Raw genomic sequence first — 72,089 nt, forward strand, 5'->3', positions numbered from 1 at the left:
ATCAAGCTTTAAAGATATAAATGTCGTGTGTCTTATTATGAACACCCATCTCCCTACTTCCCATGAGTACATTAGAAACCAGATCATGTCCATCATGTTAATGCATTTCATTGCTAGTAACAGATGTATTATTGTCCTTTACACAGATGGTTTTGATTTGTGCCGTGGCTTTTCATATACATATAAAGCTCTAGCAACAGCAGCCATTTTTGTAGCTGCCACAAGTAATAATGCGTTTTAAGGAAAGTAAAGGCTGCTGGTTCTCAAAAAATTTTGACAGTTAAAAGAAATTCAGTAGAAAAATGGGACTGTTTCCATATTGCTTTTCGAGATAGGGAGAACAGTATTTCAAAACTTTCAGGCTTCTCTAAGCTTATAAAACTTCATGGATGACTTTAATTCAGTTGCTTTATTTTTTGAAAACTGGGGTCAAGAAAGGGAATACAAATCATTTCCAGGTTGAGTCTAAAATTGTTTTCACTTGTTTTAAGAGTCTGGGATTTCTCAAAATACTGAGTATAAAGTCATTTAGAATATCAGAAAACCAAACCATTGAATTTCCTACTCCAGTAGCAGTTCTACATGCTAAGCAAGGATAATAAGACACCATACTTTAGAGGTTAAGTTGATTAACACAAAAGAAAAGGAAAAGAGCTATTCAAATTCAGTCACATACACCTATACTGTTAGTGAGGTACACTAGAGGTATATAATCACTTTCCAAATCATTAGAAACTAGACATGACTGGAATTCTGATAGAGACTTGGGTATCATTTTTACTGTCAGAACTTCTATTTGGGCAAGCTTTCATTTCAGGTAATTAAACCCAATTCAACTCAATATTTTACAGCTGTGAAATCTGCAAGAAAGTTAGCCCTTAACCATAGCAATCCAGTGAGAGCTTCATTTAGGACAGAACTGAATATTTCAGATTTTCCAACTTCAAGATTTTGTGCCTTGAAAAGAGCTCGGAAAAAAAACTGAGGTAAAAGTAATCAAAACCTACATAAATCCTGAAAACATAAGTTTTACACATGCAATATTGATCTCAGTGGGATTTTACTCTGACTCCCAAGGATAATTAACCCTATTAATTATTCTAGCAGAAGCAGCCAGCTAGACTATGTTCCCAAGTATCAACTTACCTCACATAGACAAAGACTACAATTGCTTGTGTACTCAAAATGCCAATACAATTAAAACAGCTTCAGTACAAGATTCTATTTAACTGAGCAATCAAAACCCAAGTAAACTTCTGCATATTCATTATGAACATACTATGATAGATCTTTCTTTCAAAAAAATACATAACCACCTACAACTAAATCACATATGCAGGGCTATTGTCTCTCACTTATTGTCATAAGCTTACCGGGCTGCTAAACTGTTGTTCTGAGTACATCCAGAAAAGCCTGAACTTCATTGGTATGGTTTGGATGAAATATTTCAAAAGCATTAAGGACATAAATTGTATAGTCTACATTTTTAACAAATGTTAGTGTATCTTCTCATGCCATTCAGAAGAGCAAAAAAACACATACGGAAGTTGTATAGAAAAAAACATATGTATGTCCGAGTACAGTACATTCTAAATCAAGTGGTCAACCCAACTAGAAACTAGAATACCAAGTTTAAATTGAATAATAGTCTCTTTCTCGAGGGTAAGCATTCACTGTGCATCTAGAAACTAAACAAGACAATTTGATTTAAAAAGCACTTTATAGATCCAAAGTACTGTCACTTACTTTCTGATGCTCCACATTAATTGAACCAATCTTAGCAAAAGAACCCTGTGACAGAGCAAATAATGTAGGGAAAATTAAAACAAAAGGGGGTGGTGAGAAGAAAGATAGAGGTCAATGTTCTGCCACACAAGACAATTCTTTGAATTTTAAAACACCTCCATTTTTTTGAGATATAACCATCACTCATGGTTTAGTATTGTTATGAGACTATTTTAGTCTCCTTCTCTGCCATACAGATGTGGGGCAAATGTGGCCTTTTGTCAGCCTGATAACACATACATGCCATTTTCACTACAGATTAAGGCCTTCTTCGGCTGATCATCATCTGAAAGGAGGTTAGGATTTTCTTCTTCTGTTCAATTTCTTCCCTATAGATTGAACTGATTTAACCAAAATCAAATTACTTCTGTCAGCATCAATTCTGAACAAAGTATTTATTGTCCTGAATTTTAGACAGCATTTCAAGTGAAAAATGAGTAACAATGAAACTAAACATCTAATCTAGAAACACTGTTAAGAGAAAATGGAGGGAAGTTCAGAGAAGCAAGGAACAAATTTTACCTGATTTTCCATAGACTTAGTACTTGTCTTTAAGCATATAGTCCTAGCAATTCATGCAGTTAATGAAATAATGAATTGTTAGATCAACTACCTTATGCTTGCTTAGAAAAACTGTTACCAGGAGGTAAACATTTGCAAGACAGGAAGCCATTCTTAAAAACTAAAATCAACTTCTGCTGCGGAAATGCTCCTGAACACAGGGTTGCAATGGGATGAGAGAAACTTGACCTTGGGCTCCCTGAGCCCTCACTGTCAGTGACTTTGTGTTCCTGTTCCTAGGGTTTATATTGCACTGTGATAAAATGTATTTAGAGATATTGCTGAAAAGGGGGGTGCATAAAGGAGTATGGGGGAAAGAGAAAATCAGAGTTTTAAGCAATCTACTTTCAAACATAATAAAAACTCCATATGGAATGCAGAAGAGGCAGCAAAAGGGAAAAATTGAAAATTTTCAAATAGAGATGGGCTCATTAAAAGTGCATTTTAAATGCTTGGCTCAGGATACAATTTTCACAAAGACTGCCTAAACAACACTCAGATCTTCTCATATAGGTGAAAATTCAAAGGTATACAGTAAGTAGAACTTGCAACTGATTTGTAGAGACAAAATGAGAGGGAAAGGGAACAGCAGAACCAACTCTTCAGTTAAAACTTGACCTTCTTTCCCCAGGCTGCAGGAATAAAAGGTCAACTAAAATAATTTTGTTAACTGTTCACCTCAGAAGTACAGGAAGTTTCAATGTTCTGAACAGAAAATCCACTTTCTTTTTATGGCAGGAGTGAGTAAACGTGACAGAATCACATTCATCTTTTGAAGAAATTGTGTACATACACACTTTCCTTCTGTGCATATCAGAAGGAGAACGCAGTTCTATAAATCCAGCTATTCCCTGACTAAATTCTGGAACAATCAGTGTTGTATCCTGTTAGAGAACAATTAATCAACAGCGATGTTTGCATTTATGAAGATTTTAGATCAAAACATGAAATCAACAAGGTTTAAGGCAAAATGGCCCAACGTATTTTGATGCAAACCTTGTTCTGGCAGTGATAGAAAATTATAAGGCTGAAGTGTTATATGATGCATTATTTAAAGCAGTTGGATTTATGCAGAGAAGACTAAGGGCCATCTTGAAGGATTCAGTGTTCTTTACCTTATTCTGATTAGAAAAAAAAGATCCCAAAACTTTGAAGCTAACATCCAGTATTTGGTCTCCGTAAATGTTCAGTAAGCCTTGCTGAACATCAGTGGGCACCATCTTTTCCACAAGGAGAAATTCAATGACACACCTCTTTCTCATATTCACTTCCATGTCAGATTCCATTCTGTCAGACTGCCCCTCTGCTGCCATTTGTCACATGGCAACAACTGATTCAACCTGTGCTGCCATACCACCAACATCCACCTCTAAAGTCAAGGGTCAACATAATTAAATATGAGGTATTACTTACAGGGCAGCCTTCGTATTCCACTCTATAAATTGAAGAGCAATCAACATCATGCAGTTCTGTCACTTTTCTATGGAAGTTTATAATTTTCATTTCCACTAAATGTTGTAAGGATCTTCTTCAGAGGACAGAAGTTCCTCTACATAAGAGACTGTAGATTCACGCACTACAGCCTTATTTGCTTTAAAACTCTTGCCACAAAAGTTATTATACCATCACACATTTAAAATATATCCTTTGCAGGGACCAGTTAGGCAGATTGCTATGAGCTTTAACAATTCTGTTATCATCTATCAGTGTCCTCAGAGTAGTATCACCCTCCCAGGTTTCATCATACCTACAGAGCAATTCAAACAGCATGATGGCTGTTTGGGGTTTGTAATATTTACCCTGATTAGTCAAACTGATCCCACACTTCTGTTTTGGTTGTTTCATGCCCCTGAGGGAAGAGCAATCAAACCCTATGAATCCACAGCATGATTTAAAACATGATGTATTACCATAAGCTTCCATAGGATCTATGGCCGGAACTTCACATCCATTGGGAACCAAGGGCTATGTGAAACAATGTGAAGTGAGACATGAGTTAAGGTACTATGGTTAGGCTGCAGTTGGACTTGATCCTTGAAGTCCCTTCCAACCTGAGTAATTCTACGATTCTATTATTCTATGATTCTATGAGCTCCAATACAGCAAGTTAAAACTTCACAGTTGATTTAGTGACTCAGCACTTGCTTAACACTTCTCAAATTATTTTTAGACTATCTGGTGAGAAAAAGAATGCATCAAAGTTGCTTGTGTGTCACTTCATCTCCACCTTTACCAAGATAGGGCAAGCAACTACATAAGTGAAACAGAAAGAATAAAGTAACAAGAGAAATGTTAAGAAACAAAACTGGAAGTAGCCTTGATAGTAGCCTTGATCATTCTTAAAACCTAAAAGGACACACAGACTCCCCACTGTTCCAACACAGTGATCCCACTTTTATTGCCATGTCATCTAACCATTGCATCATTTCTAACCAGGGATTGGAGTTGACAGTCTGACTGTAGGTGCTTCAAGCATGATCATTTCTCCTGTTATCTCTATCCTGCAAAAAATCTTAAAACCATTTCACTACTGAAGGTAATTCAGCAGGCAGCAGCAAGGCAACATTGCTCTTCTGATCCTCACTCCTGCCTGTGGAGGAGCAACTTAACAGAACAATTGTGGCTTTCAAGGGCAAAGGTAGCATAAGACCATACACCTGAATGACCAGCCTTGAGCCTTACTGCATTGAATTGATTGTGAATCTTATTTTGTTCCAATGCTGCCGAGTGAAACAGTATGATCTCAGATGGAAGGTATTGCTTCATCTCTTGAAACAACTGAATTCAGCAATAAATTAAAAAAAAAAAAATGATTGCAGAGTGCCCGCAATTAGAGATTGAAAGCCCAAGTAAAAGCATTTCTTTGTTGTATGAAATACAGAGCATTGTACTTATAAAATGTCATTAATCGTATTTGTTGTTGTAATACAGATGAAAGTAAGTTGATCAGAAACAGTACAGATGTCAGGAGTACACAAAGTGGTAGAAGAGAAGCTTCTCGTTTCTGTCCTGATGGGTAGCAGTCATACACCAGGGGAACAATTTACCAGCTTCATGTAATAGCTCAACAACAATTTTAGTAGTTTATACATTATATAAATCTATACATATATAAATCTATAAATTCATTATCCAGGAGGAGCATAGTTCAATCACAGAGTATACGAATATTATTAAATCAGATTAAATACAAGATCCTTCTACTACCCACAGCCACTTAAAGTTTTGTAACAGCAATCAGACAGAAAAAGAGTGTGTTCCTTCCAAAGTGCCCAGAACCTAGAACTGAAGTCAGTGCATACTGTCCATCTTATTGGGGAAGGGATGTTTATGACTCAGAAGTATGATAGGTAGAGCAAACAATGGAATACAAAGACCTCCCATCTAGGGCATAAGAAAAAAACAGGTTAATATATCACCCATTTATTAGCTCCTTCTCAAGATCAACCTTAATTGTCACAAAAATAAAAATTGAGACTCTGGTAAAGAGGAAAAAAACACCAGAAAGCACTAAAGCACTAAAGCACAAGTAGGAGACTTAAGATGTGACGATCGAAAAAAAAAAAATCCAGCATAATCTTAAAGCATTCCTCTTTTTGCCCAAAACGTATTTATTGCAGCTATATTAGATCCTTGCTTATATCAATTGTAATAATGGTTTAGTAGGTATTACTTATAACAAGATACATTTCTTAAAAACTAGGAGCTTATTTATCATTTAGAAACTGAAGGAAACAAAATGTTTCCTTTCCTTTGTAATATTAAAAATTCAAACAAAATATTACACTAACAGAGTGTAACTTTCAGTCCCATTACTAACTGTGTGAAGCCTGTGTGATCTTAAATTCTTGATGCTTTCTAGCACTCGTGTAATCCCACTAAAATCAAAGGCAACACCAGGGGCTTTTGTGGAAGATGCACTCTCCTTTCTTCACTGACCTTTTCTTCAGTGCTTCCTGGTACTTACCACCAAGCTTAAATAATTAAACATGCTTAAGTCTTAAGTGAGTGCAAAACTACATCTACATTTAAAAAGCATTATTTAGACAGTACATTGTAGTTCAACAACAGCAGGCCAAATGCTTGTTCTCAAAATGACATCCTTATTGGAACTACCTACTCATTTACATTGCCTGAGGATCTGGACAAGAACATGAAAGTGACCTCCTAGTACAGCAATTACATTTAACTAGAGAAAAAAAGACAACTATCAGTAACATTCAGAAGTAAAATAATTCAAGTATTAAAAGCTCAGGAATAGTTTCTGGTAGGGAGAACATTCATTCTTGTCACACAGTAGACATTTCATCTGGACAAAATACCTTTAGGAAATTATTATCTACAGTACCACAATGTACATTATTTCCTCAAATGTTGATAGATTTAGAAAAATCATGACTTTCCAAAGTGTGTTTTCTCCTCATCAGTATAACACACAACTCATTCCCACTATGAAATGAAACATTTATAAATATCAAAGTAGTAGCCTTACCCATTTCTACTTCTGGCTTCAACCATAATATTTTGCTCCCAAGGTTTTCTGCCCCATATTTTAAAGCACGAAGAAAAATGGTAATGGAAGAAAATTATTTCCTTCTGACAACCCCAGAAAGACTTCAAACTGGCTCATCTCTAGCCACAAACAAGGAGATAGGTCTATGTTCCAGCCAGATAAGAGATGATGAATTAAGCTTGGCTTCTTCACTACTAGATACAAGACCCAAAAGCTCCCATTTAATTCCAGAGAGAATAGCAATTGAAATTAACATGATTCACAGCAAAATTTCAATGGGAAATTACATAAATATAATTTTATTGGATAATTCCTTTACTTTTCCTCTCTTTTCACATACTGTAAGAATGTCTAGGAGACTTGTAGGTTATGGATTCAAAGACAGACTTAAATCTATTACACTTGGAAAGTTTCACCTAGATCTTCACAAAAAGGAACTCAAGGGAGCCAGGAAATTCTATGCTGTGTTACTACACTTCTTATCTAACATTGCCAAGGCAGGAAAACAGGATAATTAGCATCACTTGCCCAGTGGCAAATATTCTCCTTCAAAAGGAAAAAAAAAGAGTTCAGTTTCAGGTAGACATGCAAAGATGAGTATATGTTAAAAGACTACAAATGTAAAGCAGTAATCCCTGACTTTTAATAGTTCACGTATTAAAAATTAGTATCCTAAAACCACATAGTATACAATTGAGTCTGATAGATCTGGAGGCAGGTGTGGAGCTTCTCTATTCATCTAAATGAATAAAAAGACCTTGCATCTCCACCTACTTCAGAAAAAGAAAAAAAATGTAAGAATTAAAGCAGATTAAGAGACTCTTTTAGGCAGCTTAAGACCCTTAAGCACACATTCCTAAGCCAAGTATTTATAATTTAAGAAGGCTCCTAGTTACCTCTCTCAACTGTCAATGTTTCCAGTATTGCAATAAAGCTGCTTAAATTATAAAGCTGATTGCCAAGGGAATCCCCGTTTGAAGGGATCTTTTGCGGTTTGAAGGGTTGTGACTTCTAAAAGGAGGGCATCAGGTTACTTCATCAAGCCCCGAATATCAATGACAAAGGAAGAAAAGGAAAGCTAACAAGTCAGGCTATGCTATCTCTCAATATCCAGCTAAATCGAATGGTAGTTGCTTGGTATTACAGTGCCAAGAAGAACTAAGGTGATCTCTGCTCCCGAGGCCACTTTGCTCTCCAGTGAAAAAAGAGAGATTCTGGTGCAGGTCACACAAAAATATGAGGTGTTTCTGAGCAGCACTGCTACATGCAGATTATTTCACTAGAAGTACCCACTGGCATTTAAAGGAAAAAACCAAAATGCCTCAGATTTGATAGAAAACAAAGCGGAGAAAGAAAGCAAACTGTATTTACTGTCTGACAACAAATTTACATTAATCCAGCTCATTCAAATTACTTGCATATTCTAGAGCTGGTAATATAGAGCCAATCATGAATTTTTTAGTCACTAAAATCTTCAAAGCTTACAAAGTTTTAAAGTATTCCAATGGAATGTGTGAGTGATTACTTCAAAATTACCAGGTAGTCAAGCACTCTAAAGGACTAGTTCATGTGAAAATTGTAATTGTTGATTTTCTGGAAATTAAAGTGCCAGGCTATTAGGTTAGATCACTTCTCATTTCCTTTACAAAACAAAGCTTCAATGCACCCATCATTCATTTAAGCTTTATCTCTGGATACTTTGGCTTTTGCATACTTGCATATTAAACTACCTCTTCTGCATGTCTCATTTCTGCCTCAAACTCTTCTTGATCTCAGCTAATCCAAATCTTAACTACTGTAAACCAATTGCTCACTCTCATAATTGTCCCAGCAATCCCATTTAAACTCTGATTTTGCACATGCCCACATGACTTTTGGCTGCATGAAGCTTCTTGTTTCCTTGGCCCTGCATGCATCTTGTAGTTCACATTCCTTTCTCCCACACTTGGTCTAAGCCATGTATTACTCATCTGTTTCCAAATCTAGATTGCACTTCTACCTGACAGAAGTTATTGCAATTTAGCAGATAAACACGTGATTTTAATGTTTATATTCCTGTCACAATACAATAATTGAGGAGTCCACAGAACGGCAGTATTTCATGACTCTTATCCATTGTACACTCCTTTCCTTAAAGAACTTCCATTTCCTATTCAAGTCCAAGGCTCAACTCTTCAAGGTTTTCAAGAAAGATACAAATCCCTTACAAAGATTTGGAAATATTACCCCGTTATTATCCTTGTTCTATCTACTTTGTTCAAAGCAGAAACACAGACTTGGGGCTCAACTGGTATTCCTAAAGCATATATGTGAGGGGCTTTATAAGAGCAAAATTCAGTCATGATTATTTCACAACCCATTTCTACTGACATGACCTGCAAAAATACTCCTTTGCAACATGCAAAAGCACAATTTTCTTCCAAAGGCAGCCTGTACAATGCAATCCCCACTTACATCCATACAATACTATAATGCTACTTTTGCCTTCAGGGTAATCTCTGTCTTATTTTAAACTTCCTACTTTGAGTTCAAGTATTCCATTCTCTTCTCTCCAGTTTTTACTGTTGAATCTTCTGCTTTCCAGAAACTGTCTATTCTTTCAGATTTCATTAAGAAAGCAAATTGTAGACAGAATGTTTAGCCTTACTTTTTCCCAGGAATAACTCAATTTATTGATTTACATGAGACGTACAGATAATGTATGAGTAGCTCCAGATAAAACCTTATGAAAAAATAGGTTGAAACAAATGCAGCTTCAATATGAGAGATCCTGTGGAAGGGGCTCACATCACAACACTCATCTGCTCTTCGTCCCCTTAACTATAAACTGCTTAAGATTTCCAAGAATACTTTAGCAGTGCAAAAATTAAGAGAAGAGAAAATCATTTTTCATAGGAAAAGCATAATCTTTCCTAGCTTTATCTAATAATTCCAAAGAGATTAAACCAGTTGTATTGGTTTAATATACTGGTAATCCACTAGATATATATAAATACATACACAAGCATATATATACACACACACGTAGAGTAAAAGTGTTGCTTTTCTCATTCAGTAATATCTATCTGGAACTGGAGAAAAGAATATATATTTGTAGACAAAAAAAATGAAATATTTTTATTGCTTGATAGTTCCATATTGCACTGATAAGATTTTCTCTTACAACTATACAAGTAGTTCCATGTTAAAGTCCCAATTTAACTGAATCAGGGATGTCAAGAGCAACCAGAAGGGCTTCTACAAGTACACCAGTGACAGAAGGAAGACTAGAGAAAAGGTGGACCCTCTGCTCAAGGAAGTGAGAAACTCAGTTACATAGGACAGCAAAAACAGCCAAGGTACTGGATGCCTTCTTTTCTTCAGTTTTTATCAGCAAGGCGAGCCTTTAGGGGCTCATAGGTCCCAGATGCCAAAGGAAAAGGCTGGAGCTAGGAAGATATTCCCTGACCTGATCCTCTTCCAGCAAGGGCACACTTCAGGAAATCAGATGTTCATAAATCCATAGGCTCTGATGGAATGCACCCAGATGAGGGAGCTGGCAGATTTCATTGTGAGGCCATGCCCTGTAATCTGTTTGATCACATCTCCCAAGAGAGATACTCAAAGACTGGAAGAAAGTAAACATTACTCCCATATTCCAGGAGAGAAGGATGATCAAGGAACTACAAGCCAGTCAGCCTCACTTTTATCCCTGGGAAGGTGATGAAAAGCTCATTCCGGAAACCATCTCTGGCATGTGAAGGAGAAAATCATCAGAAGTAGTCAGTACAGATTCACCAAGGTGAAATCATGCTTGACCAGGCCTGATAAGATTCTATAATGAAATGTGCAGTCTGACAGATGAAGAAAGAACAGCGGATATTGTTTTATTGGACTTCAGGAAGGCCTGAAGTCCTCTACAGAATTCACAAAGATAAGCTGTTGAAGTATAGGCTGGATGAAAACACAGCAAAGTGGATCAAAAACTGGCTGAACAGATGGACCCAGAGGGTAGTGGTCAGTGGTACCAAGTCTAAGTGAAAGCCAGTAAAGAGCAGAATACTCCAGGACTCAATACGAGGTTCAGTCCTTTTTAACCTCTTCATTAAAAACCTGAATAATGGGATGGAGGGCACCTTCAGTAAATTCACAGATGATGCTAAATTATGGGGAGTGGTCAATTCACTGGAAAGCCATGGTTCGCAGAGACCTTGTCTGACTTGAGAGGTGAGCAGATAATAATCTCATGACATGCAACAAGAGAAGTAAAAACACCTGCACTTGGGAAGGAATAACCTCAGGCATCAGTACTTGCTGGAGGCCATCCAAGTCAAATACAGCTCCACAGAAAAAAAATCTAGGAGACCTGGTGGACACCAACCTAAACACAAGTCATCAGTGTGCCCATGCAGCAAGGAAAGCTGTAAGTATTCTTAACTGTATTAGACAAAGCGTTGCCAGCAGGCCAAGAGAGATGATCCTTCCTCTCCAGTCAGAGCTGATGGTGCCACACCTGGAGTGTGGTGTCCAGTTCTGGTCCTCTGCCCCCAGTACAAGAGAGATTTAGACATATGGAGAAGAGTCCAGTGTAGAGTCACCAAGATGATGAATGTACTGGAGCATCTCTCATATGAGGAAAGGCTGGCAGAAATCGCACTCTTTAACCTGGAAAGGAGGAGGATAGGGGGAATCTTACCAATGTGCATGAGTATCTAAAAAGAGAACACAAAGATAAGCCAACTTTTTTTCCAGTGGTGCCCAGTTCCAGGAAAGGAAGCAATGGGCACAAATGGAAATGCAGAAAGCTCTCTGAATATCAGGAAATATTTATACTGTGCAGGTGATGGAGCATTGGTACAGGTAGCCCAGAGAACCCATGGAGAGAATCACTTCCTTGGAGATACTTAAGATACTTATAAGCTAACCACATGTGTCCTTGCTTGAACCCCACAAGGAATGGGTCAGGTGACATAGAGAGGCCCCTATCAACTTCAACCATTCAGTGATCCTGTGAATACAAAAGATAGACTCTTCCATACTCTTAGAGTTAAATTGAGCAGACATTCACAAAAAAAAAAAAGGAAGTTGTGTGAAAGTATGAAAGTAATTTTATCTTTACCTCATATCAATTCAGCTATTTCAGAGGAGCTAAAACAAGAAAGATATGACCCTGTTCTTATTCTCATAAATATGATGAGCAACAGGACTGGAACAGACAGCCCCTAATTACCGTTGGACTTGATGAGCACTTGACATAAATTTAACCTACAAAAACATCATCTTAAATTGTGAAAGAGGTAGGAGACTAATGGGCTTAATGGAAAATCTCCCTGCTACAGGTTGTAAGCTCAAAGCTACATGAAAAATACAGCAACAGAAACCCTCTATATTTGCAATTATAATTAATTGCAAATATGCAATTAATCCTGATATAGGCATGCTTTTGTTTTTATATTGTTGCTACCACTAGCCTTTGCAATGCATGAACAGAAAGGCTAGCTGAAAAAAGGGAAAAAAACAAGTTACAAAATAATTGTTGTCCATACAAAACATATCTTCAGTACACACTGATTAAAGACCTAGACTCCTTGCTATGTTTCTTTCTGTGCAGACTAAGTCCTGAGAAAGTCTCTAGTTTCCCAGAAGTCACTGCCCACCACTATCTTTCAGCATCAATAGTATTCTGTCATATGTAACTTCTCTCCCAAGTTAGTCAGAAGAGCTCTTACACCACAGCAACTCTGTGAAGTGCCAATCTGATCTAAGAACAGTTACCTCAGGAAGCAAATACCTGTATGTCTCTCAAGACTCCTTGTTTTTTAACCACTGCCGAAGGTTACATCAAATCATTTTCCTCATTTTTCCCCCCTCTCTCCTCCTCCCTCATTCATTATCATTCATTAACTTTTGCACTAATTTCATAAAAACATAAGGAACTCACACTACCAAAAACCATGTCTTCCTAGTTATTGCAATCTGTGGACAGCCAGCTAACAGGCAGTCTTTGTGGTTCTATTTTCCCTAAACAACCTGAGTAATTGTCCTTCAAAAACACCAAAACCAACTTCCTTTTCATACTTTCAAGTAGGAATATCGGAAGCAGGAGCTTCATTGTTTTTAACCCACTGCTTAAGATCTGAATAAATTTAACATGGGTTCTGAGCCTCTTTTATACTTAAGTCTTATTCTTTGATACTAAGCAAAAAGGAATGGGAAAAAGAGGGGTGTGAAAAAGACAACTTGGATGTGGGCAACTAGCTTGTCAATTGAAAGGATATATTTATAACTTCATTTTCTTTCTTTTAATAGCTACAAGCAGTAAAACATACTACCAATTCACTTGAAGTAAGAGATTTAAGAATGCTACTCATGGGAATTTCCTGTTGATTATACCACTTGTAATTAGAGAAGTATACATTCATAAACAGTGTGTATTTACTGATAAACTACACTTTTGTGGCTCTTTATTTGAAAGCCAGGCCCAGTATCATCACATTCGGGGAAGGTAATACTGCAGACCAACACAATGAGTCAGCAATCAAAACATGTTCTGCCATCCAACAAAGATTGCGTTTTAGATTCGAGTTCTGGAATCACTGGTAGATCACCTCTATCCCATCTTCCCCCTGCCGCAAACTGCTGCAGAGCTCCAGGACTGACTTACCAGTTGTCAGCCCAGCTTGTTTCAGAAGGAAGAAGGAATTCATGTGTAAAGTATCCTGGGTCTTGGAAACACAGAAGCATGTGCTGGAGAAACTTAGTGCCTGGATGGCTGACTTCAGCAGTGAGAAAAGGATGCTGCTCAACTAACTGGAACTAAATGAAGAAGAAAACTGAAATTTCTTTATCTTCTATTTATTCTTAAAGTAACATTTATGTAATTCAGCTCATGCATCTCACTGTACCTACATTTCTGCAGGAGCTTTGCAGGCCTTTCACTTTTTAGCAAGATACAGAGTGGGGAGAGCTCATAAAAGCATCCAAACTGTACACAGAATACAACTTCCAAATTAGGTGACGTTTGGGGCATTATGAAATGCAATTAAAATGGAAGGGTCCCTAAAACAAAACACTTGACTTCTCAAAGTTTTCTGCAGGATTTTTTTTTGGTGATTGTGTTTTTTTGTTTGTTTTTATGTACTGTTAAAAAGAAGACAGTCTGAATGCTGCTGAAGATCGTTCACACACAAAAACCTGGCAGGGCTGAATATAACCCATTTCCATTGCTGCCATAAGAATAAGCAACAGTATTAGAAACCAAAACTAATTCTGTGATAAAAGATTAACACAATATTACATAAGATGTATAGTGGAAGAAAAACAAAAGTAAGCTAATATATGACATCATAATTCACAATTTAAATCCGTGAAGAGTTCTGAATCACAAAATATACCAGAACATCAAAAGACAGACAGGAGACTCAGGAGGAAAAGCACTAGGTTTCCCTCTTCACCGAATCTGTTGATATGAACAATAAAAAAAAAAAACATTTGCATTAATCTGCAGTATAAGCAGACAATACTATACCTCCCAAAAAAACCACATTAGTTTCACTTCTATAGGTTCAATGATCAAAGGAACAGATGATTTATAACATCTGGACATGTCAAGAAAGCAGTTACTTCCTTTCTTTTCCAGCCTCCAGATGACTATTGTTCTATTTAGTTCAGGATAGGCAACACTAATAAATTCTATCCTACATATCAAAATATGTAGAATTACTAGTGGATCAAATGCATTTTCTTTATCCATAGAACATGAAAGTTGTTTCACTTCATTTCTCTCCTGCTCCCATCCAGTCAATGTTTCTGCTTTGATGGCCTCATTATACACTTCTTTTCTAAAGAGCATAAGTTAGCATTTTCCCTCTTTCCCACCCCTGGGGAAGAAAAAAAGGGAGAATAATTACAGAGACTGTTCCCCATCATAAAAAAAAGAAAAAGAATAGAGATGTATGTGCTACACGTGATGGAGCTTGTGGAAAGTACAATGAGGGAAAACTATTGCAAACCGTATGCTGCTCAGGAAGAGATTTCTTTGTCACAATCATACAGTAAAAACACATGCAATACAGAGCATCACTTCCAGAAAATGAGAGGAAACACACCTATAACCAGTTCTCCTTTCTTCTATAATCTCTTTCTGAAACTATTATGCAAAACCAGTGGGAAATAGTGGGACTGACTGACAGGATACAATAATGTAAAGTGATTTGATTACTCTGAAGCAGAGCCTTTTCATTAAGTTTTTAGTTTACAACACAGGATCTATTACGAGAAAGCTCATTACACATTTTTTGTACCAAATGGATCAAAGGTTCATCCTATCAGATGCACCCTCATATTTATAAATATTACGTAATTCCCATTTTCTTTACATTACACATGAATATATGTAAGCCCCTCTAACATCCAATCATTTAGTACAAGTGTATTTTAATCCATGCCTTTTTTATACTTAAGTAATCAGGTATGCAGCAGTCTTTCAAATAGATACTGTATATTTCAACATTAGTCATTCATATTCATATAATTGAGAAGGAGTGAACGTCTAGCAATTGCATTTGAAGAACCAAGCATCTTTGAAATGTATTTACAGATGGTTTTCTCACCTCCTTGGGAATGCTAAGTACTATCAGTGCAGCAATAAAAAAAAATACTCAACTATAAGAGCTCTGATTCTATTGTAAAACAGTGCTATTTCTGTTAAATAATGAAAAAAAGGGGGTGGGGGGGCTAAAAGAGTAGTACTGCTCCCATAGAAGCAGGTTGGGTTTTTTTGTTTGTTTTTTTTTTTTGGAGGGGGGAGGAGGTGGAAAGAAGAAGAGCTGGGTAGCATCATAGTCATATGAATGACAGATCTGAAGAAATATTGGAGAGCCATGAATCCTGCTAGGCGAGACGCTTACTTTGGCCACCTGAAAGCCAGGTAGCACCTCCATCCCCTGAAGTAATAGCCCACAATAACTCATTTATGATTGGCACTCTGCTAGAATTAATGTTGACATATATTCCATACATTCTATGGCTTTTTTTTTTTTTAAAGGGGAGGGGGGGGAGAGGGGGGCATGAAAGCAGCATTCCAAATGTTAACGAGAAGTAAACAGCAGAACTTCATGTAAGAAAGTAATACACATCCTCAATTTCCATTCTACCTTCTGCTTCCACTAAAAGCAGCAGAAGCAGCTTTTTAACTTACATATTCATCACTCCAGGGCTGGCTGAAATGCAGAGAAAAAACTAGACAAGAATTATGGAAATATGGATACTTCTATTGAAGATACTACATGAGCTTCATTTCTTGAATATTCTTGATTTTAAATATTTTTGCTGTTTTAATAACAAAAAAAAAGTAAGAAATCTTTCCTAGGAATTCTAATACCTTCAAAATGAGAGAAGCTTTCTAGTGCTATTCAACTAATGCTTTCCAGAGCTATAGATCATTATTTTGCAAGTATTTTTGCTGTGCAAATAGCAGGAGGGGGGGGAAGATAAAGCAAAAAGAGGATACAAACCATAAGCATAGAATTTACAAATACCGCGCTGCATGCCACCTGCTACTCATGTTTATATATTTTTTCCAAGCCTAAACAAACAAGCACAACCAGCCTAGGAGACAGAAGGGAGAGACAAACCCCCAGACTTACCGTTTGTGTCGTCCCTCTGCAAACTTCTCCAAAAGAAATGTAAATTCCTTTAGCTGTACTTAATTCTTCTCTCCTTTCTCTTTCTTGAGTCACACAGAAGCAAAATAATCAGTGTTCAGAGGTTCCATTTACTGCTCTACCATCCTCAGCAAAATGCGTCTAGGAGACTATGCCAAAAGTAAGCCCAGAACTCGGAGGCAATTGGAAGAGGAAGCGTGGGGGGTTGCCGAAGGACCAGATTGTGAAATGCAGCAGCTCAAGTGCAGAAATATTCAACTGTACAATATACCTGGCTTCTTGCTCACCAAAAAACTGTAGTGCAAACTGTCAGTAGTAGCCTCCAATAGCTGCTGTGTGTGCTGCAGATGGTACGTCTCACTGTTACCTTCCCAGATGGGTAGAGGATTCAGAGAGCAGCAAAACCAGGGGGTCGCCTCCAAACCAGGTGGATTGCCAGCCACTCATTCGCTCAGTCCTATTAATCAAGACAAGAACAGCTCAGTCACCAGAGGTATCTCCTTCCAGGGTGCACAGGATTATGGCAAGGTTATTAATCTTGCTTTGCTGCATCTCCCCCACCCCCTACATTCAGCAGCCTGCACTGAGATGATTGCCAGCTCTGTCTCTGTCCCTGTTCTACTGCATTTTGCTCAGCCCTCTGTTGCTGCAAGTGAAACACAGAGGAGGGAGGAATACTAATAAGGTGGTTAGCTACAGTTTCTTTAAGGCATTCTACATACTGCCTGTGCATGTGCATGCACACATTTTCTGGGGGCAATCTGGGTTTCTTTGTGGCTGAAATAGGACCTGTTTCTACATCAAAGTCTGAATTAATCTGGATTATCACTTAATGAATATCAGAGCCAGCAATTGTGTTTTACTTAGGATAAGAGGAGGGTACTAAATGCCCTAGAAGATTAGGAAGGCAGTAGTGGTTAGAGGAGGGAGGCAGGGGTTTGTACAGAAGCCACACCATGCTCTGAATATGTTCTGAAACGCTTTAGGCACTTTTAGAACTCATTCTTATGCCCTGTACCAGCTGGAATTTTAAAATCAGCACTATAACATCCCTATATAGATTAGGCAGCAATATGCAAAGTCAAGTAAATATTTTTAGAAAAGAAAGAATTTCTGGCAGGGAAGGAAAAATTTAGGAAGTTGGCTGAGACAGACATCCAGCACTGCATTTATGAAGGTGCCTGAAATTCTCTACTAAGAGCTGTTCTTCTCAAACCTCTCACTCATGAAATGAATTTAGAGTTCTCAGTCCAGCAACTAGAACAAAGTTTCTAAGCATTCCTGAGTAGCTAGCCAGCACTGGTGCACTAGCTTGGGAATTGCTGAGGCAGGTAGAAGTCTGAGTTGTAAGTCACTCCTGTGAAATCCAAAGGCAGTCATGTTGCCTTTGCACTCCCACAGGTATTCCAGACCTTCCCCATCAGGTTCAGAAAGCAAGGGCATCCCCAGTCTTATTTATTTTGCTGCAGACAACACTTTCACACACTCTCAGGTATCCGAAAGCAAAGATTTATCAGAAGCAGTTTGGGGATTTTTTAAAACCACACTAAGTTACAACTGTGTGGGTTTGGTACCTATTTAGACTTACAGTTCATCAGTCTGAATAACAAAATACTGCTCATGCAGCTCCCTGTTGAATGAGCTATGTGAAATAAGTTTAGTGTTTCATTCTACAAAAAGAGCTACCACAGCATGATCTAGCATAAGCAGTGCTTGAACAAGCACAGGGATGGAAATGCCAGAATAATTTTAAGCAGCCCGTCTATAGGCTAACTGGAAAAGAGCCTGGATATACTGCCTATGGCAGTATTACTGTTACTTTAGCATAGAAGACTGCAATTTAATATGGCACTATTACCACAATATTTAATATTAACACCAAACAAGAGCCTTCTGCTGGTAAGCACACCCCGCAGTTTTGACAGCCAGCGAACTTAAAAACCACACAGCACAAAAAGACTGCATCTCCGTGGTATCTGGAAAGGGGAATATAGGGCACTGTAGGGAACTGTTTCAGAAGATGGAAGACCAGCCCTGTTCCACTAATCACACGTATTCACTTGGGCTTTGGTGCACTCTTCCAGCTTAACTTGCAGTACAATTTAAATCTAAAATGATTTATTTATTTGAAAGTCCACAGAACTAGCAGGAAATGCAAATTTTAACTATTTTCCACTTTTGCTGCACTCATTTTCTTTTCTCCTTCACAAGTCCTTCTCCTTCTAATCCCAACACTGCATGACACCTTCTTTCTGTCTAAGTGCCATCAGTCAAGAAACAGTATTCTCATTTGTCCACAGTTGTAACTGAGCCTATCTGCATAAGATGAACAACCATAGGAGCTTGGACTGAAGACCCATCTAGCTAAAATTTTAACTGTGTTAGTCACAGTCACAGATAAACATAAGATCAAGGGAGGCATATTCCCCCAGTACACTGCCCCGATCCTTAATTATCTGCGCCATAAGGAGTTGCAAAGTCAGAAACAAGAACACCTCTCTTGGGTATGCTGCTCACAGCTTTTTAGGCTTGTCACATCCTTCCTGAGCTTTTTCTTTGTGCTGGGAGGATCTTACAGACTTAATTGTCCTCGGTATTGAAGTTGCTCTTGTTTAAGCAATCTTGTCACAAAGCTTTTGCACCTGATGAGGTGCTCAAAATGCCACAGGCACACCACAGACTTGCAATGCTACTTTGATACTTTGTTTTGAGAACACACCATCCAGAACACTTACAAAGGAAACTTCTGCTTTCTAAGAAAACAGCATGAATGATTTGGCTATTCTCAGAATATTAACTTCAGCATTTAGAACACTTATAAGTAGTTGATTAAGTTTTCATAAGAAAGATCTCATATCTAGACCAAAGTCCACTGGAGGCAATCTTTTCTAAATGCAGTCAGAGAGTCCTGGGGGCACTTAAAAAAAATTTACAGGAATAATTCAACCAATTAACACATATATACAATCTCTGGGATCTGAACCATAGTAAAAAGAATAAAATTGGCTTACATTTAATTTGTATGCTGCAGATTATATTTTAAGAAAATGGGAAAACGAAATTGAGCATTATGCAAGAACTGTTACTGTTAACAGTATCCTCCAAATATTGCTCATCATAACCCCAAAGATAGAGGGAAAAATCTCTGTTCTACTTCATCTGTGGTCACATCTGTGTTAAAACTATACTACCTGCTAATGACTTTAACGTTACTCTAAAGGAAAAATATCCTTTGCATTTTCAAGAGTTGGCTGTATTATTTTTTTTCCCCTATGGGGCAGCACATGCAGCAGTTTTGTCCAAACATGTTCTCAACCTCCGAGCTACCACAGCTTTACAAACACCTTTGTTCATACTCCCACACCATGCTTAAAACAAAGACCTGAACTGTGCAGTGCTATGAACATTAGGATTGCTTTCCAATGAACAACTCTCCCAGAAGTTGTTAAGCATACTCAAAAGAGCAAAGATTTTCAGAAGTCACAGTGAGATAAAGTAAAGCCATGAGGAAAAGCTGGCAAACAAGAGAAGGCACTGTCTAGAAAACAAACAAACGAAAACTTTATGGTGTTTATATTCAAGACAAACGGTAAATGGTTTTCTAACTGCACTAAGCATTTCTTAGGAAGTACGGGTCAGGATCTATCTGTTCCTGTTGCAGTAAGCATAATAGTGATAATCTCATCCTAAACCTCACTTCTCCAGGGAAGTAGATATCTAACACATCCTTTGTGTTCTTTATATCTGAAAACACAGACAAAGTCCAGTCAGCACTAAAGCAAGTTTCTACAAGTTTTTGAGATATACACAAGGCATTACATACTTGCTCTGCAAGTAATGCCTCCTATTTATATCCATGGAAACTACAACAGATACAAAAAGCACAATAACACTATTTCTCAGAGCAAATTCTCAGATACAAAGCAATATTTTCCAGTAGACACCACCCTTATCTGTGCATTTTCACAGCTGATGAACAGCACCAGTGGAAGTCACCCATTGTTTCACAGTTGCTTTGATGGCATCATTGCTAGGAAAATGTTGCCCACACAGTCCAATTTACATTGGCCCAAATGGGTAGAAGTCAGAAGGTACCAAATCCAGCAGGTGCAGTAGGATGATCCAGACAAGATTAGTATTGTGTTCCACTGTCTTCAAACTGATATGGGCCTGGTGTTATCATATTGCAAGAGAAAAGTTATCTTCTTCTCTGGCCTGACTGGAATTTCAAGATCAGGCAGCATCACAATATAGAAGCCAGAGTCAACAGACTGTTCCGTTTCCAGAAAATCCAGAAGAATCACTCTCTTCCTATCCCAAAAGACAGTGGATATTGCTCCACCCACTGAGAGCTATGTCTTGAACTTTTTTTTTGATGGGGAATTCACCTGTCACCACACCTTTGACTGCCATTCTGACTACAACCCATAGGGCTGATACCACTTCTCATCACCAGTAACAATGCGATCCTGGAAACTGACCTTCAGCCATGTATTTGTTCAGTAGGTTCAATGACAAATATGCAGGCACTGTTCTTCCTGTTACTGTGTAAGGATTCATGGGGCAACCTGGTGCAAACTTTGCGATATTCCACTGTTGCCACCATCATTTCCAACAGTTCACTAGTCATAACCTACCAATTCATGTAGATGAGCTGATTGAGATTCATTTCACTGTGACAGCATGGCTTGTCATTCACATCCCTGTCACCAGTTTTGAAATGCACCACCTCATTATGTTCACATCCACTGTTTGGTCTCCACAAAAGTTCAGCAAGCAACAACGCATGTCAGTTAATGCAGTTTCTTTCCCCAGATGGAGGAAGCCAATTCCACACCTTTGCTTCATACACACTTCCACATCAGATGCCATTTTAACAAACTGCCCCTCTGTGCATGGTAACAAAACGTAATGGAGTATCGGCAGAAAGGTTCAACTTCCACTCCATACCACCAACACCTGCCTTTGACATCATAGGCCAACATACCAAAATATATAGCATTTCTTTTATAACAGTTCTCATTTTTAAGCTTACTAAAATATAGATAGGCATGTCATGCAGTGGCATTCAAGTTCTTTTTAAAATCAACTTCCTTGGAAAACTGAACAATTTTCACTGTACATATTTTTAGTTCCAACATTCTTATCATCATATATGAACTTCCAACATAAAAAAAATTTACTCTAATTCAGTGCCTTAAGCCTTGATTTCAGATTAATTCTGGCATGCTAAAAATACCAATCATAATCCCCTTGATTTTTTGCTATTTGGCTGCTATCACTTGAAAATAGATTTACCAATCCTTAGGCCAGACTTTGACAGAAAATACAGTTTGATCAAAAGTCCAAAATTAAAATTGTACATGCCTCCTTAGGTTGATGTTTTTTTGTTTTGTTTTTTTCTCACCCCTCAAAAGAAAGACTTTCAAGAAGGGGTAGAGAGCATCTAAAGTCTTATTTGAAAGTATCAGAAAGGAAGGTTACTTAAGAAGCATATACATTATCAGAAAAACAAAAAGACAATTGCCAAACCCAAGAATCCTATAGACATGTAGCATATAATTCAGATCCATACCTGTTCCTTACCAATGAAGTATATTACACATCTGCCCTCTCTGCTTAACAAATAGGTGAAAATACATGAAGGATAGAGACATGACCTGTGTTTGCCCAGCCCTTCCTCTTTCAGTCATGCAGCCACAGCTGTGAGCAGAATACCCCAAGACACAGATCCTCAGTTAGAGCTGATATGACTTTTCTGCTTACATTTGCTTACATTTTTCAGTAACAATCATCTCTCCTACCCTGTACAGAAAGGGGCCACAAGAAGAGAACTGTATGATGTGTCTCATGGTAACTAGAATTAGTAAAAAATGAGTTGTCTGGATTTTACTCACACCAGAGTAGTTGCTAAAAACAGCTGTGTTCTTGAGTTACACAGGCAACCTTAAATACCACATCATCATTTAATAAACAAGATGGTTACTAAACCAAAGCTAAATACCTTGCACCGATTTAGCCTGTACTGAAAAAGCACTGACTGCAAGACAGTTGGGATATTTTACTATTACATTTGTTCCCTAGAAATATTTTTCTTTTCTAAGCAGCAAGGAGATTTTTAACTTGATTTTTTAGTTGGTCATAAATCTCTTCTTGACCTTTAGCTTAACATATATTCAGGTTAAAAAAACTAGTAAAGAAACAGAAAGACTTAGACAATATGACTACAGCATACAATGTAAACCAGTATTTTGAGTTGTAAATGCTTTATTTCTCCAGGACCCCTGACTATCCTCTTTGTACCTTCTGTCCATCTACAGGATTTTATTATTTACACCAACTCAAGTTCCACTGACTGTAATTAAGAACACCTGAGTGGCACAGTTTCATCAATATTCCATTTCCTCAGAGAGTGCCATTTTTCTTCTAGCCTCAATTTCCCATTTCCTTTTAAGTCTCACTTGTCTGCATAGAAACTCAGTTAACCAGCTTGACACAGCAGGATAGATGCTGGTAAAGCAGCAGAATGACAGGAAATTTAGCTTCTTTTTAGCAAAAATATGTGCTTTTTGTGTCTATCTGAACACTGAGTCCAGCTGGCTGTCAAGATGATCAGGGAAGGTCAAAACATCTTCTCATATTTATGACCATGCAATATTTCAGAAAGACATTCCACAACATTTAAAAAGCTGCAAGCAGTCACACCAATTACTAAGGTTTGCTTGCACCCAATAACATGTATGACATAGAATAGTTCAGTTGAAAGAGACCTACAAAGATCAAGTCCAGCTGCCTGGCCACTTCAGGGCTAACTGAAAGTTAAAGCATTTAATGAGGACACAGTCAAACGGTCTCTTGAACACTGATAGGCCTGTGGCACTAGGCACCTTTCTAGAAAGTCTCTTATTGTTTGCTCATCCCTGAGTAAAGAAATATTCCCTAATGTCACACCTGAACATCCTTAGTGCAGCTTCATGCTGTTTCAATTTATCCTGCCATCAATTCCCAGTAGAGCCTGGCACCTCCCTCTGGGCTTCCCTTCCTCAAAAAAAAACTGCAAAGAGCAATTAAATCACCTCTCAGCATCCTCTTTTCCAAGCTGGAAAACCCTAGTTTCCTCAGTCTTCCCCAAAAGGACACTTTTCAGTGCTTTTGACAGCTTTGCTGCTCTCCCCTGGATGTTTTCAGGGATCTCAACATCGTTTTTCAACACTGTAGAACCCAGAATTGCACACAATATTCAAGGTGTGGTGAACTGATGCTAAAAGTAGAGGGAGAATCACCTCTTTTGAGAATTGACTATTCACTTTCCTGACAGTGAATCAAGACAAGGGAAGAACCAATTAAAGAAAAACAAAGCAATCATTTCAAGTCTTACGAGAACAAAAATGGCTGAGTTTTTACAAGTTTTTACCCATACTCTGATGAATTCTGCAACATCAAGTCTGATCCTTCACATACCATAGTTGTATTGAAATATAGTACCTAAATACCAGCCCATACTAGGACTAAAATCAGACATTTCATTTGACAGTCAGGAGAAAGGCTTCTAAGATCTTAGGACATCTGGAGCTACTGCAGAAGCCACAAAATAAAAGCTACTTTAGCCCCCCAAAAAGAGAGGTGGCTATAAAAAGCTATTTCTTGAAAGATAAACGAATTGAACCTTGTACATGACATGACCGCACTCATAAGATCTAAATGGTTATTGTACTCCATGAAGAAATTGTCATGTTAATGGAGAAAACCTAGAGAAAAATCTAGTTACATGTTTAGATCAAGGAAGTAATTAATTTGATCGTTATCCTGGCAGTTACCGCACAAAATTCAGAAATTGAAGAGATCTATTATCACCCATCTCTCAATGATTGCTCTCTAATGTATATTTATCAGCTTACAGTCTCATCTGAGCAACAGTCTCCATCACCTTTCACGGGAAATTTTTCTGGATCCCATCAGCCTCATATAAAATTATTTTTATAAAAATCCACTGCATGAGCACTGAGTTTTAACATCTCAAAAATGGGTATGCTGATAGAGGCTATTATAGATTTGGACAACTTATTTTCTGTTTAACATTTTTAAGTCATTACATCAGTGCCCCTCATGTGCAATGAAGCACTTACTTAACAAGAATGTCCTTTGCTCCTCTTACTAACACCTACATATAACCATGGGCAACAGAGACTCAAAATTTAATATAAAAAATGTTAATAATAATAAAAGAGCAGATGAGTTTAGACTTCAGCCATTCTTTCTCCCTCATTTAAACCAGTGCAGCAGTTCTGAGTACGTTTCAGTAATAGTAATATATCTACAGAATAAGTATCAGCATAAATAGCATTTATTATACTTAAAGACAACATTCCTTTAAATTGCTGTTAGTTATAGAAATCTACATAGGAGCTTCTCATTTCAGACTGTTTATAGTTAAAGAGATTTGATACTTCATCATTCATTTGTTCTATTCTATACGCTTGCTTTTTGGAAAAGTAGACTAGACTCTCCTATGCCCAGGGAATGCTATAATTACCAGCTAAGACAAATACCTTTAACATATGTGCTTACATTTAGTATTAGCAGATTGTTAACAAGGGTTAATCCTCAATCATTTACCTTACAGAAATTATCTCACTATGGACAGTGCTTCACTAAGAGATAAGCTCCCTGTAAAGACCAAGAGGCCCACTAGCTGTTGGTGCCAATAGAAAAGCAGTATTTCTTTAAGGATTAATCAAGGGAATAGCATTTTTAAAAATTAATTGTCCATTCTTGTTAATGTTATCTCCATGTTCTTTGTCAGTCCCACAGCAGGAGCATGATGTCTTATGCTACACAACAATTTTTAGTCCTCACCTACTTGATCCAGAATTAAAGGTTTCTCTGTACTGTGATCAATACACAGTCTCACATCCCATTTCCACCTCAATCAGCTGAATGCCCTGGAGTCCACTGTAATTACTGAAAGCACAGCTAAGATAACCTCAAGAGGTTCACCAAATATATTTTGGAGATGTAATGAAAACTGAAGAAATTCGATATGAGCTACATCTATTAGCTGCCACTGTAGTGAGCTTGTTCTTGCTGCCAAGGGTGAGACATACAAAGGAAAAAGCAAGAGGAAGAAGTAAGAAGCTATTACTGAAAAATTTCTATATAGATTCTGGAAAAGAAGAGTAATTATATCTTTGAAGGAACATAAAATACACCTGAGGATTTTGTCTGCAGTGGTAGGATAGAAAAATCAAAATGCACACACATCACTGAGTTTGAAAACCTTTAGCTAAAGATTAAACCCCAAAAACCCACATCCTAGTGTCACGTGAATAGCAAGCTAAAGGATTAAGCAAAAAATAACAATTTGAGATTTTTAAAGTCACTGTACAGGAGAAGAAGTAAACACCTTAGAATACTCATGTGAATACACCCTTGTTTAGAATAATTCAAAATAACTAAAAATTGCCTTTCCATATCACACTATTTCATATAGCATTTATCACAAAGAAGTCATAGCAACTGTCAGATTCACCAAGGTTCAAACATTTCCCAGTTGTTACCACCACTAGTTTGTAAGAGAACAAATAAATAAAAGATAGCCACAGTTTAACTTGAACTACAAAGAATTTCTGTGGGAAAACCAGTCTTTCCTACATTGCTTTGAGTAATCCACAAGTAAGAAGAAAAAGCCAATTAGATAGAAACAAAATACTGGCAGAAAATATCTGTCCTTGAGGCAAATATGACAAAAAAACAAAGGACTAATTCAAAATCTCGAGCTTAAAGTTATTTTATGTGGTAAAGAAGCTTCCATTAAGAATTTAAGAACTTTTTTTTTTAAATCTCAAAGTATAAAAGCTGTATGATAGTGTATAATCAATGAAAATTATATAAAGGAATATTATATAATCAAATAATATTAAGATGTTATAATAATGAAATAAGCAAGAGAGTTAGGCACAGCAAGACAAAGAGAATAAATAGGATGCTTACCCATATCATGGGCTCGCTCAGGAAAGACCAGTGGAGTGGATCTTCTGAAGAGAGAGAAATCCTTCCCCACTGGTAGTCAGCTCTTAAATGGGTCTAGGAGAGGTGGAGCCAGGCTCCACCCCTTCCTGCAGCACAGGTGAATTGCTTTCACCTGTGCTCCCAGGGCTGACTGATTGCTCACCTCAGGTGATTAATCAGAGGTTCAGGCCGTGACTCAGCAGTTCCCATACAGATAGTTTTCATCATATGGAACTTCGATACTGTCGTTCAAAGGAATTGGTGTAAAGACCATGTGATGGGCTTGACATGGATTAAATGAGACTGAACAAAAAAACAGTACAATAGAGAATAATTTTATAGTGATGGTAAGGTGCAGTAGATAACATAACAAAGGAAATTTTTTTCCACTTTTAGATTTCATGATCCAATAGAGAAAAACTGATCAGCTTCTAGGATGCAGAATGAAGTCATGAACATAGAAGATTTTTTTGCTGCCACAAAGGTGTATTAGAGGGATTCCCAAAAGTAAACTTTCTTAGATTTGTTCTTTTCAGAAAGTCCACATGCCAAATTATTCAGAAGGGCTCAGCATAGTCAAGTTTACTTGATCATACCAAAGCAAAAATTCTAAAAAATACCTTTGCATCTGTAGTTCAGAATTTAACATAACTTTAGAACTTTTGGATTGCACATTTGCTACCAGGTACCTCCTTCAGGCTAATCATTTCAAGAAAATTAATTCAGAAACTTCAGAAAATGAAAATTGTGATAAAGATACTTTGATTTGCTAAGGAAAGCATACACCTAATGCACTGAAATTTTCTAATACACTCAAACCTTGAAACAAGATTTCAAACTGGCAGTTAGTTTTTCCCAGCATCAGAAAATGTCTGTCATTCAAATTTTTAAACATTACAAGCTCATAAAACAAAAACACAAGACCTAGATACACTTGGTTCACAAAGTTTCAACAACGAATTGCTAGGAATTGGGCAGCTGGACTACCCAGGACTATAAGTCAGACCTGCCAAGAAAAACAGACAGAAAATAGTGGGCGAGGAGAGGCATAAGGGGGAAGAAAGAAATTGAAAGACCACAGGAAAAAAGGCTGAATTTACACTGATAACTGCAAATGAACCCAAAGTTAGAAGGAGCAGACAGGGCAAGTAGCCCCGCTCCCTTCATCCTCTCACCAAAAAAAAAAAAAAAAAAAAAAAAGCTTTCCCACCTAGCATTTCCTCACGATTATTTTTGGATATCAAATTACATCAGATACAATAAAATCATAGGTAGTGTTTGAATATCAAGTACTTATCCTCAGAAAAGGAGCCCCAAAAGAATAAAGTTCCCCTGAATTTAGGAGAGATTACTTCCATGTTTTTTCATTTCCATACAGCAAACCATACTCGATATTTCCCATTAACTGGTTAAAGGCAACTTAAATACAACATAACACACACACATTCCTCACCAACTGTGCTGCTGCCCTCAGACTCCCCCTCAGGTGTATCTCAGTGGCCTTTCCAAGAAACAGCTCCCCAGATAGCGGAAGTTTTTTCCTTACACCACTGGAAACACACAACTCTACTGCCAGATCTAAGTAAGAGAAGACACCACAAAAAGAGTAAGAGAAAAAAGCTTCTTTTACCTCACATCTTTTTCATCACCAGAAGCTCCTAATACTCCTTCTGCACTCCCAGACTAGTCAGGGCTTATGCACTGATCCAGCTGGGCACTGATGGCCAACAGCACAACTGCACACACCTTTGCCTGCCCCACACAGATTTGGCAGGGCTCCGTACACCAAAGCACTAAGAAATTCACAGGTGATTTTTGACCTATAGTGTTCTGAGCTTCTGTTCCATATGTAAGATGGGGATCATGTTACCAGCTTATTAGTAAAGAACAGAGGAAAATAACAGAGGAACATTAATATTCATGAAGCTCTCAGATGGTCTAAGGATAACACCCATGAAAAAGCCTATTGCTTAATAATTGTGTTCCCAGAAAACCGTTTGAAGGCCTTGCCATAAATAAGGCATAGGGTCAGGCACATCAAAAGCACAAGTACGAAAGCACATTGAACAACAAGAGGTGTGCAGTCACCAGGACAAAAGCACACACAGGTGATCCTGAGCTCCAGCCATGAGGACAGCTCCAATGCTCTGGGCTTCTCTGTGCTGTTCAGGCTTGCAGTGCCTAAGATGTAGCAGGCACATTTTTTATGCCTACTTCTTCCACATATTCTGTGGATTTAGGGAATCATCCAAATTTTCTTCTTCTCCTGTTGTGCATATCCATTAATAACTAACATGCCAGTCCTAATAACTTTTATATTTCTAATTTTTAAGAAATTGATGTTTGAGTGACTTTCTTCTTACTACAGAACATAATAGGTCTCCTTATGAAATATGTTTTTTTCATGTGTTCACACAGAACTACATGTTTCCTTAACATGCGAGGCCATAATGCTAAGGTAGCACAAGTTTTCTTTTGCCTCGTAATACACATAATCACCAAATTATATTCATCAGCTACTCTGTTGAACCTACACATAAATGCCTTCATTCTGTTATAACAGGAGCAGTATAAGATTATGTCTGCACTGATACTGGTTCAGTCATTATCCTTTAAATATGAGCACCTGTTGTCACATGCTCAGAACAGTAAGTCACTGAGAGCTTACACAAGTGGAAGTCTTAGCCTGCTTTAATGTGTTACTGAGTGCTCCTGACCTGAAGTATGTTAACCCATAGCAAATCAAAGGTAAAACGCCTGAGCCTGAATCTTTTCTTTTGCAAGTCACTCTGAAAGAACTTACTTTGCACCTGCTGTAATCTGCTAATACAATACAGCTGTGTATATCTGAGTCTTGCTTTCAGCTAGCTGCACTGCACTAAGGGTAAACTGTCTTTGAAGATATGTCTTTTTGGTTTAAGCATTCTCTTCAGAAAAAAGTTTCATAATCAAAATGTCAGAGTAGAAATCAGAAATTTAGAAAAACTTAAAGCTCTTAAAATATTTTGTGAGCTTACAGGGGAAGGAACATACTTAATTTTACAGATCACAGGACTTTGCTGAACAATGACTCTGAACACAAATATTACTAGAGTTTTTTTGATGGTCTGTAACCCAACAAAGAGTGCTTATTTGTTGTCATTCTTCAAAATGAAGAAAAAAACTCTACAGTGGGGACTACAATGTGTGATAACAACCTATGGAAGAACAAAAAGCATAAAAATGATTAAGAAAAAAAAAAAAAAAAACAAGTTCAGAAAAATTGAAGTTCTCCTTAATAAGTGAAATATTGTTATTTTAAAGAAGAAAGATGCTAGTTATATATGTTTAACCTTAGGCTTTTAAGAGGCATTTGAACAAATTTCTGCATCAGATATGCTGAGTTTGGTCCTAACTTTTCCAGTCTTATGAGTAATCAACAAGCTGAACTCCAGTTGTGAGTAATGAATGAGAGATTACATTCCCCTGTATAAAAACTCAGCCTTTTAAAAAAGAAGCTGCACTGTTCAACCAAACATGATTATGATTTATTGGAAAAAATATCTCATATTTTTACAGAGGCAGCATTTCTTGGAATTGCACGTGGTGCAAGCTTTACCCCAATATTAACTCATTAAGCCTCAAATGGATTCAGTAGCTTAGAGTTGCAGCAGCACCCCATGTTGTAGGAAGGCCTGGGCCAGTCTCCACCAATTCCAGTTGGCTCCAAAGTTGGAGTAAACAACTCACTGAGTTCAAAACCTCAAGTGTGGGGGGATCCCTACTGGAGCACAAACACCCCTAGGGTGACGTGAGGAGAGAAGAGCAGCAGCCAGAAATGGTTACAGACCATGACTTCAGCTGAGCCTAAGGAAGGTAGAGAAGTCCTTCCCTCAGTATTTGTTCCACTGTGCACAGTTTCCTTCCTTAAAATACTCAGTTCAGCACTTAGAGATTTGTGTTAATTAGCAGTAAAATATGATAAAAATTCTTCAAGTTGTGAGTCCATTCTGCCGATTACAAGACACAGTATTCTGTACTTCACTATCAGTCCATATTAACCTGTCTGCAGCTTACCATGACTTGGTTCTCACGATCACAGCTCAAACACAGCACTGACTGTGTCAATCATATAGGTGATAGATTTTTTAAGAAAGAAGCAAAAAAGGTATTGTGTTACATTTTTAAATCTTGTATTTAAATTGATATTAAAAGACTTTTTTTTAAGAGCTGACTATTTAGAAAAGCATATTTTCCCTAAACAAACTCATCCCTGTTCTCTGCTTAATTCAGTTACTGGCATTTCTAAAATTAGGGAACACCTACAATTGTTAGCCTCGTTCAGATATTCCAAGTTTAAAAAGGAGTTATTTCTCATCTGTCACTCATCATTATTGTTAAATGCTTTTTACTGATTTCAGATCTAGAGTTCTGCACACAAAGTAAATTTTATTACAAAAATCAGGTTCTGTTCTGTAGTATAACAGCTAGAAAATAACATGTAAGAGGTGAGAAAACCATTTTAGTTGTATATTCACTAAGGTAATAAAATTCAAACCCTCACAGACTTCCTGGTGGATTATTGTTGAAATTGAGTGTGTTTCAGCAGACTTACACATTTAATCACCCCCAAATTCTCCAACAAAAGTTACTTCTTGCTGTCTGGAGCCAGAAGGACCAAGGAAAAAAATTCCAGAGAGAATAATTTTCAGTCTGGAGTTGTGGAAAACTAGATCACTAGAAGAGACTTGTATTGCTTATTATTATAAGGGTCAAGGGCATGTAAGATAGACATCAAATGGGATCTTTACTGTACATTGTCCCAATAAAGTATTTTGTTTCTCAACCCAGTCAAGAAGTATGCATTTGTATGCTGTATTAAAGCCAACTGAAAACACAGAAAATAGGATGCTCTCAGCATCTACTTTTCATCTATTAATTTGCAGTCTTCTGGTCCTTTGTTCTGTAAACAACTTCAATAAATTACCATCATGTTTTAAAATGAGATAGATACTAGTAATTGAAAATGGCTAGGGGAAGAACTGGGACTAAGTGAGTTTGAATAACTTAACCAAGTTGCAGAATACTTTGTAGGGCATTCAGAAAAAAAACTTCAGCCCAGTTCCTTAGTTACATACATAACCATCCACGTTGTAGCTTCACTCTGCTGCAATACTATCAGCGGCACAGCATCTGTTTGCAGGGTCAAAGACCTAGCTTATCAAAGGTTTTCAGGCATGTAATTAGTTGCCTAACTCTCAATGAAATTAATAGAACAGAAAGACCTAAGAAGGATAAGGCACTTTATCCACAGCCCGTTCCCAAAGGAGTTCAGGTACAAAAAACAGTCATTATAATTATCAGTCAGATGATTAATGCTAGGTAAGAAACAGCCTTATGATGTGAAAGTGGAGTCCTTTAAGTACGCTTTCTTTATGTCAATGAAGAAAAGTACATAAGTAGTAATAAAGTCTGTCAACCGTTACATACACTTACCTCTAGAATCTAGGGGTGAAAGTAACTTGTTTTAATATTCCCAGAGCAACCAGTTACCTCTAGGCTCTGCTACGCTTGCCAGTGACCCTGTTCAGGGCCAAGATTAGACGAATTTGTTGGTCTGACCAAGCATAGCTCTCCATTTTCTTTCAGTGCTTGACATGCCAATCTGCACAGGGCTTCCTATTCACCCAAGATTCTATACTTAAGCATGAAAGTATCTAGGTTCCAAAGGAGAGTTTGTTTTACGCAGACTTCAGCAATGATGGACTTCTAGGACATGAGATGCCCAGGAAGAAGTTGACAGAGTAGCTCTAAGATACATTGCCTTATTTTTCATTATTAACACAGCTACCACTGAACTGTCATTGACATAATCTCAGGCCTGAGTAATCTTTAAAATGATCATAACATTCAACTTTACACTTCATTTTTTATCAACCAATTTTCCATGAAGCTCTGTACTATTCACCTTTGCAGAAACAAAGTGGTATTTTTGTCTTTATATTTCTCCCAGATCTAAAGCTTATTTGCAAATGGCAAACTACCTACAAACATCAGGCTTAAGCCTGGCAAATTCATGCTCAATTCCTTCTCAGCTCTTGGTGAAGTCAGGAGTGGGGAAGTGAGCAAAACTGCTACCTTAGCCATCTGGAGAGCTGACTTTGGGCTGTTTGGGAAATTGGTTGGGAGACTCACTTGGGAGACAATCCTGAAGGGCAAACAGTTCCGAGAAGGCTGTACATCCCTCAAGAAGGAAATCTTAAAGGTGCAGGAAGAGGCTGTTCCCATGTGCCCTCATATGAGCTGGCAGGGAAGAAGATCAGCCTGGCTGAACAGAGAGCTTTTGCTAAGAATCCAGGAAAAAATCTTTGGAAGAAGGGTCAGGCAATTTGGAAAGAGTACAGGGATGTTACTAGAATATGCAGAGAGAAAATTAGAAAGTCAAAAGCCCAACAAGAACTTAATTTGGCCACTATTGTAAAAGATAATAGAAAAATGTTTTTACAAATATATTAAAAACAAAACAAGGGCCAAAGAGAATCTCCACATTGGATGTGGCGGGGAACATTATCACCAAGAATGAGGAAAATGCTGTGGTACTCTTTGTTTCTGTCTTCAATAGTCAGACCAGTTATCCACAGAGTACTCAGCCCCCTGAGCTGGAAGACATGCAGAGCAGAATAAAAAGAATAAACCTTTTGTAACTCAGGAAGAAATAGTTAAGAGACCTGCTACCCCACCTAGATTATCAGAAGTCTGTGGAGCCAGATAGAGAAAGAAGCACTTACATCACTTATATCACTTCCAGAAAACAGATTTTCTTTCTTCTAACTGCCTTGATTATCTTTCTGTTGCACCAAGAGCTCCTACAACTATCACTCCCAGTCACTGTCACAGTTGAACATCACCACATAAACTATCTACCCTGTCACTCCAGAGAACTTATGGCATTGACTCAGAGAACCACCTCTCAAAGCCAGGTACGTTAGTAATAACGCTTTCTCTTATCTTTCTGAGCAACTGTTAAATGTTACTTCCAGCTGTTCTCCTTGCTGCTCACACTCCCAGTATTATGTAATGCTGATTTTTTGAATTGGCATGTAAAGGAACACTCTTCATATAATTTGTATCAAGTGTCACACATTTTGTTCAGCAAATCTTGATAACTTCAAGATCTGTTTGTTTTTCCTCTTCAGTGCAAATTTCTACTGGCCAAACAAATCCTGTTGTGTCCTGTAACCAGTATCCTGCTTTGATTTTAAAAAGTCATGATACCTTTACAAAAGCTACGAGTAGATGTGAAGCACGCTGTATACAGCCCTCTGCCACCACTAGCCTGTTAATTTTATACAGTTGGGTTAACAATTTGCATTATAGTGACAAGTTACCTGTGTACTTAAAAGATACACATTCTACAAAACATTAAGTAAGGAGAAGTAAATAGTCCCAAGAAATCCTGGAATAACACATGCATATAAAATCACTCATTGATTTAATGGTTTGTAGGAAGAAGAACATATTTTATAGACAGGGACCGTTTTATGGAATGCCTGAAACAGTTTTCAGCCATGAGATGTTAAACTACATCAAAACATTATTGTTTTTAAAAGAGTTGAAAAGAGAAATGAAATTACAGTAAATCAAATAAAATGTTTCTGAAGGCCATTATTTTAAACTTATTTAACTACTGAATCAGATAGCTTTGACAGGATGCTGAGTAGAAAGCATTCTTTCTCAGTCTGGCCTTAATGTTTCACAGATATTTCCAAGCATATTATTTTAAATTATCAAATGTCATTTCTCCAAAAAGAACAGTGATTTTTCTTCTTCGATTTGATCAATACAAACTGATGAGTTTCATTTAGTGGAGAAGGCGGAACCTTTGCTGTTTCTCCTGTATCTCTCTTTTATTTTTACTTTCTTGCTTATCCTTACTCACACCTGAACACACACATGAATGTGTGGACAAAAGATTGACAGGTGAGCTTTGTTCTGTTCTACTGTCCTTAAGCAGTTACAGGATCTTTCAATATTCTTCCAAAACCAGAACAATTTTTTGATATCTGCATACAAGCCATAGTCTTTAAATTACTGTTGTTAATATTGTTAATAACTGTCAACATGTGTCTTGACGTAAAGAGCTTAGGAGAGAAAATATTATTTGGTTCCATTCCCAGTATTATTAATTCAGCACATGTAATTTCTTGAGGTATCTCTTCTACTTCTAACTTTTCTCAACCATATTTTACCTCACACTCATAGAGATAATTCTTTATGCCTTGATCCAAAACATGGAGAAATCTATGGAAAGAACCCCATCAACGTCAGTGGATTTTCAGTAGATGCTCAATACTTTTTAAAGTGCTTTGTGATCCTTTAGTTGACAGATGACATTTAAACAAAAAAAATGTTATGAAATTATTGTTTTCCCTTACTCGGTTATTGATGCTTCATGCTATATATCAAAGAATGAACTCACATAACAAAGGAAAATAAAAAAAGCAAGCATAAGACAAGAATCTATTGCTTTCTTTATAGCATGTCAGTATTAAATCACAGAGGAAGTACAGCAATTATGTTAGCAAAGAACAGCTCCTGCTTTTTACACACCAAACACTCTGATAGCTTGACAGTTTGCTTTGCATTGTCCATGAACTATTCTAATATTTACTTAAGTAAATATTTAGCTAGTTCAAAAAAACCTCTTTTTATATCATAATTAAGAAACACGGGAAAAATATGGGGGAAAAAGGCATACTAGTTTACATAGTAAGAAGTATTTCCCCAAACAGTCATTTCTTCTTGAGACCTTCATAATCTGACATTTTGCAATGATGACACACTGATAAATATATCTATTCTAGCGTGTATATATATGTGTTTTTAAAAAGTAGTATTTTTACCACAATGCCACAAGCAACATAGTATAAGGGATGTGAGAAGGTCCCAAGCTCATGGGCACAGGGTAGGTGGACCAGCCGAGGTTGGACATTTCAAACAATGCCTGACACTCAGCACCTTCATCTGAGAGAGAAGAATCAGACCTCAATCAATATTGTGTGAGAGAGACAGTGCAATTGTTCCAACAGGAAAACAGATTTTGACCTGGGGTATATTTCCCTCATATGAACAACTGTGCTTATATCTGGTGTAGGCATAACTGAACTACTCCAAAACTGTAAAGGAAAGAGAGTAAGGAGAGAAAGTCTGCTGAGGATCATAAATAATTCATATAAACTGGATTCTGCAAGCAGAGCTATCCTAGCAGCATGCAGCTTTGCTTGGGCTAAGAGCCCAGACATTAACTCAGCTTGGGTAATTTTACAGCAAGCACTCATTTCTCAGCTTCCACAGACAAAGTGGCCATCAGTAACAAGGCAAATGTGCTGGACACTAACACAGGGTTATCAGAGCTGAACCACATTAACAGGAATGTACAAGATCTTTTGACTCTTACTTAATCTGGGTCAAGGAAATAGTTCTTATTGTTTATTTTGTTGGCTCAGATTATCCCTTACTAGTAGAGGGTTCACTACTGTCACATATCATGGCTGTGCAAAGCATACCTGAAGAGTCCAGAAGTCTTCCCCTTTCTTATCTCTGCCTCTGTGCACATGTGCATTCTGATATTGCTTTAAGTAGAAGTAGCTGTGCACTGCTCCACAGCTATGCCTATCCCATCCAATTTGTACTAGAGCAGCATTCCCAACTGATGTATGGCTTTCCAACTGCCCTCAGACTTTTGTCTCTAGCTGTGAGATTTTGCAGTCAGGAAATATTTTTTCATTTTTTCCCAATAAACTACTCTGTAGGTGTTATAAAAAACAAAGAATAATGTACTCTCATTGATGAATGTTTCTTCAAAGAGCACAAGGTTATGACCTGACAGTTGTATTAAACAAAAGAAAAGCTACATGAATTCAAAGAAGTTTTAAGATAATGTCATTAGTACTTGATAGAGAAAACAGGCTAAGCAGATTCTGTGATCCTTATATCTGGAAAAGATATGTATTTGATATAGAATACTCCACTGATGCATTTCCATTTACATGCAGAGACTATGAACCTGACCATAGAAGAAATAAACTAATGAGACAAAATATATTTGTTCCCTCTTTAAGGGCAGGATCACTCCGAAGCTCTTTTACTTTCCCACTTGACCTCTTCAGGACCAAATTACCAGCCTTTTATTTGCTTTCTCCATGGATTTGTGCTGCATATTCTATTTGCTTCACTCAATGACTGAACTCACAGCATTCGAAGACTATCCAAACTTTCCTTTTATGTGCAGTTTGTTATAGAGTACATTCTTGATTGTCTTATATAAGCCCTTTGGCTAAGTGCACATGAACATGCTACAGAGCTCTTGAGTTTTCAGTTTTCAAGAGTGTTAAGCCTCTGTCCTCCTCAATTTATTGTTTATAAAATCTACCTAGAAGAGAGGCATTTTTTCTAGCTCTTCAAATTTTCTAGCTCTTTTGTAGACTTTTGGTTGGATGAAAAATCCAAGACTGTTCTAAAATTCTAAAATTCTCTGATGTTGAAAGATGAATTGATTTTTCACTTGCTTAATTCCACATAAAAGAGTTTCTACACACTGCTTACAAATACTTTATAATTTTCTTGTTTTAAGTTTCTTATCCTATTTCTCAGCATCTCTGAGATTAGATTACTTCTACAAAGTGTTTTCTGATACTCATTGTTAACCTCTTAATAACTGTGTTTCATTTTAACATTCACTTAATATTACTTATATATTTTTTTATACCTAGCACCTATCACTGCATGGTATTTTTCTCTGGAGTATGTCTGTTCTCTGCCCTCCTGCCAAAATAATGTTTTCTTCCCAGTTTCCTGGACATACAGTATTAAAATGAATTTTGCAATGCTTTTCTAACTATGGGGCAGATCACGCTTGAAGTTCTTATTAGTCAACCATTCTCTGTTAAAGAAAAGGCTTTTTTTTTTTCTTTTTTGAAGCTGTTCCCTACATTTTTTACATCATTTTTAAACAACTATAGGCACGGATAAAACTGCAGAGTGCTACAGAGACAGGATGAGGCAGGCAGAAACATTTTTGGAATTGGACAGGAATCTGAATATCTTCCCAAAATGACCTGAGTCTGGAACATTGAAAAGGCAATGATATTGCATCTGAATTTTGTTTGTTTGTTTGGCTTGGTCACTTGTTCATTGTCAAGACTGAATTACAGCTTTAGTCCACATTTCACACACACACACACACACACACAAAAGACTTTTAGCTTAGATTACATGAGAGGAAAATGCTTCCCTCAAAACCCAGACAAGCAAAAGTACTTCGAAGATTCAAGACTGAGGTAGGCAGATTTCACAGAATCACAGAATCACAAAAACACCAAGATTGGAAAAGGCCTACAAGATCGTCCAATCCAACCATCCACCTATCACCAATAGTTCTCACTAAACCATGTCTCTCAACATAAAATTCAAACATTCCTTGAACATCTCCAGGGTTGGTGAATCCACCACCTTGCTGGGCAGCCCTTCCCAGTGCCTGACTACTCTTTCAGAGAAGTAGTATTTTCTAATGTCCAGCCTAAATCTCCCCTGGCACAGTTTGAAGCCATTCCCTCTAGTCCTAATATCAATTTCAGCATAACCTCTACATAATACAGTAAGTGAAAACTCACTTTGTATGTAAATGTTTCTCTTATATTACTTATCATTTTAAGGAGTATGGATCCTGTAAAAGATGATATACAAAATGAAGGGCTATAATTGTAGAATTTTATATAATCTCCAGTAGAGCAAGTGTTCCTGATATTCAGTCTGCATCTTAACTCCTTAAAACGTTGTTTGTCACAAAGTAAGAATGGATACCTGTTCTATTCTGGGAACTAATTATTTGCAACCTTTAGCTAGGTCTTATCATATTTCTCTATTGTAACTCTGTGAAAACTCATGAAAGTAATTTTTTCTGTATTTTTTTCTTTTAATGGAAAAGCATTATCCATATCTATTAGAGCCAAATATGTAAATGGATTATTTAAAAAGGCCAGAGTATTTTTAAAGGCAAAGACCAAGGGTATCATGCTACAATTGAAGATGATAAAGAGTACTTATAATAAAAAAACCTTGTAGTTTTCATTTTTGCACGTTAGTATGACTGGTAAGACCATAAGATGTTTAGTTTATATCTGACAGTTAAAGTCAATTAGCTTGGAAAATGATTACTTCTTAACCTAAGGTCAGTAATATCTACACTCTGTGTTAAGACAGGATGAATACTCTGTGGATTGCTCTCAGAAGGAAACTGATGATGAATATGAAAGAAGCAGATGAGAGCTCAGAGTCCCTCACCATGTTCTGGACTTGTCCAGTTTTGTTATTATGAAAATATCAGTAACGCTTTCCACTGATTTTATGAATCAAATGACAAATCATACTTGAATACATGTTCATTAGAAAAATTTAATAGAAATATAGTTGTTCTATCCTTGTTACATAGCACAGGGTTTTTTAGTTGGTGTAACCAGTTTCCAAAGAAATTTTATAACACTCTGAGAAAAGAATAAGCACAGATAACAGAGAATGAAATTTATGACATGGGTTCAAAAGAGTGAGGAAAAAAAGGCACATTTCCAGGGCACATGAGCTGGCAAGTGCTCTGCTACAGAGCACTTCTTTAGCATCTGCAGTTGTACATGCTCCCACCAGAGGGGGGAAAAAAACTACACCATGGCATAATATTTGCATATAAAACACAGTGCTGTGTGCTGAGAAGGGGGAGGAAAAAGTTGAATAGAATAAGAATTCAGGCCAGGGGCATAAAATTCCTGCATTTGCATTGTGCCATATATTATGGGGCCTAGCTGCAAGGAAAATATGATAATTTTGGTCAAGTATGAACAGAACTGAGAACCTGGCATATGTATGTATGATACTAACTTAAAATAAGTATTTTAAAGCTACTGGCAGAAATGAATTGCTTGTGAGTACTGAAAAGTTATCTAGCTCTACTGAGTTACGAACAAGTTCTTTATCCATGTATACATTATCTCCTAAAAGTGTGCTTCCAAATTTTTTCTATGTCTTTTTCCAAATTAAAGTTCTGCATTGCGTATATTAACTCAGTACTCTTAGACTATGGTCTTTCTTTACCCCCAGTAGAATCATAGTATCTATTGTCTCCATATGTTTTCCACTGGAAACTCATCTATCCTTCAACACCCTCCTCTTGAGTCTTCCGAGGCTCAGTAAGTCTCAGGGCTTTATTCTTCTACTCCCTTCCCCAAGCATGGTTATTAAGGTTTTAAATTCCCAAAGCCTTTTATTGGCAAACAGAGGAATTTTCACAGACGTTCCCGCAACTAATTGATCAGAAGAGAAAAACTATGTCCCTGACTCCAGGTCTATAATAACTGCATTTCTTTAATGTTCAAGAGAAATGAAGTGCTCTTACATTTGCAAGATGAGTATACTTCCAAATTTTATCTTCTCTTTTTATCTCAGTTATAATTATATTCTGTATTATATAGCTTAGCTTTGAATATTCTGTGGCAAAATTTATGTTTCTCCTTTCCCACTCCCTGACTAAGTACGTAAGACTGTTTCAAATGCAGCAGGAGTGGTACATGTTACAGTATTTGTGTTTCAGTAATCAGAACATGAGAATTACTGCCTTAAAAAAAAGGCACAAGCCTTGTGTTGTTACAAAAGTTCTCCTAAAAAAACATGGGTGGATGCATTCAAATCCTGACCTGTGACAAGATTAAAAACATCATATTCACATTCAGTGTGACTTGAAATCAATTGGCTACTGTAGAAAACACAACATGTCTTTTACGTATTGGGACAATCTTCTAACCTGAAGAAAATGTTTCAATGTTAACAACCAAGTAGTATCCATCTGGAGACCTAAATAAATTCTTGTTTCTGTATCTGGTCTCCAGGAAATCTTTAAACACATACGTGAACATAACACTGCACAGCCACTCTTAGTGTTTTCATTGGGATTCACTTCAAGGACTCTGAAAGGCAAATTGGTTCCTCATTTCTTACTAGCACACCTGCTATTTTTCAAGTCAGTTCAAGGCCTCATACCGATAAATGGCAATTGACACATATGGTAACACCTATTATCTTCCCAACATCCAGATGAGAGTACTAGCTTTTTACATGGCAAAGTCAGTATCTAAAACAGAATGAAAGGAAGCAAGAAGAACATATAGTCTCTCCTAACTTGAAGAAAACAAAAATAAACAATGCTGAAGAGGTTTTGCTTTGTTTTCCTAAAATAGAGATCAGAATGCCTCAGCCATGCCAGATAGAATGCAGCTTTGTCTCCTTTCTACTCTAAGAGAACTCCATCTGATTCTTTGAAAGAGTCTGTTTCTAATTAGCACACATATCTGGGTTTTAATCATAAGATTCTTTCTTTCTTAGGCAAGTACAGGTTTATAGTCTTGTGACAGTAGTTCTTATTTAGCTCAGCAGGTCTGATGATATATGTGCCTTGAAAACCTGTTCCTTTTTGGACTGTAAAATAGTAATCAATGCTTAAATTACCCCCTCTATAAACTGTCTAGACTGAAGGGAATACTGCCCTCTAGATACAAGTAGTCCTAAATTCTTAAGGTTTTCTCTGCACAATTTCTCTACGTCAGCATATTTTGTAGAAGTATATAATACCTCCTGTTATAGGCCTTTTGACTCTTTTGTGTTCAACATATAGATGTTACCAGACTTGGAAAGCAACCAAAGGGTGTTTTCGCTGGAGACTGGAAGGTAGCAATGGATGTTCTTACTTCTGTAGTGGCCCTAAATGCCAGGTCAATAAACAGTGTCAAAGAAAATCAGATATTCAGTATTCATTTCTGACGAAGTCACACAAAGTCAACAAAGTTTCTAAGAACTGCTGTCTCTCAGTATTCATAATATCACATGTAGCTCTTTTTCTGTCATACAGGGGCTATCTATAAAAGAGCACAGCAAATGGATTCCGTTTATGAGATATGGGATCTTATCCCAAGTGACTGATAAAAGAATAAACACACAAAAGCTCAAGTATATAAGTATGTTCTATTACATTTAGGCAGAGTCTTTGGTGTACATCTGGTGGTTGCATTAGCTTCAGCTAATATGGATCATTCAGTAGAATAGAGACTGTAAAGAACAACGGTATCTTCTAGTAATTTCTAAAACAGACAGACCAACAGTAAAGCTGCTGGATATTGCAGTTCACTTGTATCCAAGCGGTAAGCTATTCAGCCACTGCCCTTCCTAACTCATTTTATCATACATTTCCATAGTATGAATGTAGCTGGATAAGCCTAGTATCCTATACTATCCTCCTATAGTTCTGCATCCTCCTCTACATCCTCACATCCTTCAGTGCAAGGATATCCTATGCCAATCTGCTCACTGAGTATTTTGGCCTCTGAAATCCTCCTGAGAGTCTCCTGGGTAATTTCTGTCATCGGCCAGCCTTACTTGTGAAAAGAAAAATCTAAATCTTCACTTGAAAGTATATAGATCAGATCTCAATGCAGAATTTAACATAGATAACAGTAAATGGAGAAACACAAGACTCAGCAGAGCAATGAAAGTTATAGTTAACCTCCTTAAAGGCTGTCTCTAGTATTAGGAATATCAGGAATAGAGAATTGATGCGATCCCACTAGTAGCTTTTGTCTCTGTCTCCGTCCTACAAAATCAGTACTCTATAAGGTAAAGACTGAACTTACTTAATGTAAGTCTTAGAATAAATATTATAGTCCGGATCTTTAGCATTCCAACTCCCAAGGGCTGTAAATCTCCACCTCCTAGTATCTGTGGTTTTTCCAGAGAAAAGTCATCAAGTGGACATTCTAATTGTGTTGTGAATATTGTGCAGCCTGAAAATGCACAAATCATGTTTTTCATCCAAATTTGTTTCTCCTAAGATGCAATGTTTGATATGGTATACAAACATTTTATTCATAATACTTTGTAAGTTGAACTTCCAAAAAAATTCCAAATACAAGTTACTTATAGATATACCACATGAATTAGGCAGCTTAGATTCAGCATCCCAACAGAGTACTTTCAAAATCATTACACTTTTGTAATACAACTATAACTGGAGAAAAAGGGAGTGGCAGAAATTGGTCCATATACTATATGGATCTGATGAAGATAAAAAGCAAACTTAACTTCCATGGTTTTAAACGTTCAAACACCTTTCATTTTTATGGGCATCTGGCCTGCTGATTCCAACTGGGAAGAGGTAATGAAATAAAAGAGCTAGTTTCAGCACTCTCTATACTTCTAAATTAAGCCATACATATATAATTTAACTAAAAGCCATCATCTTTCACTCTATTCTTTAAAGAAACAGGGTATTTCAAAGTTTTTAACTGAATGAAAATTAAACTTTTGAATTCCTCGGTTCAAAACGATTAATAAACATAATTTCAACCCTTCAAAATTAAGCAAAAAATAACCTACTAATTGCAGAAAAATAAGTATTTTTCCCAGAGGATCACTGTCCCTGGTATTCAAGGCTGAGAATGACCTTCATGTTTTGAAACAGGATAACACCATGCTGTATCAAACTCAAGAGCATTCTTAAACTATCATGCCCCTCAGTCTGGAGGACAACTGCTGTCCCCTGAAACTAAATAATCTCTAGTCTCTCTCTAGTGCTTTTCATTTCAGCCCACGTTAAAAGTAAGAAAAATAGGACAACTGAAATACAATGAGACAGACTGTAATGCTTTGAAGTGTAAGCATTATTTTTACAATGGAATAGTGTTCCCTATCTTTTAGCACATAATCTACTATGAATGAGATTAGCTGCTGGCCAACTAGTGGAATACAGTCTGTAAATATTGCTGTTTTTTTATTTTTTTATTTTTATTTTTTGCTATAAAGCATCTAGAAAATGTAACATTTTTCCCCACTTAAGCTCCGCAAGTGAAGCAAATATCATTATGCCAATGTTCTTAAAACAGTTCCAACTAGCATTAGCTTAAAATTGTTATAAAACACATTACCCTTTTCTATAATCTTTAAAGAAATAGGATTTTTTTTTAATGAAAGAGTTTAATAACAGAACATTAACATTCTGCAATGTGTTTTTCTTTGGTGGAATTAAATAGAATGTTTTCATCCTTTAAAATTACATACACAACTTTTAGGACCACCAACTGTGATCATGCTAATAGTGGAACTGGTGAAATAAGATATGCAACTTTAATTCATAGGTCTACCTTTTGTTCTTCACTTTCCTGTTGCAATTACATTTTTAAGTAGAGAAAGCCTCCTGGGTTTCTCTTTGTTTGTTTGCTTGCATTTCTTCCCTAATGAATATTGCCATTATCTCTGTATCATGGATAACCAGGCCTACAGCATTCTTTTACAACACTTGTAGTTACACCAACACCAGAAACAACCTCCAAAGAGATTTAATAAAATATTCAGCATAGCTAACTACCAAGGAGAATTTCATATTGAATGTTTGTGTACTTCTCCAGGTATTTGACATGTTTGTATACATATGCATAGACCAATTAACTTAGACCAATTAACTTAGATACTGCAAGTCCAGGAGAATATTCTATGTAAAGGTAATGAATGATTTCTGTAAGCACGTCTCAGTAAAATAAATTATTCGACCGTTGTGGCAGACAGCCTGTCCTTTATCCAATGCTTCAGTGAAAATTAGAAGAAAAGGCAACTAGAGTAGCCTTTTAGCAAAGCATATGTAAATCTTTTGTGAGCTATTTGATTGCAACTTAAATGCCCTTAAGCATGCAGACTGATGGCCTGGGTAATTGTTTTCCCAGCCTTTTGGGATCATCTAACCATTCCTTAAATTTTGCATCGGTAGCACCTGTACTCTTGTAACAACTCACACTTCATGCTCGTTTTGAGACTGTGGGCAAATCTAGCAGCTGATGTAACTGCAAATTTCACCACAGAGACATGTGTGGAGACAACTTTTTGTTCAGAAGAGGTGTTACCTATGTGTGAACAATGAATATTAACAACTGACTTCCTGCAGACAGACTTAGGTAGGGTTGCAAAAGAAATGCCAGTATTTTCTGCTCTTCATTTTTACATCCATTAAGTACATCAGAATGACACTTTGGGAACACACGTTTGGATGAAAGGAGCTATAGAAATGGAGCTCATGCAGTGAATCCAAATACAAATGAATTCATTTATCATGAGATAAATATCTTAACAGGTAAGTATTTTCTTACATCCTACTCAACCTCCTTTCACTTTCTTGCCATTGCTACAAGAGACAAGATAAATTCCAGAAACTTTATCAGTTATCAAACTTTCTTTTCATGTAACTGGCAAAGAAAATAAAAATGATTGAAAATCAATTGTTCTTTGTAAAGTTCTTCAGAACTATCTGCAGCCTTCCAGCAGTTTTATTCAGCTACATGAGCAACAGGCAACTGCAGCCTTTTGTTATTAATTAGACTTAATTCATTTTCAATGTGTCTTCATTGATACATTCAATATTGTAGAAAGCAGCATGACTATATTCCCACCCCTTTCCTCAGGACTAGCCACACGTAGACTACTCTTCACCACTATGACCTGGAATCACCTCAGACAGAATGGACTCATGGACTTCAGCAAAATTTCCAGTGACTATGTCATCGATATCTAAAATTCTTTTAGGGAAAGCTTCATGGGTTTGCATCTGTGGTACCCACTCAAAATGTTGCAGTACTCATGCCCTGGAGATGTGCTGTAACAGATTGGTGCAGAGGTTCACCTGACCCACAGCCTGACACAGGTAGTGGCCAGGAGAGAGGGCCTGCCTGGAGATAGCCAAGTGGTACCTTGTAGACATGCACTCCTACCTCCTGGGGTTTGCAACTTCCAGACTTCCTGAACTAAAAATGGCACCCCTGCAGCTAATACGCCCTCTCATGAATCCTTTTCCCATTTGTCTGATTTGTCTAATTGCTTTACAAGAATATGTAAATGTTTAATCATCCAGTCGTGAGCATTGTGTGAAAACAGTCTGGTCTGCAAAGGGCGACCTTAAATCTGAAGGGACTTCACAGTAGGACTGGCCTTTTGAAAGGATTTAGGATGAATTTATGGTGATGGGACTTTTGTGATTAGAAACACCATCTTCTATGTTATCTGGGAGTAGATATCTGCAGAGTAGTTCCTGAAATGAGAGCTACAGATGTGGATATGCTCCTGTGTTGGAATTAGGTGCTGCATTAGAGAAAGCCTGGGAGATGGTAGAAAGCAGGGAATCCCTGGGATTGAAGGAAGGACAAGGCATGAGAAGAGGATTCTGAGCCAGAAATTTATGGATGAAAAATGAAGCTGAGCTTGGCTAATGTAGTCTGATATTAGTCATCAGTGAGTGGGGGTAAAAGTGGCCAGCATGGCAGCAAACTGTAACAGGAACAAACCATATATTTGAAGGTATTTCCATTATTTATTTATCAGAATTTGTCAATTTTTTATTTCTTTTTCTTTTTAACTGAAAAGACTGTAAGGAACAGAGATTCTACCTTACAGTAGAGCTAGAAATAATGAAAACATGTAACTGATTTAATGTGATGTACTTAAAAATGGAAATGGTTAAGATCTTTGCTAAATTATTTAGGCCTGGTTACAGATATATGTGAAAGTGTACATGGAGTTTCTTTTGATTTCTACTCAGACTGTATGTCTTAAGAAGAAGGAAGAGAAAAACATACATCAAATAAGGATGAAATTGAAATCCTTCTCATTTATTTAGCTCTAGAAATAAGTCTGACCCCAACTTTGCATTAGTGGCATTAAAGATGTGGACTTCTTTTCTGAACTCCAGGCATTTTTTCATTTCATTTCAGGTAATGAGATGGAATCCTGTCCTCACATGAAAATTTAATTCCCTTGTGACTCAAATATATTGTGAAGATGACTGGGTTTCCACACAGACAGAGCCATAAGCCACTTTTAGTTTACTAACATTTCTATACAGGCAGTCATGTGGAGACAGTGACAAGTGTGGGTCCTTACCACATCCCAGCCCATAGTTAAGATCTGAACCTGAAGAACTTCAGGTTGAGTGGCACATAATTTATCACAAAAAGAAAAGTAAAAGACAGGAGGGTAGTGACAACCAAAATTATAACTGTAAAGGGATTCCTTTCTAACTCCATGTTTTAGCCTTTCAAAAATCTCACCTATTCACCTAGTGATTGAAATATTCCTAATTTTAGCATGTTCAGTCTGGTACTAAAAGTAAAAGCATCTTAGAAGGAACATTTCAGCCACTTCATTTGAGTAGGAGAGCAAGGACAAAATGAACACAAGTTAGCTATTATAAAAAGACTACTTCAGTGATCTTCTGAGTAGTTTAAATGATGAAGCATTTCTAATTGTGATAGTGAAATTCAAAGAAAAAGCCATTCATATGTGTTCTAATTCTCATACAATGTAAAACAAATCGAAAATTGTCTTATAGAGTGCACAAAAAATCAATATGGTACTACCTGATATCTTCTGACAAGACATGCTCTCTTTTAACCAGCATCTTGTACATTGATTTATGACATTCTCAGTGTCATAAATTGCAACACACTGTAGACAGTATTATTTTGGTACCTGATAAAGATGTCAGAGAACCTCCTACACTGGCACCGTTACATATTTTTTCTTTCAGAAATATATCTTACATTTAATCCTGAATCTAACAGAGAGCAATTTCTGAGATAACATTTACTTTATAACCTAAGAGATGGGAAAGGTTAGCTACAGCTACTATGACCAGTTTTAACTGATGACAGAAAAGCTACTAAGCTAGACAAATGACAGGATCAGCTTCCATTCACTGTCCATGAAAGGATAGAAACAGCACAGTGATAATTTTATTTTACATCTTGACATTATATTTATTACTTCTTAATTTTGTGATTTATGCACAGTGGTAGAGAAAGACAAGGGTCAAAAAATTGAAATTGGAGGCTCCAGTTGAACATAAAGGGGGAAAAATCACTCTTGAGGATATCATGCAATCTCTGTCTTAGAGGTTTAGAAGACTCAATCAAATGAAACTTCAAGAAACCTGGTTAGCAGCCAGTATTGACCCTGCAATGTGCAGAAGACTGGACTTGAGACTTGAGAATATCCCTTCCAGCCTAAAGAAGTCCCTTATTCTATGAATCCATTTGATACTCACCGTTTTGAATATGACTTCATTTTTTGTTTTCAAAGAAAATGAAAGAAATATATGTAACAGCAGGTGATTTGTACTCAGAAGACAAAATTATCTTGCCTGTGGATCAAGAAAGGATGTCAAGACTGGCTCTTGTGAGATCAATGACATAAATCCCTGTGAGTAATGTCAGAGTTAGGATTTCATTTCATCTGGTACTTTGATAAGCACTCACTACAGAAATGCAAGCTGTTCATATCCAAATACTAAACATCATTATGCATCAAAAGGATGCAAAAATTAAGCTACTGAGCTTTAAAGAAAATATGTGCTTATACATAGCACTGACTTTGGAGCTGCGGGGAAAACTTAAAGAGCATTTCTTAATCACCTAAGCTTTAAATACTTTGGCTTGTAAATGTTTGTCTTATCCCTAGAATCAATTTATGAATCTGAAAATAACCACATTACCAAGGTTATAGATAGAATCATCAGACAGTGATGTTGTGCTAAATGATAAAACTCTCACCTTGACAGTACTGCTAGACTTCACATTGTATATGCAAGTTGACAATGCAATTGCTTGATAAGGGAAGATGCTGGAAAGAGGGACAGGGACTGGTCTTTTACTAAACTCTTGGAGTTCACCTTGGGGATAAGATTGTTACCTGAAAATTCAATATAGGAGTAGCATCTGAATCTACAAAAGGATCATTTACTTTTTGATGGACACCTATTTATATGAATTAAATAAATTACATTTTGGAAACACTTTACATGAGATGTCAGTAACTTGTCATCTAAACAGAAACTGACCTGCAAATTTTTCAAGCAGAAAACAGGAAATTTTATGCAATTATGTCTATTGATATTATAGTAAAAATTTCCATTTGATTAAATTTGAAATTCCTTCAAAAATTTATTCTGTGTGCATCAAGTCCTCAAGCTTTTTTACTGCAAATATTATGAAAAAGACATTTGCAGCCTGAATAATTGCATTCTGTATGAAAGAAAATGTAAATGAGATTTTCATAAGCTCATTTTAAAAGCAACAGTTCACATACATTATGCTGAATGGCAGTCTGACTCATTCAAGAGAGAAGAATAACATGTCTTATACAAGTAGTTATAATTAAATAACTATATGAATTTTTGAATTGTGTATACTTAACAAGAGATAAACCATAACTCATTATCACATCATTTTGTAATTTTCATTGACATTGTTGATTATTATTTACCTGTATTTAACAATTAACTGGTAAATATCTTCTCCAATGAGCAAATTATTTTTCAGTGTGACAGAAAAAGTAGAAACTTCTTCACATAAACATGTCTAGGCATTTCACCATCTCTTCAAATAATCCACAAAATCCATTACTAAATGAATTTTGTTGTAAAGCTGTTGTAAGATAATTTATATAAGGAGGCTAGAAAAAATAAAAAACAGTATTCTGTTTGGACAGTGCTTTTTCATGCAAAAAAACCCTACTTCACAAGAAAGTGAAAATTCTGATAACACAAGTAATATTATAAAAGAAAAAAAATTGAAGTTAGAATGAAGTGTTGAATTCAGTATTGCTTCATTTTATGCTGACTTCTCACTTTTTTTTTTGTTTTATATGTTGTTTCCAAACTACTGAAACAGAATATCTCATTGATGTTTTACCTTTTTGGTTTTCATATCTCTCTAGGAAACGTTTTGAAACATCAGCTTTTCCACCTATCTAAAGATGAAAATATTTTTTCAGAACATTATATTTTCCAGGCAAGTAGAATCTGTTTTTCTTCCAAACCAAGTAATGAAACCTGGTGATGAGTGCTTACAGAAGTTTGAGATGCAAATTTTTTTCTGCTTATCCCTCCGTCCTCCCATGACGAAGGACAAGTCATTAGCTCCACATGAGTAAAAATCCATTCAGCAGAAATTAAATTCACCCACATCAGGCGAAACCCTCAGAGGCTAGTCAAATGACTATACATCATTTTCTATACATCTTCTTCTCCCCTGCATATACAAATAGTTTTTACATGACTGAATAGCTCAGTATCTTAAAAGCCGAAGGAATGGATTTTTGTGGAGAAAAGGAAGTCTCACAACATACAAAGATAACAGCCTTAATGAAAATCAAGACAGGAAGAAGTACTTGTAAACTAAGATGGCAAAGCTAGATGATGTTTAGAAGCAAAGGAGAGGAAAAAAACTATTAGTTTTTAAGTTTAGTTTAGTACTTATAAACTATTAGTTTATAAGTATTATCTCCGGATAATTTGTCTTGAAAATCAAATACATAACTAGAATGCAATACTGATGAATATTGTATTATATGTGACCTTTTTTATAAACACCAGACCCTTCACTTTGTTCAATGGAAAAAGTGCCAATAATACTTCTCACAAATACTTCCCTACCCACTTTCAAGAAAATATTTTTGAATGTACTGGAAGAGTTTTTTAGAAAAAGATCTACACCTTAAAAAAATCCTGCTAACAAAGTTAAAGGTAAGAAACCTGGGAAAATATCTAGTATGAACTCTCTTATTTCATACTGATATGAAATGGTTTTGTCTTTTCTACTTAATATGACTCTCTGCCAAATGTAATAGGTGCCATATTTTTTCCCAAAGACCCTTCCCTCTTTCGTAATTGTTGACACTAAGTTTCATGGCCTTTCTAGTTCAGTAAGTTTGCTATGCTTCCTGGACTTTCTAGTTTCATGAACATGGATAGTGTCAGAATAAGGATTAAAAGTTTAACTTCTTGTATCATACATTTAAAGTAAAAAAGAGCATGTAAATAGCTGTTTGTTGGCTGTATGGACTAATGTCTGGAACAGCAGGGGCATGTATTAATAAGAATAATCAAGAATAAACAGCTGAATAATCAAACATCATTAATACAACTTTCACAGGCATTTTAGAATGATTTTGGAAATTGGTGGGTGGGAAGGTTGAATAAAATGATTTAACAAATTTACATCAAGTAATGTAGTTATTTTTATGATGTTTTGTTTATAAAATGAACATATTATGGATGGAAAACATTAAAGGCATTTCTAGCATGCTTAAAAATACTAAAAATTTACAATATTGAATAATGCAAAATATATCTGTTATTAAAGACAGAGAATTTAATTTTGGTCCAGAGACATTCATCAGGATGAAAGAATAGAAACATACAATGAATTAATGTACCTGTCTTTAAGGAAAAAAAAAAAAAAAAAAAAAGCATAATGTTGTAATGCAAATACAGAAGAAATTTTGTTTCTATGGAGAAAGTTTTGAAAATATATGTGGTATCCTGATTGAACACGCTATAGTTTAATTCACATACAATAAAATTAAGGGTGAAAACTGATTTATTATTTCAGCCTATAGAATGTGTGTGAGGGTTTGTATGCATATATATATATACATGTATCAAAATAAAATGCATATTTTACTTCTTTTTGTAGTAGTAAGAAATATTTTGAAGAACTACTTTTGTATTTCAACATCAGCAATACTATCTGCATGTTCTTCAATAATCTTTTACTACACATTCTAGGAGAAAAATGTCAATTTTTTTTTTCTCATTTTCCCCTAGCATTTCTAGTATTACCTCACCAAGATTGTGCAAACGTATTCTTTTTTTTTTTTTTTTAATAATCTTTGACTAATATTTGCTCATTATATCCATATAGGTAACTTGTGATCACATGCTACATGCCACATACTCAAAAAGGTCTGTGAAGAGCTTAGTTGTTCTTATGGCAGCTTTGCCCAAAATAGAGAAACTCAAGCTGAAGGTCGTTTCTGAGAACTTATAGGTTTTCCTATGAATCCTGAACTTTTCCTCCCACTTACATCTCCTGGACACAACAGAGATCTGACAACCAAAATTTCTGTCCAAAATTCATCCTGGCTAAAAAAAATGTGGTGGAATTCAGGACTTTGTGACACTTAGATGGCTTATTTAAGTCAGAATAGAAATGGATGATTTTGCATACCGTGCCTAGTAGGACTTTGTGTGTGTGTGTGCATGTGTGTGTGGTAGAAACAATCTAATTACAGACAGAATTCATGACTACATTGTATTTTAATGCATTTACTTCTCCATTCTAAATTTTATTCCCTTTTTCCTAGCTTTTAAGGTACCATGACAGTTCAAACATGATTTAAATCAAATTAGAGTGATCATGCCTTCTTTCTTTGGCCTCAAGATGCTAAAGAGATTTTAGAGCTATATTTGGATTTTTTAAAACATCCCCTATCTCATATTCAGTTTGAAACACTGTTTTATAAATTGTGTCAGCTACATTAACTTCTGTTTTGCCATTTGTAATCTGCCTCTGCATGGAATTTGTAAATTCTTGCCAGGTAGAGCAGCTGTATTTTATTTGTGCTTTCCACTTAGTCTTTACAAATGAGCTTAATTGCTCCAAGTATAAAGTAGTAGAGAAATATGTGGTCTAACTCGGAATCTGATCAGTACTCCTCCAAAGATGTACTCCTGCATTGAAAATTTGCATAGCCATTCCATTACCAAGAATGGAATGGTTCTGGTATTTCAGAATCAGACTTTCTTTGAACTCAGCAGCAACATTTGTATTGATTTGTCTGAAACACAGAAATATAGAAACTTAGTAGATCACATCAGTTTCCCAAGTAGCTCTGATTTCAGTAGGAAGCAACTTGTTTCATAGTGATGTTCAAGAGACCTTGGAAGGAGCAGCTATGGAATTTCTGTTCATGTTGGCTTATGTCCCAAAGCTTCTCATTATTTTAATACAGACATCAAAATGAACATCATACAGATGATCAGAACAGCCAAATGCATCTTTTAAAGCCAAACATGGAATGTATGAATTCTGATTTCATTCAGGAATCTGCAAAGTATAAGCTTTCAATGAGATCCTTAGCAAAAAGACTGTTTGCAGATGGGCAGTAGTAAAAAAGTAGCTCCCAAGTTGGCAGTGAAATCACATCAGCATAATGTAGGTCATAATGTGATAAGCATCTTCTAGAAACATTTTAAATAGAAGCTAGGTGAGAGCCAACAATGCCAGACAGTTTATTTATTGGCTGAAAGATCTAGCAAGAGAAGGATGTGTTTTCTTCACATAGATAGCCCAGAGCTTCACCTCCTAAAGAACAGAAATATTTGCAATAAGAAGGGAAAAGCCTTCAAGTTCTCTGTGATTTGTACAATACATCTTTACATCACTTTATCCACCTAGCAAGTGCTAACAAGCTTGAAGCAGAGTTGTGTGAAGTACTCGCTCAGGATTTTGCTGTTAAAGGTAGCACCTAGCAGAAGAAATATAGGTGCTGCTACTTAGCCAATACATCCACTGGACTTTGGCAATATTATGAAGATTATAAAGAATGGCTGTTATCTGAAATTAATATTTGGTGATAAGAAAAAAAAAAATGTGTTCAGATCTCTCCTAAGAAAAGCTTGAGTAGCTGGTTGGAACAAGCTCTATTTAAAACTTTGTGTGAATCAGCAGTGAGCAGAGAGACGTGAGACAATTCACAACAGCTTGATTTAGATAAGCATCCCAAATGGCTTGAATGTCTCAGCAGCTTGGTTATATTGGCATAGCACTCTCATAACTGAAGGAGGTGCATTTTTCCTAAGTGGTGCATATTTGTAATGCTCTAGTACTTGCAATAACCCTGCATAGGCAAATTTGATAGACTCTTGTACGTATTTTGGACATGAAAAATAGGGTTCTTACTTCATACCATTGGAAATGACAAATTATCTTGAGCCTAGTTGAGTTTTACGGATGTCAAACCTGCAGAACAGATTGGACACCAGGAATCAAAATTAAATATGTACTCAGAAGAGTAAATATCTGGCAATATCAGAATGTCCAGTGCTGATCTAGAATTAAATCAGGTACAGTTCTTCATTTCAGCAACTTTTTCAGTAAATTGTAATATTCAGTAAGCAGATGGCCTGTGAACTGATGCTATTTTGCAAATAGTTATTTTAAAACATATATTCTTATTTATTAAAAATAAATAAATCCATGGTCTTTCTTAGTGATTTAGTTTCCAATTAGATTCCATTTAGCATCATACTGCTAACAACTGCCTGCAAAAAAAAAAAAAAAAAAAGATCTAAAATTCACAACTGCACAACTGCAACCTTCTGCAATAACAACATAAACACAAGGGTACCATACAAACTATTACCTTAGTCGGACTATAAACAAAACCTCATCACAATTAATCTGCCACATTCAAAAGACTGAATGAACAGATGGACTTTCCACAGCCCCACAGAGGTTTGTACAGTCTGAGACTGCTGTGGGGATTTGGGAAGGCTGTTTTTTAGCAATGCTTTACTACAAAATCTCAAACCAAAAGAATTCAGGCAGGGAGAAAAAATGTTGGATTGCCTAAAATCACCTGAATGTTGGTAAATGACAACAGAAGTGCTGAAGTGGACATGCTCAGACATTGCCCTTAAACTTGCAACTCGGCATTAAAGATTGTTGCTGACATACAGTTTCCGTTAAGATAAACTTCTGTTGTAATATCTCTGGTTTTGCATGTTTCCATTCTATTGCTTCTCTTCTGATATCCTTGAAATAGAGCTATTACTATTTAGACATATCCTTTTAAAGAGAACTTTCACCACATGCATCCCCTGTGTGAAATCGAGCTGACTGAAACACAGCAATTCAGTTTTCCTATTGCCAGCTCTACCTGGAGGTGGATAGTGCATGATATTCCCTGGAAACATTTTGGCATTATCATAAATCTGAGAATGTTGACATCTGAACCTGAGTCATGCCTAAATGCTTTCTTCAGCAAGCTGCTGCAGATTTCATTTAGAGTTGATCAGTAGACATGTTTTCTACTGGGACTGGCCTGCTGGCACAGAAGAATCCGAGAGTGCCTTAGTCATCTCCTATATGTCAGGCAATCACATGGGATAGGGGATAATCAATGAATATTTGATTTTAAAACATATCTCCAGTAGAGCATGCTGAGTTTGAAATAATAGCAAAAAGGGAATAATTTTGAAAATACTAGCCTCCATGTTAAAGGTAAAGTCATGCAGCAAGTCAGTGGTAGGGGCAGGTGAGTGAAACTCAGTGCTCTTGTTTCTCAGCACATGTTCAGTCCACTTGACAATGATCAAAGCTGTGAGTTACACAAACCATAAGGCCTTCAAATGTTAAAACGCAAATCCAGTTCAGAAGTCAGAAATTATATATATATGTGTGTGATGATCTCTTTCCTAGTTAAGACTTTGGTCTTAGAAACAGAAAGGTCTGTAAGCTGATTATTCCCCAGAGAAAAATAGTCTCCCAGTGATCTGGCTGCAGCATAACGGTGAGTGATAAGATTTAGAAAAGGGAAAAAAAATCTCATTATAATTTTTTTCAAAATGCATATATGAAAGGTCCTCATTCTCCTGCCTTCAAAAGATTACTATCTGACCTTTTCATACTGTGGTCAAGGATTTCTGATAAACTATGGCACTTAAATAAATACAAAGCTTGCCTTAGGCAGAATTGTGAAACTCCACATGCACTATTGTCTTTTGGCTTCTTAGAGATACAGGCACAATTCAAACAAACAAGAACCAGGACTGTGGGCTGCTTTGTCCATTATCCATTAGAAAGAAGACTCCCTGCAGACTACTCTTTACATCTGTTACATGGCCAACACAAATGATGACTTATGTGATAGTAACACTATAAAACACCTGTAGGTATAAACCACTTGGTGTGTTTAAACAAACTGATTGTCCAATTGACTGTCTCCCTACTCTTTCAGAGAATAAAATCCCTGCTTCAGAGCTGGGGGAAAAAAATATTATAATGGTTTAAACCAGCAACAATCTCTGTTTCCTTTAGTCTAAACATCATTGTATAGTACAATGTATTTTGCTTGACAGGAAAGAGCCAAGTTTAAAAAGAAACCCACCAAATATCAAGATCTCAAAACTTGCACTTACTGCTGATTGTTTATCTTTCTTCCCTAGAAAAAATTCTTGGCAGACTCCATTACTTTCCTCATGGAATTTATCACTATTGTTTCTAGAACTTCAAACTGCACATGGATCAATACAGATACAGGCAAGAAAAATGTGAAGTCCCCAAACTGGATATACCATACAGTTAATGGAAGACACTTTTTACAACTAAAATAAAGGTGGGGATGAAATCCAGTTATATCACACACTTTCCCACTTTCCCATACTATGTCTCTGAGAAAGATATAAGACAAAAATAGTGGAGAAAAAGACCGTGCATTACTTCATTGATGATCCTTTATCTCCCTTCCAACTCAAGATATTCTGTGATTCCAATGCAGCCTTCTAAATTCCTTGAAATACATTGAAATATTTTAAGTATACTTAAGCTATTCTAATAATTTTCTACTCTGTAACGAAGTGTAAAATTCAAAGAGATAATTCAAATTATTATTTTTTTAAAAATCACAAACAAGGTGTTAGTTCTGCAGATTGACTAATAAAATGAGGATTCCAACACATCAAAAATGTTTCCTAGAGACAGCAGGGCAAGTGAGGCATGTAAACACTTTGCCCAGAACAAGCATTTTGCAGATCTGGGTGAGGTCAGCACAAATATTTGCCATCAGTCTTAAATTCATATCACAGATTTTGTGTATATCACAGATTTTGAGATGAACATACAAACTATAGTATATTAGGTTCAGCTTAACTGTTGATGTTAAGATGGCTTAACTGTTTCATTTTCTTGTTTCTAAGAACATTCAAAAAAATGTTTTTTGGGGTGTTCATTCTTGTTGCTATTAATGCAATTAAACTCTTCACAATATATGTAAGGGCAAAATAAATGCCAAACAGTAAAAAATCCTAAAGTTTTATTTTCTTACCAATGATCTGATAAGTTGAAAACTGGTACAAAACACATATATCTAAAAAAAAAAAAAAAAAAAAAAAAGAAAAAAAAGAAAGAAAGAAAGAAAAAAAGTTATTTCAGCTATAAGAGGTTAAAGAGTTCTCAAGTAAGTTTCAGGTCCTAGACTGAAAGTCTCTTTAACTATATTTTCAATGATTCTGATCCATGAAGTCTGCCATAAATAGACCCAGCAAAGTCATTTTCAGATGAAAGTGTTTCTCTTGATGCAATTCATTTTTAAGCTGGGTTTCTTTAAGTGCAAAGCTTTCAAGTTACCAGAATTTTCCACAGCACGCAGTCCACTTCACATTTCCAAAGATTTATTTATATTACTTTTTTTTTCCTTCTTCCTCGCTTGTTATATCTTCTTCACTAAAAATGACTTAAAAGTTATACTTTCAAGTGTCAAAGTTCTGTCTTTGCAGTGACTCTTTTTGATACACATTGCGAACACTTCAAATGTCATTGGAACTCAGAAATCTCTTTTTCATTAAAGAGTTAACATAGATCTACATTTTATTAGGTAGAAAAGCGAGTTAAAAAAGAGTTTAGAAAATCTTTACCTAAAACCAAGATTTATTCCTGAAGAATTCAAGTGCCTTTCTAATGTGATTACTTATGTTAATTATATTGTAATCACTCAATTTAATTTTCTTCTGGATTCTATAATTATAACATTAAGAAGTTAATTATAAAGAAGTGGCATATATAATGTAATCTTAATTACAATGTGTTTAGATTTATGCTGAGAGATATTTTGCATTTATAACAATTAGCAAATTTATCTTTGTAGCAGACCTCCCCAGCCCAGTACTTTCATCCTTTGCTCAACACTGAATCAGATTTCTTACTGAGTTTCACCCTCTCTGACCAGTCCCATTTGCAAGCTGTGGCTCAGCTATGTCAAGCAGCACTTTTCAGCCCTGAAAGCCTTCCTTTCCAGCAATCCGAATTTAAAGAAAGCAGGGCTCTGATTCACTTAAGCCAATACTAGGTAAAAGTATACAAAATTGGTGATATTTACATCCTGTCTCGACCCTTCACTTTTAATGAGGAAATGCTCTCACTGTGACAAGTCTTCATGGACACCTATGGAGTAGGAGTTGTTTTCACTTGTCTGATGTATGACAGATGAGAAGGTGGTACTCCTTCCCACAGCAGGGCACTCAATGTTAATTGTCTAGTTTGTGAGGATGCAGCTGAAGGCTACATTTTTTTTTTTTTTTCTACAAAAAACTCCCTTTCCCATCAAGTTCCCTTTCTCTTTTTCACCATGTCTTTCCACAGCAAAGCAGCCCCACCAATGCTCTGTACAGTATGGGCTTCCACTGCCTCTGCATTAGGCATAAGAGCCCCCAGCCCTCTTGAATGACTGCTGGGGACTGCTTTACAACAGTTACTTTAAAACTTGCTGCTTGACCTGCTTGCCATTTACTTGTGCTATTTATGGAATAAAGCCTGGTTTAAATGCGCAAAAAATATTCTCCTTGTCCCAAAAATGCATGAAAGAAAAATTTGCATGTCAGTATTCTTTCTCATCAATGTATATACAAGGGAAAAAAAAAGGAAAGAAGGAAGAAATCGACCCAGGTTCTCCCAGTGCCCTTTGAATGCAGATGAGCCTGAAGGGGAGCAAATATCTCTGAATTTTACTATATACTTTCTCCTCTGCACTACTTTATCATCTCTATTAGTGCAACTGAAAGGGACATCTTTTATTGTAGGTTGTACAACATCATTATTGGTATGTGTTTGACAGAGAAGTATGGGGAAACAAAGGTCCTTAAGGATTATGCTTTAATGGAAGCAGAATGAAATGATTAGTGACTCTTGGGGCCAATATGTCCTTCCAATGTGTGTTTACATGTATCTGAATTCTTTCAAGCTGCTCCCTACACTTGATGGAGAAATGGCCAGAAAAGTTTCTTTTAGAGAGGTTGAGGAGTTCTACACTGTTTGAAGGAAGGGAAAGAGATCAAAACCTTCAATTAGAAGCTTAACAATAAAATAGTACAGAAAAATCTTCACTTTTTCCTCAATTATTTCATTCTATTTTTGCTTATTTATTAATAACTAGTAAATTGAACTTTCCATTTTCCCAAAAACTTGGTCTTACTTACTCTAGCTAGAGATCTCTAATCTGAAGTTATAAACAGTCACTACTGATCAGTCCACTAATTCAAGTTAAATTTAACTCCTTGACCTGGGCAACAGCCTTCAGGTTTGCCCCAGCAATTACGAAGCTATAAAGTCAAAGACCTTTCATTTTCAAAAATCTCTCTCGTTTCACTTTTGGTAGTTTTTCATTACCAGTGAACTTAAAAACACTTCTAAAGACTGCTGACAGACCTTTTGCTGTTAGTCTGACTGTCCACTTGCAGAGAAAAAGAAAGTATCTTGTCTCCTTATACTCTCCAGGTGGTAAGTTACCACTGTCAAGATGTGAAGAGATGCATCTCTCCTTTCCTGATCTTTGGCTTTATTCAGGATACAGACTAAGAAGAAGAAAAGATACAGCACAACCTCCTTAAATCATACATGAGTTCCTTCAAAAGAGTCAAATAACCCAACATGAAGAGGGTAAAAAATTGGAGGGATGAATGGGTGATCCTGCTGATTCATCAGAGAACTGAATTAAGCAGTGGCAAGGTTAAGGTGAAACAGCACAGCATGCACTGATGTACTTTCACATTTAAAATGTAAGAAGGTCATTTGGACGTGTGAGTCAGGACTGCTGCTAGCAATGTGCTTCTCTCCAAAATGAACTCAGTTTAATTGTTAAACCTAGGTCTGAGAACTTTTTTTTTTTTTCTCAAAAGCATTTGTTCACATAAGAAATCTTTAAGTAAAACTTACTGCTAACTTAAAAAATCGAAAGGGTTATTTAAGACATTAAATTCTTTACAAAAGTTTAATCGATTTCTAAATAATAAATCAAGTCTGGATGTTCTTAATAATCTTGGTGTAACACATTTCAATCCAGAAGCAGTACATAGTATTTATCTTTAATGAATAATAAATGAGACATTGATATTACTGAACAAATGATTAAATATTCCATCAGTACAAGAATATGGAAATAATTTTTAATTATTAATAGCCTACAGATTCTGTTTGTCAAGTTCAGTCATCTTTTGACATGAATGACTTATTTTCTTAGCTGTCATCACAGGTCAGATAAATACAAAAGACAAGGCTAATATTGGACACTTAGTATATAGTGTTTCTACAATCTGCCTCTGAGAGAGCAGAGCTGTTTCACAAGATACTTAATGACTTAGAGCCTGTTTCTTTCAGTAGGCCTTCAGTTATGAAATTCTGTTCTTATGTATATTCTTTTTTTTTTGAAAAAGCAGTCAGCAGGAGACATGAAAACTGATGCTCAGCTGGCCATACAAAGTGAAAGTTGGAGCTATGAAGTTTCTTCTGCAGTTTTTGCACTGGCTGCTGTTCTTACCTCCTAGACTTTTTAACAATAAGATTTTGTGACAAATTGTGAAATTGCCTGTAGTAAAGCTACCACCAAAAAATACCCCTAACCAAGGATTTTTCCTCCACCTCTATCAGGAGGCCTTTAAAATCATCCACGTGTTATTTGATTAGAATGACATGGTCTATCTAAAGCAATGGACAATTTGCAGTACCCCATCCTTCTTCCAAAGCCATAATGTAGCACCACCAAAAACCAAACTGGCACTAGAACAGATTTGCTTCTTTTCCCAAAGAAATCATTTTTGCACAAAGGGAAATGAGGCATTTGGAGAAGAAAAAAAAAGTGTTTGCAAGCTCTAGCAAGGAATTATAGCTTCGGATATGGCTGAACAAGGGCCCAGTACTGCAACCCGTGCCATAATGGCCCTTGATGTGGATATATCCACAGTGGGCCATGGCAAATCTTCACTTACAGTAAAGAAAAATTTTATATGTGGCAATATTCTCTATTCATAACTTGCTGGCACTCTAGCTCAGTTACATGAATACTTCATATTTGATGCCTTTCCCTGCCACAATGTCATGTAGCACAACCTGAATACTGTGTAAAAATCACCATCTGAAATGAGATCTTTTTGACAACCCATGTCTGTAGAGCCCATTAGTGTTCAGCTGTAACTACCAACCGTCCAGCCTACTAGTTAGTAGTGCTCAAGTATATTTATGGTCAGAAAACAAGCCCATACAAAACAGCTACTTCTTATCTCTGTATATATTTACTAGATAACCTTTAAGTGCGTTCTGACTTTGTGACTGAACAAGTTCTCTCCCATTAGATTTGAAGGGCACAACCACAAAGCTAGAATTAACTGGATCTTATTTTACCTCATGAATTATTGAATTTTCTATCCGTCTCAAACACAAGATCTTTATTAGAATTGGTGAAACTGTTTTATTTTTCTTCTAGAAGATGAGTTTTTGCTAAAAAAAGAAAGCCTTTAACATGAATATGTCGATTTAGTTGCTTTCTTTTTCTTTTTCTTCTTTTTCTTAAGGAAAAGTGAAAAAGACATCTTCAGAGGGGAAATTGTTTGATTGTAATCTTTTTTGTATCTTCTTTTTTGGCAGTAGTGGAAAGAAAACAATTTTTAAAAGGATAGATTTATTTCAAACAGAAACTGATTCCTACAGAGTACTGTTCTTTTCAATTAGTAATTTGAGAAAGATTACAGGGAGAGAGAATAACTCTCAATATCAAATATTTTCAACACTCTGTTCTTGGTATAACTGCATTCTTAAAGGTCTAATCCAATTTAACACTGAAAGCCTGAGAGCTCTACAGAAGACGCAAGGAAAGCAGGCAGTATACTTGTCATAGGAATCACATAACAGAAAAATTGGTTCTGTTCCCAGGTCAGTCATCAGCTTTGAGTCTGACTATGGGGAGGACAGATTACTTCCCTGTTCCTAGAGTTCCACAAATCTAACACTATAGGTACTATAGAACTATAGGTACTACTCTGTTTTTAAGAAATATCTTGAACTTCTACATAGGCTAGGCTTAAATGCTAAATTTATAGTGAATTTTGCCAAATGAGATGCATTAAACTCCCCATTATTTTACCAAGTGAGATTTAGTGAAGCATTCATAATTAAGCACTATACCAAGAGGCATAGTACTTATTCTTTGAGGATTTGAGCTGAAATAACCATGAGCTATGGGTTGATGACATTCCAGAATTTATTTATAATTATACAAAATAGAGGCAGAAGAAAGAAGGTCATCACATCTCAGAATGGCTATCTTTGTGTGATTCTGTGCATAGGACACAGAGACTGGAAATAGCTCCACAAAAACATGCATTAAATATGAACCTTTCTATCCATTTTCATTTTTTCTGCCATTTTCATAAAACTCAGTCCATTGAATTTATGCCATAAAAATAGATTCATAAACCTTGAGTCTCAGCTAAACATTTTTAAAGATTTATTTTTCTATATTTGTGTAAGCGTATAACTGACAAGGTTGAAGAACTGAACTGAAACTCTCCTTTGAATTGTTAATCACAGAAGTGAAAAGCTAGCGATTCCAGGTTGATTTTTCCAATAGCTCCAAATCAAATGCCACCAGCAAAAAAGGCCATTAGAGCAACCCATCCTCATCTTTCTTTCCTTTTTCTTTGCTTTTTCTTTCCTTAAGGATACCCTCTTATCTTATGTTTTGTTATGTTACTCACAATTTGTGGTTTCAGTCAGGAAAAAAAAAACCAAAACAAAACACAATTCCATTTGTTGACAAGCAAATAATGTCTGGTTTAGAAATTACATTTTATTTCACACTCAAATTCCAGATTAGTTCAAATTGAGATGTTGAAAGGTATTTTGATAGGTGATCCTGAGGTCAAAATAAAAATTTTGACATTGGTGTCACATATTGTAAGAATTTTAGAGCTGCTTTGCTCTTGAGATAGGAAAAATGCCAACCAAAAAAAAAAAAACCAAAAAAAACACAACTGTTGGAGTACGAGAATGGTAATTTCTAGGAAGTTACATAAATTGTAATAGGGTTATAAAGAAAGGATGAGAGATAAATATAAAGCTGATGAAATGAGAAATTTTTAAACATGATATGTAATTAACCTGTGGAACTTGCTGCCACAGGATATAATTGAGGTTAAGAGCTTAAATTAAACTAAAAAGAATTATACGTTTACACGAATAATGAGAACTGAGAACATGATAAAAATTTACAAGTATATAAACCTTCGTACTTAAGGGCAGAAGCTAACTGCTAACAGGTAACAGCCTGAATGTCTCTAACAAGGTTCTATGACAAGTAAATATGTTCTGATTAAAACCTAGTTTTTTATCTTACTCATTCTACTAGCAAACTACAATCGTTTTCTTTTGTATTAGGCTGCACTTTTATTCTGCAGCATGCATTGTTTATTTCCAGGGAGTGGTAAATGCCTGGTTGTCCTAGTTTCTCTTAATTTTTCCCTTGGTATGGAGAGAAAGAGAGCTTATTTTAATATATTCCTCAAAATCTAATTTGCAGCACTTTTAAAGTCCCGGCTGTGTCATTATACTGATATCTAAATCTAATGCACACTTGAGAAGGAAGTTGTCAGGAGCTGGTAACAGCAGTGTGCAAGAAAGAGCAGTAATGTGGCCAGAGGGAGAAGACAGAAAAGCCAGAAAGTGACAAAGATGACATAGAAATGCAGTATCAACAGGACAAGGGGAGCTGAGAGAGAGGAAAAAACTACCAGATCTGGGGGAGAAAAAGAAGGAAATTTAAGTAAAGCTCTGGGGTCATGGATATCTGCTTTATGCTGAGTGAAAAAAAAAAAAAAAAAAAAGATGAAAATAACTACAGATAAAAATCTGAATGGAGGCCATGAAAAATTAGAAAGTTCTATAGAAAGTTGCTCTCAAACAGACAAAAACACAAAATGTTTTTATGAATGTTAGCACAGATGTAGAGAACAGGTACTCTTCCTGTTTTGTCAAGAGAAATAGCTTGCAAAATACATTCTGTAGCAGGATTTTGTTGTTTTTTTGTTGGTGGTGGTTTTTTGAGCTTGTATTTTTGTGGTTTTGTTTTGGTTTGTTTTTTTTTTTGTAAATAAGTGTATTTAAATACACTTGTTTGTCTTTAAAAGAATTCAGAACTCACTGGATATACAAATATGAGTTGCTTCATCGTATCAGGTCAGTCCTTGATGGATCTGACAAGCAGAAGATATTCTTTGTCCACACCCCAGAACATATCTGTGTTCAGAAACTGAATCACAAGTTATGAGTCACATAACAATGCTCCCTGAAATCACTGCAGATGAAATTCTAACTGCCTGGATAGATGGGAAGTATTAGGTACAAGACAGTTAAAGTTCCTATCACTAGCATGATGGTCTTCCGGAAGTCTTATGTACTTTGTAAAAAAAATCATTTTCAATGCACTTGCAACTACTGAACTTTTTATTATAAATTGTTATCATTCTGCATGTCAACCAAAAACATATTTTGAATAACCTAAAAGCTTATCAATCCCTGAAAACACCAGAAGAATTTTTACAATGGCCACTGTTAGCTTGCAACATCTGCTCCCCCCCCCCCTAAATTTCTAATTTCTGGACTAGGGTAAATACAGATGCTGTGTTTCCAGCTGTGCCCTTTATGTTTTCCAAGAGCTTGAGAAAAAAAAAGGTCGAAACCTAAAAGACTAAGTAACAAATACAAATCCATACTTTTTATGTAAATCAAATTTTAAGCTTGTTTAATGAGAGGAGGATGATGACATCATTCTTGAGGTCTGCACGAATACAAAGAAGCAGAGCTGGGATGGAATGAGAAACAGGGATTGCAATCTAGATGAATGCAACAAAGCTCAGTCATACATGCTTGGAATGGCTGTTTTGAGGAAGAGTTAGTGGGTGCCTGGACAACCTGTACGTGTGACAGCTTCATTACAAGGGGAAAATGCTTCCAGTGGAGTTTTAGAAACTTATGACTATGGGGAAAAAAAAAAAAAAAAAAAAAAAAGTCTGCAATGCAGAAAGTTAGTATTTAAAGATATAATCTACATTTATCACACTTTTCACTTGCCATTAATTTAAATTCCCTTTATGCATCTGTTCAGGAAATAATTAGGATTTTATGCCGCAGTAAATATGCTTGTTCATCCATTAGTGCAAAGTAGAAGATTAATTGCATTACAATGGAAATCGGGACTAGTGTATTCAGAGCTTCAGTGATAACAGTGACAGCTGCACTACCCACAATACCATGCTCCTATAAGTTTTAAAAACAAGTGTGGATGAGAAAATAATTAAGGTTCTGACAAAACAGTGTAATCCCTGTTCTTGTTGTAGGTGCAACTAGTTAGACAGCAACCAGAAAAGCAAAGAATTGCTCCAAAGCCAAAATAGTCACATTCAAAAAGTTCTGTTAATCAGTTATCCAGCTATTTTTATACACACACACAGTGCATACGTATGATTCATACTCTGTATGAATCATTAAATTTTATATAAAACTAACCTGAGTTCTTTTTAAATACTTGTGGTAAAATTCCAGAATGTACTAACACACTGTAAGGTTATATTAATTTGTCAATAAAACTCCCAAAAGGTGAAAAAATCTTAAATGCCACCAAAACTGAAAATGACACTGCAAAATTGCAGCCAACAGCAAAGATAATGAGTTGGAGAAAAGAAAGGTAGGCAAAAGAAAAACACTGTAAAACTTCCCCCAGATTACTGTTTCTGGCTCAAGACAAAGTAGTAGGGTGGTGAAATGCTACACGACTCTTCAGTTCCAGGGTGGTTCTGAAATTCCCAAACTGCCCTGGTTGTTACAGAGACTGAAAAAACATGAGACCACCACTTTTCCTCAAATTACACTTAGGCAAAAATGTTATAAGGTTGGGTTCACTGTGATAGCATTTGTTGTTGGGATTGAGTAAAGTCACTGCTAAATGCAGGGAAAGTATTTAATTCAAACTGATCCTTTGTGATTAGCCAGGGTTTTCAAGCAATTAATAACCAGACCTGTATCTGGATGATGGATATCATTCTAATGCATTATATAAGATAGGCTGCTGATAAGGTGAGTTTCACCTGCAGTTCATAGGGATATTTTCTGATATTACGATTTAAAATCAAATATAAAGTGTCAAGATTCTTACAGGTCTGGAAACTAGAAATCATCTGTTAGTAAAAAGTATGTTTTGTCTTTGGCAGCTGCTCAGTAATTACAGCCTTGTTGCCCTGACAAATGATAAAGTATTTTTACTGCCACCATATCTGTCTGAAAAATTTTTTTGCAGCTAATGCAAAATCTTTGAATTTTCTGGATGACTCCTTTTGTAGCATGGGGTTAAAAACAAAGAAGGTACTCATCAAAATCAGAAATATTCATATAACTTGCCTTTAATTTGTATGAATGTTTAAGAAAGATGTGAGACAGTTAATGGGAAGGTCATTATTTTGTATTTAACACTTCCATGTTTTTTTTCAAGGATGATTAACATTTACCTATGTTAAAAAGCCAAAGCAGTTACTAGAGGCATTCCCACACCCCAAAATAATCATGAAACATATACAAAGTGTCCTTAACTGGCCTAGACTATTTGAGTTAGGTGTGTTAAACTAAGTCTAAAAAAGATGTATTTATTTCAAGTAAGTAAAAAAGCACTAAGATAGATTTGTACAAAGCACCCACACAGCAGCATGTGAATGTAATCTTTCTATATATTTTTCCTGACTAGAACAGAATAAAACAGTTCACACAAGAAATCAGTGAAGAGTAACTAATTGGCTGTCAGGGCAAATAGGTTGGAAACAGATCTTGATTTTCATGATAAAGACTAGTATTACAGATAACCACTGAAATGCTGGGTAACAAGATCTGCCCCAAAAGAGCATCCAGCCATTCCAGGTTGTATACTAACATATTTTTCATTCTGCTGCTGTAGTCATTCATCCATTCTGCCAAGTATGTTTTGCAATAGCTCAACTTCAATAACTATCATATATTTTAGAAAGGAAGGGTTTAAACCTCTGGTAAATCTCTGTGTTTTTATTTAGAATGCTAGTATTGGCTAATCCTTATCTATTTGATTATCTTTGTCACCTTTCTCCTCTTTCTTCTGAAAAATGAAATTATAATATCTTTTTTCTCCCTCCATAGCTAGATATAGACGTCACTGATTGATTTCTGTATCTCTTAAACAGAAAAGATTGTACATTTGCAGCTGTACGTTGCATCCCTGCAAACACTCCCAAACTTGTGTTATCATGTGTAACTTCTTACACTGTTGCTAAAGGCACAAGGCAAAAAGGAGAGGAAGGAGATCATAGATAGCCATTTATAATACAGAGAGTTCTTTTGTACTTTAAATAGTTACCTAATAGACCAGTATTCTACCAATGAGTCAGAAGCGGACAGCAACTGCTTTGCTTCTGGCACAAAGAAGTAGTGCGTTTCCTAGTGCTTTGTGTAATGATGCAGACTGAAACAAAACAATATTATCAGAAACAAATATTAGAGTTGCAAGCAAGAATTTAAGTGCTCAGCATCTTTTTCCTCCATCTTGCCAGGTTATAGCTGTAAGCTAAGGAGGAATATCCATTAAGTGTGGTTCTACTATCTGGAAACATTGCACTTAATTCCAGTGCATTAGGTTTGCATTAGGTTTGCCTATTTCCAGGACAAATCCAGAACAGCCATATCTAATGGAAAATGTACATTATGGCAAGCTCCAGAGTTATGACAAGATTGAGACAGACCGGGGAAGAGGCAGTAGAAGGGAATCTTCCTTCTTGCACTGCATTATTCTGATGTTTTTTTATCAGTATGAATATTTGTTGTAACAGAGAGAAACCAGATTTGCTTGATTAGTTTCTTTATAATACTTAGGGCTTAAATTTACAAATCTTTTTGTTGATCTCAATCTCAGTAGAACATGATTTTATCATATAAGTTGGACTTCCTGTCTAACAGAACACTGAAATCCATCCAGTCACTCCTGATAACAGACTTATTTAAGAATCACAGAATTGTAGGGTTTGAAGAGACCTCTGGAGATCATTGAATCCAACCCCCTGCTAAAGCAGGATTCCTACAGTAGGTTATACAGGAAGGCATCAAGATAGGTTCTGAATATCTCCAGAGGAGACTTCACCATCTCCTCCCCAACTTGTTTGAGAGTTCTGTCACCTTGAAAGTAAAGGTTTTTTTCATGTTTCTATGGAACTTCCTGTGTTTCAGTTTGTGCCCTCTGTCTGTTGTTCAGCTAAGCATTGCTGAAAAAAAGCCTGATTCCATCCATCAGATATTTATAAGCACTGATAAGATCCTTCCTCAGTCTTCTCTTCCCCAGACTGAACAGTCCCAAGTCTTGTCCAGGCCCCTAATTATCTTTATGGCCCTCCACTGGGCTCTCCAGAAGTTCCTTGTCTTTTTTGAATGGAGGAGGCCAGAACTGGACACAGTACTCCAGATGTGGCCTCACTTTATGAAGCTGGAATGATATTGGCTTTCTTCCAGTCTTCAGGCACTTCTCCTCCATGACCTTTCAAAGATGACAGAGATTGGCAAACATTTCCACCAGCTTCCTCAGCACTTATGGGTGCATTCCATCAGGGCCCATGGATTTGTGTGAAGCAGATTTACCTAGACAATCTCTCCTCGATCACAGGGAGGTCTTCCTTTGTCTTCCTTTCCTAGAATGTCTTTCTTATTTCTAGAGTCTTAGCAGTAAAGACTGAAGCAAAGAAGGCATTCAGTAACTCTGCCTTCTCAATGTCCTCTGTTACCAAGTCACCCACCTCATTCAGCAGTGGATCTACGTTTTCCCTAATCTTCCTTTTGCTACTGAAACATATTTTTATTGTTCTAGACCTCCTTCACCAGATTTAATTCCAAGTGGGTCTTAGCCTTCCTTGTCACGTCGCTGCATGTTCTGGCAGCACTTCAATATTCCTCCCATGTGACTAGACCCCTTCTCCACATTCCATCAACTGTCTTACATTTGAGCTCTTCATAAGCCCCTTGCTCATTCATGCAGGTCTCCTCTCACCTTTGCCTGATTTCTAATTCTTAGAAATGCACTGATCTTAGAGTAGCCTTTGTCTTTTTCTGCATGCTATTATCTCCCCAAGGGCACTGGCCATTGATGAGCCAATAAAGGCTGACATGTCCATCTGCAACATATGATTCTCACAGTTGTGAGTTGGAAAACAGTTGTAGGTAAGAGTTGTCGATGGCATCAAGAAAGAATAACATATATACGTACTGTATAGTGGGTATGATTTGTGAATGTTTTTTTTTTGGGGGGGTGTGGCGGGGTGGGAGGAGGGTGTGTTAAGATGTTTTGTTCATTTGCTTGAGCAAAGTCATTAATAAATCTCACTTGTGTAACTGTACTGTATTATGGAGGAGGTTCTGAGCTTGTTAAAATTTTATGAACAGTCTAGTAATATTTAACTGGTTGACAGACATGCACATAGATACAACACAGGGCACCTGATCTTCATTTTATTTTTGCATGTTTTCCTCAACTCTTTCTTTATTATTTTCTGCTTCCTGGTTATTGCTCAGAGTTCTGCCTTCATGCTGTATTGTGATTTATCAGTATGTCTTGACCAGTTAACACAAATTTCACCTGCCAACCTGGTTCATGTTTATTGACTTTATGGAAAACATAACTGACCAGTGGAGCAATGCCTCCAGTCAATCTTCTATGCAGCTCTCCTGAATGAGGGATGACCAGTACAATATAGTGTGAACTAACAAAAACAAATTATAATTTATCATTTGAATGAAAAAAAAAACCTGCAGCATCCAGTCTATGAATCTTTCTGTTCACATCATCTGTTCCATGACACTTGTATGTACACATGTACAATTCATGGTCCAATGGGATTATTTTTGCATTGCTGAATTCAAGATCAGACTTCGGTCAATAGCCTTAATGATCAAGAAATAATTTAAAGATCCACAATGTTATCATGCTTAAATTATGGCCAGGTACATAGTTTTGGTTAATCAGATTCTAAACAGTTGCTGCTTAGCTCAAGTCTTCAATTTCACAATTGCAGACCTCAGGTTAAAACATCATTTTTATTTCTGCCTTATACTACTGCAGAAAGATCTACCATTAAATACCACAGAAATGGTTTTGAAAAAGAATTCTTCTGAAGTAGATGAAAAGTCTTTTTTTTTTTTTTTTTTTTCCTAATTGACTACACAACTAGCACAATATTAGAGTTAATTTCAAATGTGTTTGAAATTCTTTTTATTAAAGGTAGAAGTTCTAATACTCTGTAGATTAAACACTACTGTCTACGCCAAGAAGAGAGAAGAATGGGATTATAAAGTCTCCCGTTTTTGTTGCCTTGTATTCTAGCAGGGCATTTCTGTACTAGCCAAGACCACAACCATTTGCAATCTCATGCATATTTCTGATGGATTACAACAATACAGGAGAAGTTTTATGACTGATATTACTTCTTGTTCATGTTTATTTGGGGGTTTTCAGTTCCAAGCATCAAAGCAAATTATGTTTGTTCGGTGTCATTTTCTGTATTATATTCAGTACCACTAGATGGTGCTATGCACTAGATCTGAGGAAAAGTACACCAAAGTTCTGATTTATGTGTTCTTCCGCTGTCGGAACAGGAACTTTTTCATCTTCACTTACCACTCTTCTTTCTGGCTAACACTTTTTTTTATCAGATGTTATTTGCAAGATTGATTGTGACGATTGTAAATATTAGTCGAGGTCTTTCCCAGCCTATTCTCTGAGTTTGCATGGCAATAAGATCTCAGTTTGGAATAAATGTGAAAAGCCAAGATGATAATGACAAATCCAAAAAAAGTTACATATGTGCAGTGAAAACAAACAAAAAAAAGAAACAATTATGTGCAGTTTGGATTACAGTATCCATAAATAGTTTAGTAAGTGCTATGGAATGTAAACATTTTCTACACTTCAATATTAAAAACAGTTTATTAAGTACAATTGACCCAGTGAAAAATAATATTTAATTACTAGTACAAAAAATAAATAAAAACAAACATATCCAACAGCATTTTAAGAATTCATTTCTACAAACTTCTTGGATATTAAATGAAACTTTTCTGCTTCTTCATTTTAATTTAAAGACAGACAAAGCAATATATAGCTGTCTAAAATGCCTATTGAAAAGCAGATGAGTAAAATCTAAATCTGGTAATCTTTTCCACCAATGCACATTTGGAGTTTAAGAAATTCACACAACAAATCAATGGCAGAATAAGAAATTGCAATCTGAATCCCTACATATCAGTGCTACATGGTGATATTATGATTCCTTAGCATACCGGTCCTTACATTCATACAATCATGTGAGTTGGAAGGGACCTGTAAAGGCCATCTAGTTCAACTCCCCAGCAGTGAACAGGGACACCTACAGCTAGATCAGGTGCTCAGATTCCCGTCCGGCCTGACCTTGAGTGTCTCCAGGGATGGGGCATCCACCAGCTCTCTGCTCAACCTGTGCCAGTGTCTCATCACTTTTATTGTAAAAAATTTCTTCTTTATATCCAATCTAAATCTCCCTTCTGTTAGTTTGAAATCATTTCTCCTTGTCCTATGACCACAGATCCTGCTAGAATCTGTCCCTTTATTTGTCCTCTTCTGCTCCCTATTTTTCCTAATTCATTTTTATTCCTGTCAAAATACATTCAGTTGACTTAGATTGCCTACTTGGTTCTGCTAACAATTATATATAACTCAGTAAAAAACAATATAAAAGTCTAAACTACAGAGGTATGCTACCACAGCAATATAATAAAGTACAGAGACTCATAGTAGACTGCACTTTCAATTTCAGAGAGCCATAACACAAGAAAAGATGACAAGAAAAATGAAAGACACCATCATTCTATTTTTAGAAAATGCAGTGAAAATAAATCAATAAAACACTGAAGCTCATTTAGATGAATGTCTTGTAATAGCAATAGTAGACCTGCTAAAAAATAACTCTCATTTATGCCACTATTTTTATTATTATTTTCAATCTCAAGATACAAATCAATTCCTGTAAATGACATTTGAAAAAATTAGGAGCAATCCTTAATGGGAATGAAAACCTTTTATATTAATATAATTATGTTTAAGATTGTTAAATTATTTCATGATAGTTCTAGGAGAAAAAGATGGAATATGTCATACAATTGTTTGTATTTAACACGGTGCCTTCTCATTAGAAAATGGGAGGTAGAAGAAAGCTCAATGGGGAGAAAGAAGTAGAGTGATGCTGTTACAGCATATATTATGAACTCACAATTGTGCTACTGGTATTTTCTTTAATTCTGTAGACTACATTTATTTAATGGCATGCAATGACTAGCTAAATTACTCTGTTTTGATGGCTGTTGAGATGACAGAAATATGACGTGGTGTTGAAACAAGAAGGACAAGGCAACAAAACTCTGTAAGAGATCTTGTAGCAGTAGAGGATAATTTCATTTTGAAACAAAAATTTCATTAACTTGGATTCATACTTTTACTTTTACACTTCGCAGCACCTACACAAGTGTATCCAAATAGCTGGTACCAATCACGATACCCAG

Source organism: Phasianus colchicus, chromosome 5, assembly GCF_987193195.1.
Source record: "Phasianus colchicus chromosome 5, bPhaCol1.hap1.1, whole genome shotgun sequence".
Lineage (NCBI taxonomy): Eukaryota > Metazoa > Chordata > Aves > Galliformes > Phasianidae > Phasianus > Phasianus colchicus.